Source organism: Lolium perenne, chromosome 1 (genome assembly GCF_019359855.2).
Source record: "Lolium perenne isolate Kyuss_39 chromosome 1, Kyuss_2.0, whole genome shotgun sequence".
In the NCBI taxonomy this organism is placed as follows: Eukaryota; Viridiplantae; Streptophyta; class Magnoliopsida; order Poales; family Poaceae; genus Lolium; species Lolium perenne.
The window spans coordinates 135,778,240-135,850,328 of NC_067244.2; the positions used below are offsets into that span (position 1 = coordinate 135,778,240).

A 72,089-nucleotide genomic window follows, 5' to 3' on the forward strand; every position below is an offset into this window, starting at 1 on the left:
GGCGCGGCCAGGCCCTGGGCCACGCCAGCCTATGGGGTGGGCCCTGATACGTCTCCGACGTATCGATAATTTCTTATGTTCCATGCCACATTATTGATGTTATCTACATGTTTTATGCACACTTTATGTCATATTCGTGCATTTTCTGGAACTAACCTATTAACAAGATGCCGAAGTGCCAGTTCCTGTTTTCTGCTGTTTTTGGTTTCAGAAATCCTAGTAACGAAATATTCTCGGAATCGGACGAAATCAACGCCCAGGTTCCTATTTTCACCGGAAGCATCCAGAACACACGAGAGCCACCAGAGGGGGGGGCACTGGGCCCCCAGACCATAGGCCGGCGCGGCCCAGGCCCTGGCCGCGCCGCCCTATGGTGTCGTCGCCCCTTCGACCCTCCTGCGCCGCCTCTTCGCCTATATAAAGCCCCTGGATCGAAAACCCTGATACGTTCGACGAAAACCACAGAAACCTTCCAGAGCCGCCGCCATCGCGAGGCCAAGATCTGGGGGACAGGAGTCTCTGTTCCGGCACGCCACCGGAGCGGGGAAGTGCCCCCGGAAGGCTTCACCATCGACACCGCTGCCATCTCCACCGCCATCTTCATCACCGCTGCTGCTCCCATGAGGAGGGAGTAGTTCTCCATCGAGGCTCGGGGCTGTACCGGTAGCTATGTGGTTAATCTCTCTCCTATGTACCTCAATACAATGATCTCATGAGCTGCTTTACATGATTGAGATTCATATGAGTTTTGTATCACTACTATCTATGTGCTACTCTAGCAAAGTTATTAAAGTAGTTCTATTCCTCCTGCACGTGTGTAAAGGTGACAGTGTGTGCACCGTGTTAGTACTTGGTTTATGCTATGATCATGATCTCTTGTAGATTGCGAAGTTAACTATTGCTATGATAATATTGATGTGATCTATTCCTCCTACATATGCATGAAGGTGACAGTGTGCATGCTATGTTAGTACTTGGTTTAGTTGTATTGATCTATCTTACACTATAAGGTTACTAAAACATGAACATTATTGTGGAGCTTGTTAACTCCGGCATTGAGGGTTCGTGTAATCCTACGCAATGTGTTCATCATCCAACAAAAGTGTAGAGTATGCATTTATCTATTCTGTTATGTGATCAATGTTGAGAGTGTCCACTAGTGAAAGTGTAATCCCTAGGCCTTGTTCCTAAATATCGCTATCGCTGCTTGTTTCTTGTTTTTCTTGTGTTACTACTGCTGCAATACTACCACCATCAACTACACGCCACAAGCTATTTTACGCACCGTTGCTACTGCTCATATATATTTATACCACCTGTATTTCACTATCTCTTCGCCGAACTAGTGCACCTATTAGGTGTGTTGGGGACACAAGAGACTTCTTGCTTTGTGGTTGCAGGGTTGCATGAGAGGGATATCTTTGACCTCTTCCTCCCTGAGTTCGATAAACCTTGGGTGATCCACTTAAGGGAAAACTTGCTGATGTTCTACAAACCTCTGCTCTTGGAGGCCCAACACTGTCTACAGGAAAGGAGGGGGAACGTAGACATCAGGCCCACCTCAGGCCCCCTCAGCTTCCCCTTCTGGCTTCCTTCGTCATCTGGAAAAATAGGATTTTTGGTATAATTTCCTTCGACTGTTGATCTTCCGAAATATTGCATTCTGACGGTGCTTTTTCCAGCAGAATCCTGGCTCCGGTGCTCGATCCTCCAATAATGATGAAACATGCAAAATAGATGAAATAACATAAGTATTGTGTCCAAATATGAAATATATCAATGAATAACAGCAAATTATGATATAAAATAGTGATGCAAATTGGACGTATCAGTCGACATCGCTCCTAATCTTATGGAGATGTTTCCGACTCGGCGATCTAACACCCGCTCGGTGAAGGATGGTCTCTCAGGGATCTGTCTTATGGATTGTGGGCTAGACCTTGGAGAGGTGGCATTACCCGAGTTCTTCCTTCTTTGGCACTTTTTTGCCAACATCCAACTCGAGCCTGAGCGGAGGATGTTCTCATGTGGAGATGCACAAGTGACGATATATACTCACCCAAGTCAGGGTATGATGCTTTCTTCCCCAGGACAATGAGAGCATTGGTCAATGATCAAATCTAGCCCCTACAGTTGCAAATTATTTTTGCCTCGCCAGGCGGCTTGCCCTCTATGCGACCAGGAACCTGAATCTTTGCAACATCTCCTGTTGGAGAGCGTGGTAGCATGGGAGGTGTGGGCTTGGGCATTGCGGTGTTGGGACAAGATGGTATGGCTACCGTCAGGTGACAGGACTTGATCGCTTTGTGGAATTTGCACTCGTGTCCTCCTGCCAATCACCGAGACATGTGGACGCCCATCACCCTAGTCTTCTAGTGCATTTGGTGGCAATGGAAGGTCGTGGTGTTCAACGCGATAACGGCAGCACCGACAACTAAGGAGAAGATTAAAGAAGAGCATGATAGATGGGGTCTAGATAAGCTTTTTTTGTGGCACTGTTTTAAGCTTCCCGGAGCCGTTGTCTCTACCGTGGTAGGTTGTAGAGTAGCCCTAGGCATGTTCGAGGAGCTGTCACCTCTTGTTGGTAGCATGAAGAGCCTTTTTAGCGTTGTACGTGTCTTTCAGCATCCCTTATATATGATTGATACACCTTGCAAGGTGTATTCTCACAAACTTTTTCTGCTGGTGTACTGAAAGTGCATGGAGCCCCATGTGTGGTTTTGGTAATTAATGACAATCCCTATGGACTAATGTTTGCATTGAGTTATATTTGTAGGTGTTGTCCATAGGCAATGCTTGAACCATATGTTGGCTTCAAGGTTGCAATAAGAAGAAATTGATGAAGGATATCAAGTGTCAAGTATGTCTTGAAGATGAAGATTAAGTGAGCCCTCAAGTTAGTTCAAGACATCAACATGAAGAAATGAAGTGCAAGTTCAAGATGAGCCAACTCGAAGAGATCATATGCTTGAAGCTTGCCATGAAGAAATCAAGTGCAAGTTCAAGATGAGCCAACTCGAAGAGATCATATGCTTGAAGCTTGCCATGAAGAAATGAAGTGCAAGTTCAAGGTGAGCCATCTCAAAGAGATCATTTGCTTGAAGCATGCTCTCCATATGGTGTTCATGGATATGTGAAGATGCGCCGAAGAAGAAGCTCTCCCATGATGGATTATGGGGGAGCAATCCACAAGACTTCGTCAAGAAAGCACAATCAAGAAAGGCGTTCCATCTTGTTGCGGTCAAGATCGTTATCATCGAGCTCAAGTGGAATGCGCAAGTATAAGGTTTGCTCTTGATAGAGTTTCATTCTTACCGGTCTCATAGTGTAGTTGGAGACCGGTTTATAGTTTAGTTGTCGTACTATCAAGAGGGCTCTCGGGTGAGTAACTCGATCGTATCCTTCGGAGAGCTCAAACCTTTGCATCCTTGCATCATCTTTCTTGGTTGTTATTTGGATCTTATCCATGTGATGTTTTAGAGCTTGTGCTTATTCTCATGACAAGCTCTAGTTCATCGAAAACGGATTTCGCATAGACAACTTGTTGCATTTTCAAGGTTGGAGGTTTTCACAGGTATGTCTTTTTTAGATAGGTCAAACCTTTCATCATTTGTTTCTATCCTACATTGTTGGATTATGATGGTTCCCTGCATGATCGTTCCTATCTTTAAAACAAGCCCAAGATCATAAAAATCGGAGTCCGGATGCTAAAGTTATGCCCGTTTCAGTTTGATGTTTCTGCCAGTTTTCAGGGGGCCGGATATTCCGGCCCAAGTTTGGGGCGGATAATCCCCCCCCCCCCCCCCGAAAAATCCTGTTTTTGGGAAAATCCGGCCAAATATCCGGGCCCCTTCCTGCGAGCAGTTTTCTCATGTCCTTAGCCGTTTTTTTGGGGCCCGGATATTTTGCAAATATCCGGCCCGGAAAATCCGGCCTGAGCACACCCAAACGGTCATATTTCGATGGGAGGGGTATTTAAGCCCCCCTTCTTCCTCCTTGGGCAGCTACCTCTTCCCCCAAGTGCTCTCCACTATTGTTGACCTTGAGAGCTTCCCTTTCCCTCTACTCCTCCCATGCTTCTTGAATCTCTTTGAGGGAAAAGGAAGAGGAGATCTAGATCTACATTCCTACCAATCAAATCCCTCTCTTTGTGAGGGGAATCCACTAGATCTAGATCTTGGAGAAATTTGGTGTTCCTCCTCTTATTTGTTCTTCCTCTCTTATTCCCCCAATAGCTTTTGTAGCTTTGTTGGAATTTGAGAGAGAAGGACTTGAGCAGCTTTGTGGTGTTCTTGCCATTGCATTTGGTGCATCGGTTTGAGTTCTATACGGTGATTCATGGTGGTGAAAGCAAGAAGGTTGTTACTCTTGGGTTCTTGGAACCCTAGACGGATTCTAGACCTTTGTGGTGATTTGTTGGGAGCCTCCAATTAAGTTGTGGATGTGTGCCCCAACCTTTGTGTAAGGCCCGGTTTCCGCCTCTAAGGAAATCCCTTAGTGGAACCGTGACCTAGGCCTTTGTGGCGAGGGTCACCGGAGATTTAGGTGAGGCGCCTTCGTGGCGCTCGGTGTGTGGTGTGAGTACCGCATCTTGGGGTGAGGCCTTTGTGGCGTTGGTGTGCATCGAGCAACCACACCTCAAGGTGAGCCTCTTGTGGCGTTCGGGAGCACTAAGCCACCGTACCTCTCCACCGGAGATTAGCACTCGCAAGAGTATGAACTTCGGGATAAATCATCGTCTCCCGCGTGCCTCGGTTATCTCTATACCCGAGCTCTTTATTTATGCACTTTACCTTGTGATAGCCATCGTGCTTGAAGTTATATATATATCTTGCTATCACATAAGTTGCTTGTCTTGCTTAGCATAAGTTGTTGGTGCACATAGGTGAACCATTGCTTAGAATAAGTTGTTGGTGCACATAGGTGAACCATAGTATATAGGCTTTGGGCTTGACAAAGTAAATGCTAGTTTTATTCCGCATTTGTTAAGCCCATCTCGTAAAAGTTTTAAATCTCCTATTCACCCCCCCTCCCCTCTAGGCGACATCCGTGTCCTTTCATGTACGCGCTAACTTGAAGTAGTACACATAGCAATTTTTTAGAGATCTTTCGTTGAAATCATTGAATTACATTTGCTACTACATCTAACCTTTAGTTGTTGTACAGTTTCATCTACTACCGCCATACCTGAGCATTTGTCGGGCCGGGCCGACTAAGGCCCACGCAGAAAATCTCGGCCCAGGCCCGGCCCGGCCCGACTGTTGGGCTGGAAATCTTGGCCCAAGCCCAACCCATCATAAGGAAAGCCCGTCGGGCCTTGGGCCTCGGGCCGGGCCGCTTCCTTAAATCACGCAAAATGATGACCCAGGCCCGGCCCATGCTAACCATCGAGCCAAAAAATCTGGCCCAGGCCCAACCCACAGGCATGGTCGGGTCGGGCTTGACCCGGGAATTTCGGGCCGGGCCGGGCTGGCCGGGCTGGGCTGCCCATGGCCAGATATAACTACCGCGGCTTCAATGAATAATTATTATTTTTTTAAAGTCAAACCATGTAAAGTTCGACTAAATCTTTATAAAAAAATACTAACATGCAAAATACAAAATTAATATCATTAGATAAATAAATAAATATGTTTTCATATGATATCTATCGAATATCATATTACTGATATATTTCTAAAACTTTGGTCAAATTTACTTGGCTTGATTTTTTTAAGCCTTATTTATTGGAACGGAGGGAGTAAATATCTAGCTTCGGAGCATTTCAATTGTGCGCATGTGTGCATGTGCAAAACACTTTGTTGATATATGTTTATGTTGCCTGCAGACTATTTGAGCAACGTAAAAAAGTGGCTTGCAGATAAGTCCGTCTTGAAGTTATGTTGATTTATAAGCAGTCGTTAATTTCTGCTTGTTAACATAATCTACAAATATGTTTTCCTTTTGTATTGTTAGTGATATTTTGGTTGCCAATCTCCATTGCACGTCTTCATCCAGATTCCAGACTGATGTGCTTGCACGATTTGCGTACAAGCATATATTCCGTTGCCAAGACTCGAGAGCATTATCACTTTCAGAGCAATGCTTCTCAATTCTCATAGCACACGATATGACAATAAGTGCAGGGAAATGCACTTTGGCTCATAGGAGTATTTGCTCTCGTTATGTGAATCCACATTTCGAAGTATCAAAAATTATAAACTAAATTTTTACATATACATCTAGATATTTTATGTTGGTACACAAATTTTCAAAAAAATATAAAAAATTATATGGCTCCTGTAAAAAAGATAAATTTTAATATTGTAACACGACTAAGTACATCACATTTTTTTTGTCTTTTTTGTACACACAACACAAAATGTTGTTTTCCCATGGAAACTTGTGTACGAACAAAGAATGTCAGAACACCAAAAAAATTATATCAATTTTTTTTGACATTTTTGAAATTATTTTTTAATTATTTTGTATAATAGGAGCATTTGCTCCTATAAGCCAAAACGCCACCTCCAATAAGTGCAGTACTATTTGTACTAACTGAAAGTAGCACATATGTTGCTACTTAAATTTAACAGACACAGATACTTATCAGGCGGCACACGGGAGTGATGTTTTGGCACATGGGAGCATATGCTCCCTTTATATTGAAATACATGTTAGACACATTTTAAAATGTCAAAAAAATTGAAACAAAAATTTCGCACGTACATCTTTATGTGCTACGCGATCACAAAGTTGTTTCATGAAAAATCGACATGTTATGTGGTGTGTGTAAAAAAGACAAAATTCGGTGCTGAAATAAAGACTTTGTCACAAGATAAATTTTCTCTTTTTCGCTTAGACTACAAAAAATATCATTTTTTCGTGAAACTTGACGAATACACATATATTATGGAGATGTACACGTAAATTTTTTTATCAAAATTTTTTAACACTTGGAAATATGTTTTTATGGTAAAGGGATCATACGCACCCGGGAGCCGAATTGAGTTTATGCACACTAGTAAGCCAAAACTAAATATTTTGAAATAGAAGTTAGGAAGAAACAAACATTTCCTTACACTATAGGTATGTACAGTATCCAACAACGTCAACAAGTCCATCGTCGTCCAGCCCGGTTAGGATACCTGGCTTTCACCCAGGCGACCCGGGTTCAAATCCCGGCGATGGAGATTTTTGTTCCTTTTCCACCTGCCCCGTGTAATAGCCTCACCGTATTTTAATTGCTTTTTTAGTATGCTGCGAGTTTCATTGTTTTTGCTCTGGAAAAGTATATCAATAAACGTAAACATCATTGTATTTTTGCTCTTTTTCCACCTGTCCTGCGTTATGCCCTCACCATACTTTAATTTTTTTTTTTAGTATGCTCCGAGTTTCATTGTTTTTGCTCTGGAAAAGTATATCAATAAACGTAAACATCATTGTATTTTTGCTCTTTTTCCACCTGTCCTGCGTTATGCCCTCACCATACTTTAATTTATTTTTTTAGTATGCTGTGAGTTTCATTGTTTTTGTTCTGGTTAAGTATATCAACAAACGTGAACAGCAGAACCTAAAAATACTACTCCGAATGATGACTGCCATATCTACATGGAGCGCATCAGTGGCACATGTAAATAGAAGCATGTGAAATGCTACATTCCAAGAATCAGAAGACCACATACATGCTACATGGAAAAATGGCCAAATTAGAACTATATATGGAAGTTTTTCCTTGCAAACAATTTTATGGTAATAAACAGTTTCAAGATCCCACGTCAGCCAAATGACTGATCGATTTCATGTTGCCACACCATGGCAGGAGCAGGGATACAAGCAGAACAGCAGTACTTCAGTCTACTGGAAGCTCCTCATTCCAGCAGAAGCTGATCTAACTCATCAAATCCATCGTTTTCATCGTAGAATTCTCCTGATTTGTCGTTGTCAATCACCGCCAGTTCAGCGTGGCTATCATTTTCATAGAGGAATTCTTCTGGCTCGTCATTGTCAACCACTGCCAGTTCATCACCAGGAGACACACCAGTGTTCTGGTAGAATTCTTCCTTCTGGGCATCCCACTCTTTCACGATTTCCTCTACCCTGTCGCCCAGCAGTTTGTCGTTCTGAAGGATGTGCTTGGCATTTTCCACATCAACCGTTTGGCTTACCTCTACCAACGTAAACGAGAATAACAAAAAGGATAGCAGTAGGGTCATTGACAGTACTAATAATACTAATGAAATTCCAGATAGTATAAGAAGATGATGGCAACAGATAAACACCTGTCAAAGCTAATTCTTTGGCTTTAGCATAGTCCATTGACAATTTCTTGATGGTATCAAGTTCAAGCTCCTCACCCTAGATGCAGATTGATGTGTCAGAACACAGCAATACTTTATTCAAACTTAACTGGAATGTTTACAGCATGCGCCAACCAGTACCATTGGCAGAAGAGAGGGGGGATAGGCAGGGAGGTAAAACAAAATAAATGATAACAGTCAGCCTATGTGGCAATGTCACCTAAATGTGTTAAATGAATCTTAAAAGAGACCATGAATGGAAATAGAAGCAATGATATATGTAAAGAGACTAAACTTACCAAGTCAGTGTGTGTGTATCTCCCTATTTGAGTATTTGCAAACAACCTGCAGCATAAATATAAAATTCAGAATATTAGGACTCCAGTAATTAGTAGTGTGTTCTTGTTTGCACACAGAGAATATAACGATGGAACAGCTTACTACCCTGCAAGAAGAAACACACAATGCTAATGATGAAGACCAGACAGATGCTAGAGCAGAAAATTCACGTACTTGTCACAGGCAAATTTCACCCGTTTAGTCTGGAATGCATTCAATTCGTCAACCTGCTTGGCCCCATGGTCACCAAGCAAATTGATGAATCCAAACAAAAACATGCCTTTGTCTAGCATCCTTTTGACAAGTGCTGGTACAAGACCAATTCCTCTCTGCTTAGCGTCCGCGATGAACTCTTTGAGTTGCTTGGACTCCTCTGTTGCATGACATATTCAGCGGATTAATCTTCAAACTTCAATAAGCCTTAATTTAGTGAAGAAAATATGCCTTACCAAGAGACAGATAAATTTTGAAGTGTGGCTTGTATGGTTGGCACTCATAAAGACAGTAAAGGCAGTAAAGACCTGCCAACCTTTGAGATAGAGAACTTTGGGAAGCCATATGGCCTACATACACAACAAAGGGAAAATACATCAGTAGTGCTGCAAAGAAGATTACCTGTGGGTAAAGTACCAATTTCTAGGAAACCATAGCTTACCTATACAATGCAAAAAGAGGGACTGCATGAAAACACCCGAGTTGGTCTTGGGTCGGCCTTCATAGATATAAGAGAACTTCTTGGCCATCCACGCTCTTTTGAAATCAGTGAATGACGTACAATGTTCCTGCCATACAGAAATGCAAAGGATGCTACTTATTTAACATATGGTATGCACATGACACAACTAGATGAACTGCGTGAGACAAAAAAGACCTTGGCATAATCATCTAGCAGCTCGTCAATATCCAGCTTGAAAGGAGCAAGATCCATCCTAAGGTTGAGTTCAAATGTGAATCTGAAACCAGAAAGAGCTATTAACTTCAACAGCAAAGAAAAAGAAAATGTAATACAGAAACAGTCATCTTCTATCAGAGAACACCACGACGAGAAAAAAAAGGGCCTGAATCATGGAGCGATACTTTCTGCACTAATGTTCTTCCTATCACTGGACTTTTCAGCTGATTTTCCATCCTACCTTGTGTTCTCTACCTACATCACCTTCTTATTGATTAAGCGGCATGAGCAACTCTTTTTTTTTTCAGGATTCCAGTGGCTTTCAAAAAGCACTTAGTTACTTTTAGCTTTCAATGTAACAGTTGAGTTAAATACATCTTTACAAGCAGTAACAATGGAAAATTTAATAAAAACTACAAGCAGTGGCCAAGACAGTATTAGAGCAAGCCACAGGCCAACAACTAAGTGCCTACATAATACCCAAAAAAGAATTCTCATGTTGAAGCATCAAAAAAGGCTCGATTGCACAATGAATGAGGAATTTGAACTCAATTCTTAGTGAATGTAATGGCTCGATTGCACAATGAATGAGGAATTTGAACTCAATTCTTAGTGAATGTACATGCAACTTCTTACAGATTAATTCTATTGTCTACATGCAACTACAAGTTACTGTATGTCACTCCAGAAAAAATAGCTCCGTGGAATGTTGGAAATTACGCATCACAAGTCCAGCATTAACGTTAATCTAGTAGCAGAAAGAACTAGTACACACTTCTGATAGAGATAGTAGCACCGTTAAAACCCAGCTAAATGAAGAACTAGCACACACTTCTGATAAATACAAAGAAACCATAGCCATACAACAAAAAACTTAGAAGCCACAGAAAAATGGCAGCACATGAGCATCATTGAGCGTACAGCACATGAAAAAATGGCAGCAGGGGACAAGAGTACAACGAGCGTACCTGCCACTACAATATTGTCGAGCTGACTGCCAAAACAATTAATCTAGAAAATATCCTGTAGACAATATGTTTGTTAAGTTTGCACCAGCATGCATGACTATAGTAAATCTTAAGTTGATATTACAAAGTTTTTCGTATATGTATAAAGAATTATTCATGGTGATGTAATGACCTCTTCATTTCAAAGAAAGTGGTGGCATGCATATACATTCCCACTAGAAGGAGGACAGCAAAGCAGCAAAACAGGGTAGAAAACAGATTATGACCTTGGATGTCGCCTACTCGCCTCCTTCGTGTAATCAGCAACTCCGAGTGCCCAGGTCTATGTACAGAAGCAACAAGATTAGATGGATGTGCACTTAGAACAAAGCAACACAAGTTCAATAAAGAACCAACAAGTGAATGGGAAAGGGAATGAAGGTTCATACATACATGAGATAGGTGTTGCTCTCCCTTCTCAGCACAGCCTTCTCACAACACCAGCGAGCTGCAATCATTCAGAGGAACATTTAGAGTTTGAAATACCAGCAGAGGTCAGACAAACCTTACAAGATGGCACAAAGTGCTATAGAGAAAATACAAATAACTAAAAATACTGCACATAAGATCAAGAACCCTGGTCAACTTGATCTCCCGCAAGAACAGAGTTCAGAAACAAAGATCAGAGGAGACAGTGTTTTGGCGCTGCGCACAACTTGCAGCTTTTCTTGTTCTTTCTCTCCCTTTTATTGAAGGGACCGATCGTGTCTGTCACAAGATGCCCACAAGCAGACGTGCCATCCCACGTCCTGGCTAGCGCTTCGATCGTATTGAAAACTAAATCAAAAGGAAACAAGCCTACCTGATCCTAGGAAAATAGCTGAACTTCTAACCGACTAAACCGACGAAACTGTCTAACTGAACCTCTAAAACTCGACGCTTATTGAGTAACACACTAGATTAACTAACAGCCATTACTAGCAAAGTCTAGTTTCTTTCAAGTAAGAAAAGGTAATTTTAGTTATCTTTGGATGCAGCGAATTGGGCCTGAAATTGAATTGGACTGGGAATTCCAGATCCAAGATGGAAAGGAAACGACTTCCAATTCGAATTGTGTTGTTTAAGGTGACCCCCTGTCCCCCTTCTTGTTTAACATCATTGTTGACGTCCTCCAGCAGATGCTTCTGGAAGCTTCCCGCGAGGGGCTCCTCCTCCACCCGTTGGTTGACGATCTCCCTTGCCCGGTTCTCCAGTACGCGGATGATACCCTCATCATCATCAGGGCTATCCCCGACCATGTCGCCAATCTTAAAAACTTCCTTGACGACTTCTCGGCCGCCACTGGCCTCACCATCAACTTCCACAAGAGCACCTTTGTCCCCATTGGCACTCGTCCAGATGAAGCACTCGCCATGGCTGAAAATTTTGGTTGCTCTGTATCCTCCTTCCCCCAAACCTACCTTGGTCTCCCCCTCTCCACCTATAAGCTCCGCCCTGCAGATTTCGCCCCCATCATCCACAAAAGCGATATGCGCCTCTCTGGATGGCGCGGCCGCTGTCTCCCTATCGGTGGACGGCTGATCCTTGTTAATTGCGTCCTCACTGCCACGCTCGCCCATGCCATGGGCGCCGGCCTTCTCCCGGCTGGGGTCGTTGAGGCTATCGACAAGAGGCGCAGAGCTTTCCTCTGGACCGGGGAGGAGACCTGCAATGGGGGGAGCTGCAAAGTTGCTTGGGATGATGTCTGTGTCCCCAAAAAGCTTGGTGGCCTCGGCGTCCTCTCTATCCGCTACCAAAACTCTGCTCTCCTTAGCAAATTCCTCACCAAACTCCACTCGGACACCGATGCTCCCTGGGCTCGCTGGCTTCGCCGCTCCTACGGCTGGAACGGATCCAGGGATCTTGGGGAAAGCCACCGCCTGGACACCCCCGTCTGGAAAGGGATCGTGGCTGGCCTTGCTTCTTTCCGCCTCATCTCCAGAGTTTGCATTGGCAGTGGCGCCTCCACTTCCTTCTGGTTTGACCTTTGGATTGGAGACTCCACGCTACAAGATCGCTTCCCCAACCTCTTCTCCCACTCTACCCGCGCTCATATCAGCGTGGCCACGGCCGTTGTCTCTTGACTTCCGTGGTACTCTTGGACCGCGCCTTTCGCTAGCTGCTGAGGCTGACCTCCGTGCCCTATCCGACGAGCTTAGCTCGGTGGTCCTGCGCCATGACGCCCCGGATGTTCGCTCGTGCCGCCTCACTAACACTAAGATGTCGAACAAAAGTTTCTATTCCAATTCTTTCAGGCATCTGCAGGCTGACGATCTGGCAGACAAGGTCTGGAGAACCGCTGCCCCCCTCAAGTGCAAGATCTTCTGTTGGCTGGCTCGGAAAAAATGCCTCCCCACCAACGAACGGCGCTTCAGACACCAACTCAGTACCACTGCTGCGTGCCTCTCTTGCGGCCAAGTTGAGGACGTCGACCACCTACTCTTCTGTGCCCCCGGGCCCAGGAGGTGTGGGACTCCTTCTACCCCGACTTCACTAGTAGGGGGCTCTCCCGGGCTCCGAACATCTGGACTTCGCTGTGCCGGAACTTTGAAGATGCCTCCACTACCACTGCCATTCTCTGGAACATCTGAAAAAGGCGGAACGCTCGTACCTTCAACGGCGTGAACGAAGACCTCACCCTCGTTTTCAGGAGGTGCCTGGAAGATATTAGACTTTGGGCTCATCGATGTACTACCCCCTCCTCCTCCTCCGCTCTAAATAATTGGTGTAATGGATATGACCCCCCTTGAGGTCCCTCCCTCCTTTCTCCCCCTCTCTCCCCTCCCTACCCCCTCTAATATGTTGTAACAACTCCTTTGTGGTCGTTTTATAAATGTGTTCAGGCTGGCGTAAGCCCGCCGTAGCCAGGGTCAAAAAAAAAAAAAATTGTGTTGTTTGGGAGTTCTTGGAATTTGTTGTTGGGATAGATGGAATTGGATGATTTGCTGACCATCGTTCACCTTTATACGTTCGTAAACCATCGTTCACTGCCTCCACGATCAGCTCGACTTGGAGACGGCCAAAGAGAGGCCACCGGCCGCCGCCGTTACCCCTACCGTCGCCTTTTCCCCTACCGCCCGGTCGCATCTAGGGTTAGGGGAACCGGTGAGGACGACGACCGGTCGCATCGAGGCTCGGAGGAGGGCGGGAACCGGTGAGGAAGACAAGGGCGGGGGTGGCTTACCGGAGCAGGCGCCGCCGCTGCCGGGAACTTCCACGTCGCGTCGGGCGGAGCAGGCCGAGCTCCCGAGATTCCCTCGCTCTGTGGTGAAGGGAGTGAGGGAACTGTACGGGCGGGACTCGTTTCCGTGCGATTCCGAGCGGGAGTGGATGCGCGGGAAGTGAGCTCGTAATTGGATCCAGTTAAGCCACCTAGACATGCGAATTGGGTTTATCCAATTCCAAATTTTCTACTCCTGTATTCTGATGTCTAATTCTCTGTATCCGAACACATCGATAAAAAGGTTCTGTATTTTCTCAAACACCGCAATACTTAGGGCCTGTTGATTAAAGGATTTTAAAAGCACATGAGGAAGAAACGTAGTAACAGTATGTTGTGGCATGTGAAATCTTACAGAAATTAGTTGCATAAGTTGTTTGGTTATATTATAAGAAAAACACATGAAATTTCTATAGAGATTGAGTGCATGTTATAGCTGTTATGGATACAAAGGAAATTTTCCAACTGGTCTAACCTCTCGCTAAAAATCCTATAAAATTATAGTATAGGTAAACAATCCATAAAAAAAAACTGTAGAATTTGATCTTTTAAATCAAATGGATTTTATAAAAAAATCTACAGATAAAAATATCTTATAAAATTTCTTTAAAAATCCTTCGAATCAACATGCTCTATGTAATTCCGACGAGGCAAAACCACGTTGTAGCCAGACAACAATCAAAAGAGCCCTAGCCGATTGATCGCTAGGGAGATGTTGAGCCTAAATTGTCCTGCCACTCATGATGGGAATGGGCTAACCCGACCCTGCTCCTCTATCCATAGCCTTTTCCAAGCCTAAAATGCTTTTCTATTCATGACAGAACCACTATTTGGACATCGAACAGTACTGCAGTAGGTGGTCCATACCCTACATTTGTCAACTCTTCCCAAAACTATGAATTATTTCTTTCCTTTACCTGTTTGTTGTCAAAATTTTCACATTATTTTAGCTAAGATTGCATCGCCAGAATCGCATCCTTCCCACTGCTCCCTGCTTAACATATGCCAGTTTGCAAGTCAGCCAGGCACAATCATGTGTCGGAAACAGAGGGAGTTTTACTCTATGATCAAAGCACAACAAACTAAAACTAAAAACACATCGAGCTAACACGAGCTTGCCAAGACACCTACCGGCTGCACACACACGGATTTTAGTAGTACTATAAAATCTGAAACTCCAGACCGATACTACATGCTACATATTCTGTCCCAACACAAATAAAGACAACTTCCTTGTAAGATTCCTACAGGCCATAATAATCATGGATATAAGTATACGCGGTAATGTCATCGATGTCAATGTTGCTCAAGTCAGGTTCAGAGCCATCTGAGAGAAGAGAGATATCATCATAGTAGTTATCCCACTCATCACCCATCTCATCATCCCCGTGAGGTAGATCCTCGTAAGCGACTAACTCTCGTCCTTCATGTTCATCAATGAGATGAAGCTCCTGGAAGGGGGTCTGACCTTCAGTAATCTTGACATGTTTGAGATGAGCCCATCTTGCTCGGAGGCCATCATCAACCTTCACATTCCAGCAGTCACTGAGATCGAGCAACTCGAGGTGGGGGCAGTTTTTGAGGATGTCATGAACACCCTTCTTCGTCAAGCTGTTACCTGAAATCTGAAGGATCCGTAGCTCATGCATGTTTTCAGCTATTGCAAATGCATCTGCGTTTTTACTCTCATGCCACATCACATCTTCTTCTTCACAGAATGGATCATTGAAAAGCTCATCCACACCATCCTCCTCCTCCTCCTCCTCCTCCTCTTCATCCTCACTGTCATCATGAATAACCTGGTGCACTCCGTCAAACTCGGCGTTGACTCTCAGGCATCTCAGCTGTGGGCACTTACTGCCAACATATTTGTAAAATTCTTCAAGAATACCGAAAGCATATGAATGCTCTAGCTCCTCTAGCAAAGGGAATTTCGCAGCAAACACAGATAATTCTTCACAAAAAACAGACGTGCATCCAATGAGTCGGATGCTCTTCAATGAGCTTGTCCTGCAAAGGCAAATATCAAATTTGATGACAAGTAAGAAAAAAACAATTTGTCTGAGCAGTAGGTTTGGTAAAGTATCAGGCAATTAAGTTGAATGATATACACAAGCACAATCAATATTTCGAAATAGATTAGACCTAATAGATATTTCTGTTCAACTACACAGTCGTATAAGTTATGGCTTTTCATAAACCACATGCTAAAGTTAGAAGAATTGATTTCTAGAGTTGGCATATCATGAAAACGTCACTTGGATGGTACCTTTCTCAAATAATAAAATTGCAAAAAAAGATATCTATGAAAGTAAGGCAGGAGAAACACAATGTGTTTTGCTACAGACTTAGCTTCCTCTCTCATTTGATAAATTGCAAAACAATATTGGAACACTTTCTGAGGAAAAACCCCTACCCAACATTGCCTGTTATCTAGAACATGCAAACATCCCAAGTGGTACGAAATATATCTAAAATTCACCCTTAGTTACTAACATTTTGCAAGAGAAACTTGGGGGGGGGGGGGGGGGTCCTTTCTGTGGTATTGCGCATTTAACATAGAATGCCAATCACAATTTGAGGAAATGTGTACCACAAAGAATGCAAAATACATATCCAGAACGCAGACTGTTAAGTATACCGTACAAAAAGAAATGGTAATAGACATACTAAGGATTACCACTATGATATTGAAGTATAGAAAGATAACTTTCGCAGGAAAGAAGATTACCTCTCCCCTATGTAACTCAAGAGATTACAGGTAACAAATTTCTGACCCCAGAACGACTCCAGCTTCCCAGCAGACCGATCTACAGCTACCTTAGCCATTGCACACATAACCCTGTTGTCCTTCTTGAAAATCAGCTTATGACGGGTCATGTCCACGAATCGCCACAACTCAGGGACCTTGGCAGCCTCCAACCATGAGTAGCACACAAGGCCCGCACCCATCAGAATTTCAATGGCCCCAAGCTTGGCGAAGATTACAGAAAGCGCGTCAAGTGGTAGCTCTGACCAGTCCCTAGCATCACCAGGCAAGGGGATTGGCTCCACCTCCACTTTTGGGCAAGAGGGCGACATCTGAAAACATGAGTGCATAAATTCAGGAATCAACACTCCAACAATCCTAGGATGATTGTTGGCACCTAAATTTCTCAAAATATCAGGGTTCTGTGTATGCGACATATGGAGAACAAAATTATAGAGTTATGATGATTTATGAATTTGAGTAAAAAAACCTTGGGAAGTTAACTAGTGCAGGACAGAAAGCAGGTTCAGCAAACTAAAACTTACTCGAAGACGTCAGATTTCCTGAGTTGAAGAAAATCAGATGATGTAATGTTAACTTAAATACAGGCACCTGCAACCGATATCCTATCTATACGACCACACGCCAACACCCTATCTAGAATACCACCACAACAGATCTTTATGATACAGAGATCAATCAAAACCAATTTATATCTTTATTTTTTTTGCGGGTGGAACCCAACAATCTTCTCGGTAGGGTTTCTTTAAATCATACACCAACTACTACTTAGAAGAAGAAGAAAATAAGAAGGGTTCTTCACAAGGATAATATCCTAATTAAGATCCTTCAAATCGAATAGGAAAAAAGGGAGCGTTCCTTGTTCCGTTGTTCGGGATTACGGATCGGATAGGAGTAGGACACAAACAAAATCTGCGCAAGATGTAATTTTGGGAGGGCACAGTACGGTTCTAGGATTTGGATCATCTGGTGAAAGGAGAAAATATTACGTTGGTTCGGCCCGCTGCGTGTTTGACAACCGTCTGGATGCACGGAGACCTTCGTGTGGGATTGCTCGCCGAGAGTTTGGAGGGGGTCGCCGTTTGTCAACCTGGGCCTTCTGATTTAGCATGTACGGTTCAGATGAGACATGCGAAAAAGAAAGTGCCACGATCCAAGCGCTAAATACGGACTGAGTGGATTCGCTGCAAAAAGATTAAAAAAACCGGACTGAGTGGCCGGTGTTACGGTGGTGTGTTTGGTTGGGCACACTCTCCCTCGATAGGAGGTGGCCATCCAGTTTTAATACCGTCCTACTCTCTCTTTTTTTTTTCAGAAATATACCGTCCTACTCGTACGGCAAAAGACTGAGAGACATACAACCTAGCGCCGTCTTCCCCTACGGCTCCTCATATACCGGTTCATCTTTCTTCTCCTGGTCTCATATCAGCGTTAGGAAGGGTGGGAAATTCAATCTATATATGTGCATTCGATCACGATATCTCCTTTTAGACTTCAATGATGGTGCTAGAAAATTACTCCCTCCGTTCCTTTTTATAATGTCTGTAGATTTTTGGCAATTGTTTCAGAATATAAGGTTGTAGCTTGGTTTTTTTTAATTACCCCTCTACCGATCAGCTCCCACACGACATGCATGAAAAAAATCCATACAAAAAAAAAAAACAATTAATTGAGATTCCTAATGCATGACCCCCAACGATTTCTTAGATTTAGGAAGCATTGCTTTTCTTTTCCTAATAGTAGAACCTGGCTGCACATATATGGAAAGTCGACCAGAGAGATTTGTGGGATTTGTTATGTCAATTTAGAAAGTTATCGATTTTCCTCATTCTACTCTGATCTCAAATCGTTAAGTCAGGAGGTCTTATGTAAAGAATACTCTTGCGCTAATTTCCATGCCAAAAAACTATAGGCACTATAGAATGGAACGGAGGGAGTATAATTTTCTAGATATGGATCTTTAGATTTTGCTTTGCTAAATCGATTTTGGGTCTTTTCTCATGGTTGCATGATGAGGATTCTCATCGCAATATTTGTCCCGGCTGCTACATCCTTGACAATGGTGATTCCTATTACCGGCTCCTAGGAACGCTGACTAAGTTGTTCGGTTGCTTTTTCATATCATATTAGTGTTGGTACTCTTGCTGATATCTATTGACTACTTTAGTGGTTACGCACATGCACATAGCCCTTTGCGGCTTAAAGTAAATTATGGATCGCTGGTATCAACAGGTTTATTGTTTGGTATCTCGCGTTTGGCTGCTTTTATAAAAATATTGTGTCATGAAAGAATAGAGAGTTTTAGTACCTCGAAGTTTAACTCTTTTCTTTCAGACTTTATTTTGTGAGGAGACCCCAATCTACCGATGAGAGCTACAATTAACCTTGTCTTGGGGAATTAAGTAGGTATATGCTCGTCTAATTGGTTGGACGTCTAGGTATATGTAAGACTGTTCATAGTGGGGGTAACATAGGTGGTAACATCACACATCTCAAAGCATTTGGGTGACATGACATGACAATAAAAGTGTCGTGGTATGGTCACGGTATATGCTACGGGGTAGCTAAAGTTAGGTGGTTCCTGTATGGGCGTCGACGGTATCCGGATGCGGGATTGGTACACAGCACACGGTGATGTACCCAGGTTCAGGGCCCTCGCGGTGGAGGTAAAACCCCTACTCCTGCATGTCTGATGTATATGACAGTATATGGTGTTACATAGTTGCTCCTAGAGCTGTTTGTCCTGAGAAGGAAGAAGCTACTGGGAGCTAAGAGGAACCTGGCCGGCTTGAGAGGAGCCTGGCCGGCTTGAGAGGAGCTCGTACGTGAGCTGAGAGAGAGAGAGCAGCGTTGGCCTCGTTGGCCATGAGCCTGAAAGGCTCTCCCTGGTGTGCCTTATAAAGGCTGGCACCCAGGGGACAAGTGGTGGCCCGCATGCACTGTACACGATATGACTACTGGGGTCCCATCAACTGTAGGCTACAGTGTACAGTCAGGAGCACTATTGCTGTACAGGAGCCTACCGGTAGCCTGTACGTAGACTAGCACGATGCCTTGTCTTCTAGTACGATCGCTGTCTAGGCAGAAGGATCCAATGCCTTGTACTTGTCGTCGATCCTATCCCTGGCCTTGGTCTTCACGTGGATGTAGGAGATGGAGCTGGCTTGTACGTGGCTTTGGTACTTAATCTTGGCCAGCTCGTGTCGTGGAGAGAGCAAGTGGCAGCCGGCCACACATGTACGTAGAGCGGCCGGACCTACGCGTATGCATGCATGGCTGGGAGCAGCTAGCCTCGATCGAGGGAGCGAGCCGCCCAGAGGCCGACCCGGCCGATCGAGGGAGCGAGCCGCCCGGAAGCCGGCCTGGGAGCGGTCCAGCCGGACACGGCCTAGGGAAGCTGGGAGTCGGACGCGGCTCAGCGCGCGGGGAGGCCCAGGCGGTCCAGGGGCGAGCCGGCTTCGGCCCAGCAGCCGGCCTGGCGCCAGGCGGCCGGGTGCGGCCCAGGTGGAGGCGGGAGCAGGCCGGCCAAGCCGGAAGTCGGCCCAGCTGCGGAGGAGGCGCTGTCTTTTCTTCTTTTCTTCATATCTTTTGCGTCGTAGCATCTTTTCTTGTTCCGCGAAGTGTGGTGCGCTCGTGATCTCGAGGACTTTGCCATACCGGGGGTCATTCCCCCGACAAAAAGAAGAAAAAGAGTGAGATGGTAACTAGCTATGTTACCATAACATCACACATCCCAAAACAATATGAGTCTACAACATAATTAATGATACATTGCATGAAACCACATCTAATTTACTACCCACTATGGAGATAGTAACTTAAACTAGTAACATGACATATGTTACTAGACTAAGTTACTCTCCACTATGAGCAACCTAAATGTGTTGCTTCGAGCATTGATGGTGGTGTTGTTCAATCATAATTCATTCGACGGTGGTGTATACACCATTGGGTCGAAAGATCCGGTGGACATGGAGGTCTTCGCTATCCATCGCTTTGGCCCTTCCGCCGGTGGTGACGACGATGCTAAATAAGGTCTCCCCGGTTTCTTCTTCGGCTTTAGCGATGCGTGTCGTTGTGACCCATCAAATATATTGAGGAGATATAGCGGATATATTTGCCTTTCCCTCTACGGAAGAAGGGTTTGATCATATCTTCGTTGGGCCAGCGGTACTAGTTATTCCATCTAATTGGGTGGACGGCTACGTGTGATTACCCTAGCGGCGTCTTCTTCTCCGGGCCATGGATCCTTTGTGATCCATGTTTGATGTCACCTCCAGATAAAGATCGATGACTTCATAGTGCATGTATGAATACTAATTTCTACTTCCCGCGACAAAGCGGGAACTCCACCGGCCGGTACATCGATGCGCAATCGGCGCGTGCGGGACAGGGAGGATAGAGGGCTCCATTGGGACCGAACCGTATTTTTTTTTGTTAATAAAGGCTTTCTTGTGGTGTCGGTGTTTCATCGGTATAGAGCCGGACTCCTTGGGAAAAATGTCTTCTGCACGAGGCTAGGCAATCATGTATGTTATGCGCGTTACAAAGCGATTTCACCCCTACGTGCCAAATAAACGGGAAACTATAAGAACATCTCCAAGAGATGATGTATTTTACATCGCTTATTTTTGCTCCATTTCCTGTTTTTACTACACTTATTTATGCTCACAAAAGTTAAGATGGTGTAAATACATCATCTCTCCTCTGAAACGGCTCCAGGAGATGATATATTTCACATCACCATCTAGGTGATGTATATTTCAGATTTACAAACATATGGATAAACTACGATGAATATTATGAAATAGATGTCACATATATGATGAATAACATACGAATTAAAATCAAGCGGTTCTTTCCACACCCGCCGACCATCTTCCTGGCTCCTCCACGATAGGGGGTGGCGGTGGGGGCGGTGGAGGAACAACGAACTGCACGGTGACATCGAAGGGGTTCTTTCCACACCCGCCGACCATCTTCCACTTGGTTCTTGCAGAGCGGGCGCGATCGGCACCGATGCGGACACTGTCGGCGCTGCCCTCTTCGGACCGGCCACCTTGCCCTTCGTCGCGGGCTTCGTCCCTTTCGATCTCGATGGTGCAGCCCCGGCTACGATCGACACAGTGGTTGCGCATGGCGTGGCGAACATCGGCCGGAAAATGGAGGCACTATGGTTGGCTGTTGCGGGCGCAGCGGCAATTTCACCGGGAACTGGCTGGCGGAGGCGATGGGAGGGCCATAATGGGTGGGTGGAGGCAGGGTTGGCCGGAGGAGGGATCCATGGCTAGGATTTGGCCGGCTGTGGGGGCGGTCGGGCGCGCGCGGGTGGAAGCACGAAAACGATTGGACCTTTTTTATCTGTTGGAGCTATATTTTTGCTCCAATGTGATGTAAACGGTAGTTATTTTACATCTATATTTTTGTATCTCTTAGTTATCTTACATCTGCATCATCCCTTTTTTATGTGGTTCTTGCATAAGAAGGTTTTGCTTACTAAAGATAATTTAGCAAAGAGAAACTGGCAAGGGAGTCGTAGATGTTATTTTTGTGATTAAGATGAAACAATACAACCATTTATTTATCGATTATCCCTTCGCAAAAATGGTATGTAGTCTATATGACCCTCCCCCCCCCCCCCCCCCCCCCCCCCACCTCACCACCGCAAATATTATGAACTTCTTTGGGATTTGGTTAGCGGGTGTACCAAAGAAAAATAAAGTGCACATCAGAGTTGGTGTTGGTGCTTTATTATGGGCCATGTGGAATACTCAGAATGATTATATTTGATAATGCAGAATCAACTTCTTTTATGCAGGTAATACCAATGGTTATGCATTAGATTCGTATGTGGTCCTTGATGACCCACAAGTATAGGGGGTGTATCGTAGTACTTTCGATAAATAAGAGTGTCGAACCCAACGAGGAGCAGAAGGTGTTGACAAGTAGTTTCGATGAAAGATTCACTGTAAATGATCACAGACAAGTATTCAGGGGGTTTTGATGTAGCAGATAAATAAAGTACAAGTAAATAAAATGCGAGAGTAATAGTTGCAGCGAGTGGCCCAGTCCTTTTTAGCATAAAGGACAAGCCGGTTTGTTTACTTATGATGACCAAACATTCTTGAGGACACACGAGAATCTAGTCTAGTGCTTTCGCTTCATATAGTTGATTAATCTTCATTGCTTTGATAAGTGTCGTGTGGGTGAACCTATGCTAATGCATCACCCTTCCTAGGACTAATACATACTTGTGATTATACCCCTTCCAAGAATCCGCAAATACAAGAAAGTAATTAAGATAAATCTAACCACAGCCTTAAACTCTGAGATCCTGCTATCCCTCCTGCATCGATATACCAACGGGGGTTCAGGTTGCTGTCACTCCGGCAGCCCCACAATTAGCAAACGAATACAAGATGCATTCCCCTAGGCCCATAAAGGTGAAGTATCATGTAGTCGACGTTCACATGACACCACTAGAAGAATAACACCACAACTTAAATATCAAACCATTAAATATTACTCAACATAGTTCACTACTAACATTTAGACTTCACCCATGTCCTCAAGAACTAAACGAACTACTCACGAGACATCATATGGAACATGATCAGAGGTGATATGATGATGAATAACAATCTGAACATAAACCTTGGTTCAATGGTTTCACTCAATAGCATCAATAACAAGGAGTAATCAATACCGGGAGAGTTTCCCCTATGAAATAATCAAGATTCAATCCTAGATGTTACAGCGGTGATGAGGTTCAGCGGTGGAGATGACGGTGACGGTGATTGAGATGATGATGATGATGATCCCAATGAAGTCCAGCTCGATGACGGTGACGATGGCGTCGATTCCCCCTCTGGGAGAGAATTTCCCCGGCGGATTTCAGCCTGCCGGAGAGCTCTTTTCTCTCTGGTGTTTTCCGCCACGCAGAGGCGGCTGTGTCTCCTCGCGATTATCCCCAATACCTTAGGTTTTCGTGTAGATGAAGTACGCGAAAGAGAGGCGGCCGAGAGGGGCTATGGGCCCCCTCCCCACAAGGCGGCGCGGCTAGGGTGGAGCCCGCGCCGGCCTATGGGGGGGCCATGGCGGCCCTCCTCGGCCCCTCCTTTTGGTTGGCTCCTTCTTCTGGAGAAATAAGACCTTCGGTGTAATTTCCGTCAGTTGTTGATCTTCAGAAATATTGCATTCTGACGGTGCTTTTTCCAGCAGAATCCTGACTCCGGTGAGTGATTCTCCAATAATCATGAAACATGCAAAATAGGTGAAATAACATAAGTATCATCTATAAATATGAAATATATCAATGAATAACAGTAAGTTATGATATAAAATTGTAGGGATTCGTTGCATAGAAAACAAAAAAATTCCTACCAAGAGAACGCAATCCAAGCCAAGATGCTATCTAGAAGACGGGAGCAATGAGGGGATGAGCGAGACTCACCCTTGAAGATTTCCAAAGCCTACAAGATGAGGCTCTTGTTGTTGCGGTAGACGATCACTTGCTGCTTTCAAAAGCGCGTAGAAGGTCTTGACGGTGCCACAATCGGGCAGCACCTCCGTACTCGGTCACACGTTCGGTGTTGATGAAGACGATGTCCTTCTCCCCATTCCAGAGGGCAGCGGAAGTAGTAGCTCCTCCTTGAATCCGGCAGCACGACGGCGTGGTGGCGGTGGCGATGGAGATCTCCGGCGGAGCTCCGCTAAGCGTTGCGGGAGAGGTGGAGGAGGTGGGGCGGCTAGGGTTTGGGAGAGGGGGTGGCCGGCCACTTAGGGGGTGCGGCCAAGCTATGGCTTGAGGTGGCCGGCCCCCTCCCCTTGGCCCTCATTATATAGGTGGAACACCCAAGAGTTGGTCTACAAGTCTTCGAATAAGACCCCAAACCAAAACCTTCCATATGACATGAAACCTACCCAAGGTGGGATTCCCACTTGAGGTGGGATTCCCACCTTTCCTTGGGAGGGGGTGGCCGGCCACCTTGGTGGAGTCCACCTGGGACTCCACCCCTCTAGGGTTGGCCGGCCATGGGTGGTGGAGTCTGATACGTCTCAAACGTATCTATAATTTCTTATGCTCCATGCTACTTTTATGATGATACTCACATGTTTTATACACATTATATGTCATTATTATGCACTTTCCGGCACTAACCTATTGACGAGATGCCGAAGAGCCGATTCTTGTCAAGTCTGCTGTTTTTGGTTTCAGAAATCCTAGTAAGGAAATATTCTCGGAATTGGACGAAATCAACGCCCAGAGGCTTATTTTTCCACGAAGCTTCCAGAAGACCGAGGGAGAAACGAAGTGGGGCCACGGGGCGCCGCCACACTAGGGCGGCACGGCCTAAGGGGGCCCGCGCGGCCCTAGCGTGTGGGGCCCCCGTGACTCCTCCGACTCCGCCCTTCCGCCTACTTAAAGCCTTCGTCGTGAAACCCTCTGTACCGAGAGCCACGATACGGAAAACCTTCCAGAGACGCCGCCGCCGCCAATCCCATCTCGGGGGATTCAGGAGATCGCCTCCGGCACCCTGCCAGAGAGGGGAATCATCTCCCGGAGGGCTCTTCATCGCCATGATCGCCTCCGGATCGATGTGTGAGTAGTTCACCCCTGGACTATGGGTCCATAGCAGTAGCTAGATGGTTGTCTTCTCCTCATTGTGCTATCATGTTAGATCTTGTGAGCTGCCTATCATGATCAAGATCATCTATTTGTAATGCTACATGTTGTGTTTGTTGGGATCCGATGAATATTGAATACTATGTCAAGTTGATTATCAATCTATCATATATGTTGTTTATGTTCTTGCATGCTCTCCGTTGCTAGTAGAGGCTCTGGCCAAGTTGATACTTGTAACTCCAAGAGGGAGTATTTATGCTCGATAGTGGATTCATGCCTCCATTGAATCTGGGATAGTGACAGAAAGTTCTAAGGTTGTGGATGTGCTGTTGCTACTAGGGATAAAACATCGATGCTTTGTCTAAGGATATTTGTGTTGATTACATTACGCACCATACTTAATGCAATTGTCTGTTGTTTGCAACTTAATACCGGAAGAGGTTCGGATGATAACCTGAAAGTGGACTTTTTAGGCATAGATGCATGCTGGATAGCGGTCTATGTACTTTGTCGTAATGCCCTGATTAAATCTCATAGTACTCATCATGATATATGTATGTGCATTGTTATGCCTTCTTTATTTGTCAATTGCCCAACTGTAATTTGTTCACCCAACATGCTATTTATCTTATGGGAGAGACACCACTAGTGAACTGTGGACCCCGGTCCATTCTTTACATCTGAAATACAATCTACTGCAATTGTTCTTTACTGTTCTTCGCAAACAAACATCATCTTCCACACTATACATCTAATCCTTTGTTACAGCAAGCCGGTGAGATTGACAACCTCACTGTTACGTTGGGGCAAAGTACTTTAATTGTGTTGTGCAGGTTCCACGTTGGCGCCGGAATCCCTGGTGTTGCGCCGCACTACACTCCGCCGCCATCAACCTTCAACGTGCTTCTTGGCTCCTACTGGTTCGATAAATCTTGGTTTCTTACTGAGGGAAACTTGCTTCTATACGCATCATACCTTCCACTTGGGGTTCCCAACGGACGTTTGCTTTACGCGTATCAAGCTAAATTTCTGGCGCCGTTGCCGGGGAGATCAAGACACGCTGCAAGGGGAGTCTCCCACTTCCAATCTCTTTACTTTGTTTTTGTCTTGCTTTACTTTACTTTATTTACTGCTTTGTTTGCTCTCTATATCAAAAACACACAAAAAAATTAGTTGCTAGCTTTACTTTATTTACTGTCTTGTTTGCGTTCTCTATATCAAAAACACAAAAAAAATTAGTTACTTGCATTTACTTTATTTAGTTTGCTTTATTTACTACTGCTAAAATGTATACTCCTGAAAACACTAAGTTGTGTGACTTCACTAGAACAAATAATAATGATTTCCTATGCACACCTATTGCTCCACCTGCTACTACAGCAAAATTCTTTGAAATTAAACCTGCTTTACTAAATCTTGTTATGAGAGAGCAATTTTCTGGTGTTAGTTCTGATGATGTTGCTGCCCATCTTAATAATTTTGTTGAACTTTGTGAAATGCAAAAGTATAAGGATGTAGATGGTGATATTATAAAATTGAAATTGTTTCCTTTCTCCTTAAGAGGAAGAGCTAAAGATTGGTTGCTATCTTTGCCTAAGAATAGTATTGATTCATGGACTAAATGTAAGGATGCTTTTATTGGTAGATATTATCCTCCCGCTAAAATTATATCTTTGAGAAGTAGCATAATGAATTTTAAGCAATTAGATAATGAACATGTTGCTCAAGCATGGGAGAGAATGAAATCTTTGGTAAAGAATTGCCCAACCCATGGACTAACTACTTGGATGATCATCCAAACCTTCTATGCAGGATTGAATTTTTCTTCGCGGAACCTATTGGATTTAGCTGCTGGAGGTACCTTTATGTCCATCACTTTGGGGGCGGCGACAAAGCTTCTTGATGATATGATGACAAATTACTCTGAATGGCATACTGAAAGGGCTCCACAAGGTAAGAAGGTAAATTCTGTTGAAGAAACCTCCTCCTTGAGTGATAAGATTGATGTGATTATGTCTATGCTTGTGAATGGTAGATCTAATGTTGATCCTAATAATATTCCTTTAGCTTCATTGGTTGCTCAAGAAGAGAATGTTGATGTAAATTTCATTAAAAATAATAATTTCAACAACAATGCTTATAGGAATAATTCTGGTAACAACTATAGGCCATATCCTTCTGCTAATAGTAATGGTTATGATAATTCTTATGAGAATTCTTACAACAATAATAGAAGTGTACCCCCTGGTCTTGAAGCCATGCTTAAAGAATTTATTAGTACACAAACTGCTTTTAACAAATCTGTTGAGGAAAAGCTTGATAAAATTGATATTCTTGCTTCTAAGGTTGATAGACTTGCCTCTGATGTTGATCTTTTAAAGTTAAATTTATTCCTAATAAGGATATTCATAATAAAATTGTTACTACAGCAAATTCCATCCAAGTTAGAATTAATGAGAATATAAGATTGATGGCTGAATTGCATGCTAGGTGGGAAAGAGAAGAAAACGAAAAACTTGCTAAAGAGAATAATGTAGCTAAAGTTTGGACTATTACCACCACTAGTAATGATAATGATTCACATGTTGCTAAACCTCCTACTATTAATGGTAAAATAATTGGTGTTGGCAATGTTTCTACTCCTAGTGCAAAGCGTGCAAAATTGCCTGAAACTGCTAAAACTGCTTGTGATAAAACTGCTGAAATTTTTCAAAATACTGGGGACAATGATCCCATTGCTGTAGATCATAATGGTTTAGATTTTGATGATTGTCACATCTCTGAAGTTATAAAGTTCTTACAAAAACTTGCTAAAAGTCCCAATGCTAGTGCTATAAATTTGGCCTTTACAAAACATATTACAAATGCTCTCATAAAAGCTAGAGAAGATAAACTAAAACTTGAAACTTCTATTCCTAGGAAGTTAGAAGATGGTTGGGAGCCCATCATTAAGATGAGGGTCAATGATTTTGATTGTAATGCTTTATGTGATCTTGGTGCAAGTATTTCTGTTATGCCTAAGAAATTAAATCTATGATATGTTTGACTTGCCACCATTGAAAAATTGTTATTTGGATGTTAATCTTGCTGATAATGCTACAAAGAAACCTTTGGGGAGGATTGATAATGTTCGTATTATGGTTAACAATAACCTTGTCCCCGTTGATTTTGGTGTCTTGGATATTGAATGCAATTCATCTTGTCTCATTATATTGGGAAGACCTTTTCTTCGAACTGTTGGTGCTACCATTGATATGAAGGAAGGTAATACTAAATATAAATTTCCTCTCAAGAAAGGTATGGAACACTTCCCTAGAAAGAAAATGAAGTTACCTTATGATTCTATTATTAGAACAAATTATGATGTCGATGCTTCATCTCTTGATAATACTTGATTCACACTTTCTGCGCCTAGCTGAAAGGCGTTAAAGAAAAGCGCTTATGGGAGACAACCCATTATTTTACTTCTGCACTTTGTTTTATATTTGAGTCTTGGAAGTTGTTACTACTGTAGCAACCTCTCCTTATCTTTATTTTATTGCATTGTTGTGCCATGTAAAGTCTTTGATAGTAAAGTCAATACTAGATTTGGGTTACTGCGCAGAAACAGATTTCTTGCTGTCACGAATTTGGGCAGGGTTCTCTGTAGGTAACTCAGAAAAATCTGCCAATTTACGTGCGTGATCCTCAGATATGTACGCAACTTTCATTAAATTTGAGCATTTTCATCTGAGCAAGTTAAGTGCCCCTGGAAAATTCGTCTTTATGGACTGTTCTGTTTTGGCAGATTCTGCCTTTTATTTCGCATTGCCTGTTTTGCTATGTTTGATGGATTTCTTTGTTCCATTAACTTTCAGTAGCTTTGTGCAATGTCCAGAAGTGTTAAAAATGATTATGTCACCTCTGAATATATGAATTATGCACTAACCCTCTAATGAGTTTGTTTTAAGTTTGGTGTGGAGGAAGTTTTCAAGGGTCAAGAGAGGAGGATGATACAATATGATCAAGAAGAGTGAAAAGTCTAAGCTTGGGGATGCCCCCGTGGTTCATCCCTACATATTTTAAGAAGACTCAAGCATCTAAGCTTGGGGATGCCCAAGGCATCCCCTTCTTCATCGACAACTTATCAGGTCACCTCTAGTGAAACTATATTTTTATTCAGTCACATCTTATGTGCTTTGCTTGGAGCGTCTGTTTGTTTTTATTTTTGTTTTGTCTGAATAAAATCGGATCCTAGCATTCTTTGTGTGGGAGAGAGACACGCTCCACTGTTGCATATGAACACATGTGTTCTTAGCTTTATTCTTAATGTTCATTGCGAAGGTTGAACTACTTCGTTCATTGATATATGGTTGGAAACGGAAAATGCTTCATGTGGTAAATGGTATAATGTCTTGAATAATTTGATACTTGGCAATTGTTGTGCTCATATAGATCATGTTTAAGCTCTTGCATCATGTACTTTACACCTATTAATGAAGAACTACATAGAGCTTGTTAAAATTTGGTTTGCATGATTGGTCTCTCTAAATCTAGATATTTTTTGGTTGAGGTGTTTGAACAACAAGGAGACGATATAAAGTCTTATAATGCTTACAATATGTTCATATGTGAGTCTTGCTGTACCATTTTATACTTGAGTTTACTTCAAACAACCTTGCTAGCCTAGCCTTGTATTGAGAGAAATTCTTCTCGTGCATCCAAATCCTTGAGCCAAAAACTATGCCATTTGTGTCCACCATACCTACCTACCACATGGTATTTCTCTGCCATTCCAAAGTACATTACTTGAGTGCTACCTTTAAACTTCTATTCTTTGCCTTTACAATACATAGCTCATGGGAAAATAGCCTTAAAAACTATTGTGGTGAAGAATATGTACTTATGTGTCTTATTTCTTAATAAGTTGCTTGTTGAGCGGTAACCATGTTTCTGGGGATGCCATCAACTTTTACCTTTGTTGAGTATCATGTGAGTTGCTATGCATGTTCGTCTTGTCTGAAGTAAGGGCGATTTTCATGATCAAATGGTTTGAGTATGCATATTGTTAGAGAAGAACATTGGGCCGCTAACTAAAGCCATGAATCATGGTGGAAGTTTCAGTTTGGACACAAATCCTCAATCTCTTATGAGAATATTATCTGTTGTTAAATTCTTCTGCATTAAAGAGGAGTCCATTATCTGTTGTCTATGTTGTTCCGGTATGGATGTCTAAGTTGAGAATAATCAAAAGCGAGAAATCCAATGCGAACTTTCTCCTTAGACCTCTGTACAGGCGGCATAGAGGTACCCCTTTGTGACACTTGGTTGAAACATATGCTATGCAATGATAATCCATGTTAATCCAAGCTAATTAGGACAAGGTGCGAGCACTATTAGTATTCTATGCATGAGGCTTGCAACTTATAGGATATCTTATACATAACACATATGATTTATTACTACCGTTGACAAAATTGTTTCTTGTTTTCAAAATGAAAAGCTCTAGCACAAATATAGTAATCCATGCTTCCCTCTGCGAAGGGCCATTCTTTTACTTTATTGTTGAGTCAGTTTACCTACTTCTTTCTATCTTAGAAGCAAACACTTGTGTAAACTGTGTGCATTGATTCCTACATGTTTACCTATTGCACTTGTTATATTACTTTATGTTGACAATTATCCATGAGATATTCATGTTGAAGTTGAAAGCAACCGCTGAAACTTATATCTTCCTTTGTGTTGTTTCAAAGCTTTTTACTAAGAATTTATTGCTTTATGAGTAACTCTTATGCAAGTCTTATTGATGCTTGTCTTGAAAGTACTATTCATGAAAAGTCTTTGCTATATGATTCATTTGTTTACTCATTATCTTCATCATTGCTTCGAATCGCTGCATTCATCTCATATGCTTTACAATAGTATTGATCAAGATTATGATAGCATGTCACTTCAGAAATTATCTTTGTTATCGTTTACCTACTCGAGGGCGAGTAGGAACTAAGCTCGGGGATGCTTGATACGTCTCAAACGTATCTATAATTTCTTATGTTCCATGCTACTTTTATGATGATACTCACATGTTTTATACACATTATATGTCATTATTATGCATTTTCCGGCACTAACCTATTGACGAGATGCCGAAGAGCCAGTTGTTGTTTTCTGCTGTTTTTGGTTTCAGAAATCGTAGTAAGGAAATATTCTCGGAATTGGATGAAATCAACGCCCAGAGGCTTATTTTTCCACGAAGCTTCCAGAAGACCGAGGGAGAAACAAAGTGGGGCCACGGGGCGCCACCACACTAGGGCGGCGCGGCCTAAGGGGGGCCCGCGCGGCCCTAGCGTGTGGGGCCCCCGTGACTCCTCCGACTCCGCCCTTCCGCCTACTTAAAGCCTTCGTCGCGAAACCCTCTGTACCGAGAGCCACGATACGGAAAATCTTCCAGAGACGCCGCCGCCGCCAATCCCTTCTCGGGGGATTCAGGAGATCGCCTCTGGCACCCTGCCGGAGAGGGGAATCATCTCCCGGAGGGCTCTTCATCGCCATGATCGCCTCCGGATCGATGTGTGAGTAGTTCACCCCTGGACTATGGGTCCATAGCAGTAGCTAGATGGTTGTCTTCTCCTCATTGTGCTATCATGTTAGATCTTGTGATCTGCCTATCATGATCAAGATCATCTATTTGTAATGCTACATGTTGTGTTTGTTGGGATCCGATGAATATTGAATACTATGTCAAGTTGATTATCAATCTATCATATATGTTGTTTATGTTCTTGCATGCTCTCCGTTGCTAGTATAGACTCTGGCCAAGTTGATACTTGTAACTCCAAGAGGGAGTATTTATGCTCGATAGTGGGTTCATGCCTCCATTGAATCTGGGACAGTGACAGAAAGTTCTAAGGTTGTGGATGTGTTGTTGCTACTAGGGATAAAACATCGATGCTTTGTCTAAGGATATTTGTGTTGATTACATTACGCACCATACTTAATCTAATTGTCTGTTGTTTACAACTTAATACCGGAAGGGGTTCAGATGATAAGCTGAAAGTGGACTATTTAGGCATAGATGCATGCTGGATAGCGGTCTATGTACTTTGTCGTAATGCCCTGATTAAATCGCATAGTACTCATCATGATATATGTATGTGCATTGTTATGCCTTCTTTATTTGTCAATTGCCCAACTGTAATTTGTTCACCCAACATGCTATTTATCTTATGGGAGAGACACCACTAGTGAACTGTGGACCCCGGTCCATTCTTTACATCTGAAATACAATCTATTGCAATTGTTCTTTACTGTTCTTCGCAAACAAACATCATCTTCCACACTATACATCTAATCCTTTGTTACAGCAAGCCGGTGAGATTGACAACCTCACTGTTACGTTGGGGTAAAGTACTTTGATTGTGTTGTGCAGTGTAACATCCCAAGTTTCAACAATAATAAACAAGAAAGACAATTTCCCCAAACCCAAAATTTGCAATTAACAAAAACTTTTTCTATGCATATAGTGCCACATATAGTTTCTTGCATTTGAGTGATTTCCTTTGTGCAATTGCCATGATGAGTGTTAGTGTGTTTAAACATTGCTATGTGAACCCTAAGCAAGATCACTAAACCCTAATTTGAGGGGAAATGGAGAAAATGAGAAAAACTCATTTTCCACTTACATACACTTTATGCAAATTAGCAAATCCTCAACCAAGGCCATAATTGCTTGCTCCCTTGCTTCTAAAATACTTCAATGTGATAAACTAACACAATTGCATCCTTGAATCAAGAATCAAATACCAAGAAATCAAAAATCCTACATACATATGATAATGGTCCCTTCTCCCCAAAATATTTTCTTCACCTCTTTACCCCCCTGGTTTTCTCAATTCTTGAACTAAACTTGGTCAACCACAGCCATGTCATCCAAGACCATGTCAAGGTGAGCAACTTTGATGTTGACCATCATGGCTAGAGTTGACTAGGTTGACCAGAATAAAAGTGACAAGAGGGGATGCTGAAATAAAGTGAAGATCATGTCACTTTTGACTTTTTGCAAAACAACTCCAAATTGAGTGCCACCACCACCAATACTTCACTTTAATTATATAATTGAGATTCACCAAAAAGAATTTCAAAATTCAAAAGAAAAGTTCTTGCGGCCATTTGACCGAACACCTTGCATGCAATAATCTAGAATTGTGTGTCACCCTATTACACACTGGTTTCTTCCCTAAACCCCTTTAATCCTTGATCATTGCACCCTCTTACAACCCCTGCTTCACCCTAGTACAAGCTCTGGTCGATTAAAGTGAGAGGAGAGGGAAAAGAAACCCTAGTCTAATGCATACCGTGGCCATGCCGGCCACCCTTGGCATCTCCACCTCCAGCCCTCGTTTCAACTCTTGCCCTTGTCCTGGAGCTTCCCTGACACTCAAGGAATCGAATGGTACACAGCCCCTGCTCGCCAAGGCTCGGCATTGGCCAGATCACGCGTGTCCAAACCGTGCCAGGGCGTGCCAGTCGACGCGGTGAGCGCGCCCTGGACACGCCGGTCCGTCGCGCGCTCGAGCAGCCTACTCCTCGCCCTGCATCCCTACCGCGACGTTGAGCAGCTACTCCCCGCCCTCTACACGCTAGACGAGCGCCCGTGCCTGCCCTGCACCGTCGCCGTCATCCTCGACCGAATAATGCCGCACGTCCTGCCGCAAACCCTGCACGCTCCCGAGCCATCCCGTCGCCTTTTCTCTGCGCCAGCTAGCCGTTGAGCATCGCCAGGACGACGCCTACAAGATGCCGTCCTCGCCTTGCCCTTTCGACCGACGGAGAAGCCACGCCGACAACGCTCCTCCGCAGCACCTCACGGCCTCCATCGCCTGCTATAAATAGAGCTCCTCCGCCCACCATTTCTTCACACACTTTGCTCCCCTCCCTCCTCTGAACAAGCTCCCCACCTCAATTTAGCACCACCTCGCCGGAGCTGCGCGAATCGCAAGCTCGAGTCCGCCGGAGCCCGCGGAAGCTCTGCTTCGATTGGCGCTTCCCCGAGCGCCGCCGCTGCTCCCAGGGCTTCCTCATCTACTACATCTTCTCCGTGCCTACTGCCAGACTCCTGCACCGGCCTGGTACGCCCTCCGACCCCCTAGGCTCGCCGCCAGGGAGCCCGCCGCTCGTCGGAGAAGACGACGTTCACACGCCGTCGGATCCCAGTCTAATCCGACGGTTTAGATCCCGCGTACCGCTTCGCTGAGTTACGAGCCGCTGACAGGTGGCCCCCACCTCGTTAGGGCAGCCCACCCGCACCGGTTGCTTGTTGGGCTGCGAAGTGCTTTTAAATTTCATTCCGGCCCAGTAACGTTTCCCGCCTAGCCCATGAATTCAAATCTGGATTTAATCTTTATTCAATTTGCCCTGCTGAAGGTTTAGCAAATTTTGAATAGTTTGAATTCTGCCAAACCAAATTTAGCAAACTTTATACCGTTGGAAAGCCCATGAATTTATCTATCCAATGCCACTGGCCCCATCTCCAATTTCAGTGTAGATTTAATTTGACAAAAAAGACAAGATAGGGACTTTTGAATATTCAAACTTTATTTAAAATTCAACCAGAATAGATTTTGAAGTAATTCCAAGTCTAATAAATCACAAATGATGTCCTCTAATTGAGTATGCAATAACATAGCCCTGTTGTTTGTATGATCATGGACTAGATCAAATAAAATGGCTATGTAGTCATTTCTAGAGCATTTTAAAGTGGAATTCAAACTCAACCCTAATATGAGAGTTACCTCTCATTTAAAATTTGATCCTAAGTACTAATAACCAGGGGGAATGACTTAGGCTAATGAACCCATGAGAATTATTACTTAGAGATTTTAATTCATTTAAATTATTAAGTTTTAAAACTATGTGAAGTGTAGCACTTCAATTAAATTGAACTCACATATAATAGATATGAAATGTTGACTTTGGGTCAACCTATATTTCATACCTTATTATTATATGAAGAGATTAAATCTTAATAAGAGGTAATGAAAAGAAATGAATTCTTTTAAAGACCTAAATACCAAATTTAAGAAATAGGAATAATGAGAGGAAATTAATTTTCTTTCAAATAAAGACTAATCAAATAATCCACCATGCCATGTTTGATTGATACTAGGACTAGTGTGTGAACTCTTTGAGTGTTTCTAGTTTAGTATGTGAGCTTGGTTTAGTATTTATACCTCGTATTCGTATATAGACGCTAGTAACGAGGAATACCAAGAGGAGGAAGGCTACTCTCAGGAAGAAGAAGAGAACTTCGATAACTACCCAGCTCAAGGCAAGCTAACCCTTGCTAAACACAAGTGCTTAGCTCTACAAGAGCAAAGGCACCATCACCCTTTACCTTTATGTATTACCTATCCCATGTTTTTACTTACATTTACTTTTGCTTATTTATTTCAAAGTACCCTTTTTGATTTATGATTTACTTGGTCTAGAGTAGAAAAATACTTGGAATAGATTAGCATCACTCAAAGCTAGATAGCACCCCTCATATAGTTGCTAGTGCTAATCAATTAAAATTGACTACTCTAGATGGGAACATGGTGAAGTGAAATGACTTTGAAAGAAAGTAAAGTGGATGTGGATTTTGAACAAGAGAAGATGGTGATTTTTGATAAAATTGATGATTGAGTTTGAATGCGATACCCTTCCAAGTATACAAGTACCCCCACAATACCTGATTATGGGTAGGGCTTAACTAGAAACTTGTGTATTTTAGTATGGGTTCCCTCTGAACAAATATCATAGGGGTTACGCTGCGGCTGCCTCCGTTAAGTGTGGATTGATGTTGAAATGAGGTGAATGTACGGCCCAAGCCCTGTGCAGTTCCCGGGTTAACTGCGGTTTCCACCGGGAGGCCAAGCTCATGGGGAGAGGTGCTCATACTAGCATATATAAGCGAAAGGTTTCGATTGATGATCCGCGTACTGTGTTACGATGATTCGGGGTTATCCTCGACGGATGAAATCAAAAGTTGTGGCACAAGAGTACAACCTCTGCAGAGTGTTAAACCTATTCGAATAGCCGTGTCCACGGTTACGGACGATTGGAAAGGCCATACTATCTCCGTTATCATTAAAATGTTTTGATTCTAGAAATGAATGGTGGATTGAAAGGTGACATTATGGTGAACCATAATGAGTTGTGGGAATGACACTAATGTTCCCACTTGAGTTAGTCTAGCACATGATATAGGCTTTTACCAAAGATTTATGAAACTAAAACTTGGCTTTATGCAAATAAACCTAGAGCTTAGCACCCCCTTACACTTAATGAGTTTTTTTATCTTAGAGTTAGTTTGCGAGTACTTTAAAAGTACTCATGGCTTTGCCCTGGCTATTCAAATGCCAGACTATGAAGGAGAGCACCAGTATCAGGATGACGGACAACAGGACGTCTACGATAACTAGGATCGTCTTCTAAACGTCAAGCGTTGCCTGTGGAATAGATAGTCCACTACTACTTCGCTTCCGCTACTATTTGTGATGTTGAACAATGTATTCGTGTAATATTGGATCATGTGATCTATGGTTGTAAGACAATATGTGTTGTAATAAATGATGACTCTATGCTACTTACTATTATGTCTCGCAAAAACATTATTCCTGGGATTGCGATGTACGGCATAATAGGCATCTGGACTTAAAAATCCGGGTGTTGACAAGTTGGTATCAGAGCCATTGTTTGACCTTAGGAGACCCTAGTTAGAATGGACGCTCAAAAACTTAGTTTCAAATTCCATGATTTGACTAGTTATGAAAACCTTATTCACCTTCTTACCTTGAAGAGTCTATTACAAACTTTAAATTCATGCCCTTCTTCTAAGTGAATTAAAATTTGGAACACTTGCACTTATCTAACTTAATCATCTCATCTCTCTACAGATGGATCACGTCGTGGACGCGCAGCCCTTTCTCCAGACTGAGTTCTATCAGTTGGGGAACGGCGGAGAGATCATCTTTGAGAGGGACCTCTTCTCCCTCTCAGAGTTCCTCGGGCGCCCACCACCGGAAGTCTTTGGCGGAATGCTGAATGACCAACCCGGTGGTCAACTTCAGTGGGTGATCATGATGGACCTTCGTGGAAGGTTCACGCTCCCAATGAGCGCAAGGATCCAGTTCTCCTTCAGGGAGAACAACTGGGCGGATGGTCTCGCAAGGGGACTTCAGGAAGGACTCGCACGTCTGTGCGGGCAAAACTTCATGGACTTCACGGACAGTCGCTTTGTGCACTATGCAAGGCACAACTCCCTCGGAGTGCCAATGAACCTGCCGTCACACCCGCAGCTTCGCCACCATGTTGATCATCTTGACTTCATGCTGAGCGAGACCCGCATCGACCTCGACAACTCCCGCGAATACGCCAACCACACTCACATCCAGTTGGCGCAGCAGACGGACACCATCAGGGTGATCGCCGGAGAACGCAGGGCACTCCGCCGTGCCAACCAGAAGAAGGATCACGCCATCAACCGCCTGAAGGCCAGGATCGCCACTCTGAAGGCGACCATCGCTGCCCAAGCTGAGCAGATCCAGGAGCTGGAAGGCGAAGGTGAAGGGGAGAACATCCAGGGGGACGGCTACTCCTACGCCAGCAACGACGACGACTACGAGGAGGAGGAAGACGACGACCTGGAGTTCCACCCTTACGAGGATGGCCACGAGCACCTCGATGCCGGGGTAGACAATGTCTACCCTATCAACGTCGATGGCGAGTAGTTCCGTCTGAGCACTTGCGCCCCGTGTTATGTATTGGTCCTTTGTACCCGCCCCATGTATCGTAGTTTGTTGAAAGGGTTCTTAAAACCCTCCTGAACATTTGGCTTGTAATATGTGCTACCTCCATGACTATGTTTGAGTGTGTGTAATATTATTATTATTATGAATCAAGTTAAGCTGAAATTTTATCCCAAAATGAGCCATAGACATTTCCCTCTTATCTCATGATCCCTATCACTGTTCAGATGGCACCCCCAACTCGCAACGAAACCGCAATGATGCAGATGTTGCAACAGATGATGACAGAAAGAGAAGCTGAGAGAGTTGACCGTCAAGCCAACCTAGCTGCACTTCAACAACTTGCTCAGGGCAATCAAGGCCACGGAAACCACGACCACCCAGGGTCGAAGCTGAAAAACTTCCAGAACACTAACCCACCGGTGTTCAGCAAGACAGAGGAACCCCTCGATGCTGATGATTGGCTCCAAACTATGGAGAACAATCTCGAGGTTGCCGGAGTGGAGGACAACGAGAAGGTGTTGTTCGCCACCCACTATCTGGCTGGACCTGCACGTGCCTGGTGGACAAGTACCCGCGCCTTACATGCGGGGAACCTGATGACTTGGGAAGACTTCAAACTCAAGTTTAGCAAGTATCACGTACCCCCGGGTTTGATTAAGAAGATGAGAGATGAGTTCAGGGAACTGAAGCAAGGCAGAATGACCGTGGTAGAATACCGCGACAAGTTCCTCACTTTGTCAAGGTACGCCCCGGATGAGACGGACACCGTCGAGAAAAGGAAGGAGAGGTTTCTGAATGGACTGCATGATGAGATGCAGACTGTGCTGATCAATATCCCTTTTGCTGACTTAGAAGCCCTCGTTGACTCCGCCATTCAGATGGAGGGGAAGATACACCAAGCCAATGAGAACCGCAAGCACCGTATGATGAACCAGAGTGGGCCCAGGAACAACCACAAGTATCGCCCCAACTCAGGTGGAGGGTTCTCCCCAAGAAACAACAAGCCCCCGATGCAGAATCCACGTCCGAGTTATCAGAACCGGAGTGGAGGAAACCCCAGGTCAGGAGGACACCACAACTACAACAACAACAACAACTTCAACCGTGCTCCACCTCGCGCCCCCAACAACAACTCCAACACTGCTCCAAGGACTGGGAGCAACGCTGTTCCCATCACCCCCAAGGACAAGTCCACCTACAACTGCTACGAGTGCGGAGTGGCTGGGCACTTCTCCTATGAGTGCCCCAAGAAGCTCGCCAAGACTGCCGCCAACACCTCAGGCCCTGCGCAGCAGCAGCGTCGTGTCACCACCAACAAGAAGTTCGTCCCCAACAACCCGAACAACCGCAACGGCCGCCTCTACCACATGAATGCAGAAGAAGCTCAGGAAGCCCCAGACGTGGTGCTGGGTATGTTCTCTGTTAACTCAATACCTGCAAGAGTGCTGTTTGATTCTGGAGCATCGCATTCATTCATTACCGAAGATTTTGCATGCACTAGTAAGATTCAACCCATCAGTTTGAAGCATGTCATGATAGTTCAAATACCTGGATCAACAACTAAAGCTAGAAAAATTTGCAAAGATGTGCCAATCAGAATACATGAAATAGAATTCTATGCAAATTTGATTGTTCTGGGAGCCAAAGGTTTGGAAGTAGTCCTGGGAATGGACTGGATGGCGAAACATCATGGACTGATTGATTGTGCCAAGAAGTCCATCACCATGACTAGTAGCACCGGAATAATAGTCGAACACGTATCTGAAAAGTTGCCCCGAAAATTCACTTGTAACCAAAGTCTAGCCAAACCCACCTTGGATCAGATCAGGGTCGTTTGTCGATATCCTGATGTGTTTCCGGATGATCTACCCGGTATGCCCCCAGATCAGGATATCGAGTTTATCATCGAGTTAATCCCCGGAACCGGACCTATGGCCCAGAGAGCCTACAGCATGAACCCGGCAGAGTTAGTGGAACTGAAGAAGCAACTGGATGATATGCTATTCAAAGGTCTGATTCAACCAAGTGCGTCACCTTGGAGATCGCCAGTTTTGTTTGTGGATAAAAAGGACGGTGCCACTCGTTTGGTTACGGACTATCGTAAGCTTAACGATGTCACCATTAAGAACAAGTATCCGTTGCCCAAGATCGAATATCTGTTTGACCAGCTGACCGGAGCCCGAGTATTCTCGAAGATTGATCTGCGGACAGGATACCATCAGTTGAAGATTCGTGCCACCGATATCCCCAAAACTGCCTTTACCACCAGATATGGATTGTATGAGTACAATGTCATGTCATTTGGATTGACCAATGCCCCCGCTTACTTCATGAATCTCATGAATAAGATCTTTATGAACTTCCTGGACAAGTTTGTGGTTGTCTTCATCGACGACATCCTCATATACTCCAAGTCCGAAGAAGAACATGAGCAACATTTGGAAGTGGTCCTAGATACCCTTCGGGAACATCAGTTGTATGCCAAGTTCAGCAAGTGTGAGTTCTGGTTGAAGGAAGTAGGATTCTTGGGTCATATCTTGTCAGCCAGAGGAATTGCCGTTGACCCCGCTAAGATCAAGACTGTTGAAGAATGGAAAGCCCCAACCACCCAGACTGAAGTTCGTGCATTTCTCGGATTGGCGGGATATTACCGCCGATTCGTTGAAGGATTCTCGAGCATAGCAAGACCGATGACCCAATTGTTGAAGAAGGACCGGAAGTTCGAATGGACCGACAAGTGTGAAGAGAGCTTTCAACAGCTCAAGTTAAGACTGACAACAGCCCCAATACTGGTGATGCCGGACATTACCAAGCCCTTCGATGTGTACTGCGGCGCCTCCAAGATTGGTCTTGGATGTGTGCTGATGCAAGAAGGCAAAGTGATATCTTACCTATCAAGACAGCTGAAGCAGCATGAACAGAACTATCCAACCCATCACTTAGAGCTAGCAGCGGTGGTGTTAGCACTGAAAGTATGGCGTCATTACCTCATGGGTAATCGATGCGAGGTTTACTCGGATCACAAGAGCCTGAAGTATATCTTCACGCAGAAGGAGCTGGATATGAGACAGCGCAGATGGATAGAGTTAATCAAGGATTACGACATGGAAATCCACTATCACCCCGGCAAGGCCAATGTGGTAGCGGATGCTCTGAGTAGACTGCCGTGTCAGTTGAACTCCATGTTAGCAATTGAGCAACCTAGCCTGTTTGAAGAGTTTGAACAGTTTAGGCTTGAACTGGTTAGCGAAGGATACCTCGCCAGCATTGAACTCCAACCCACCCTGATTAGTCAGATCAAAGAAGCTCAGAAAGGAAATGCTAGCTTTGACGGAATCAAGAACCAGATAGCCACCGGAAAGGCACCGGGATTCACCGTAGATGAAGAAGGAGTGCTATGGTATAACAAGCGCCTTTGCGTACCGTCAGACTCAGAATTGAAGCAAGTTATTCTGAAAGAAGCCCACGACACCCTGTACTCCATTCACCCCGGAGGAACCAAGATGTACCTGGATTTGAAGGAACAATTCTGGTGGCATGGAATGAAGAGAGAAATTGGAAGCTACATCGCCAAGTGTGACATCTGTCAAAGAGTCAAAGCAGAACACCAACGCCCCGCAGGACTGTTGCAACCCCTACAGATTCCCGAATGGAAGTGGGATTCCGTAGGAATGGACTTCATCACCGGACTACCCAAATCTAGTAAAGGAAATGATTCCATCTGGGTAGTGGTCGACAGACTAACCAAAGTCGCCCACTTCATCCCCGTCAAGACCACCTATCAAGGACCGAGACTCGCAGAGTTATATATCTCAAGGATAGTCAGCCTGCACAGAACCCCGAAGTCGATAGTATCCGACAGAGGATCCCAATTCACCTCCCGATTCTGGCAGAAAGTACATGAAGGACTCGGAACTCGTCTAAATTTCAGCACAGCCTATCACCCGCAGACAGATGGACAGACTGAAAGAGTCAACCAGATACTAGAAGATATGTTGAGAGCATGTGTGCTAGAGTATGGATCTAAGTGGGAAGACTGCTTGCCGTACGCAGAATTCTCGTACAACAATAGCTACCAAGCCAGCTTGCAGATGGCCCCCTTCGAAGCCCTGTACGGAAGAAAGTGCCGTACCCCTCTGAATTGGTCGGAAGTAGGAGAGAGTCAAATCTTTGGACCAGATATTCTCCGAGAAGCCGAAGAGAAGGTTCACAAGATCCGCGAGTACCTCAAGACAGCCCAATCAAGACAGAAGAGCTACGCCGACAAAAGACGCCGAGAGATGACCTTTGAGATCGGAGATTTCGTATATCTCAAAGTGTCCCCCCTCAAAGGAATGCAGAGATTCCAGCTTAGAGGAAAGCTCGCACCCCGATATGTCGGACCTTTCAAGGTCCTGAGTCGCAGAGGAGAAGTATCCTATCAGCTGGAATTACCGGAAGAAATGTCAGCGGTGCACAATGTATTTCACATCTCGCTACTACGGAAGTGTTTAGAGGTACCTGAGAAGACCGAGGTTTTCAAGAACATCGACCATCGAGCTGTGGATATCAACTCAGATCTGACATACCGCGAAGTACCTATTCGCATCCTGGAAGAAGCTTTCAGAACCACCCGTACCCGAAGTATCAAGTTTCTGAAGATCCAATGGAGTAACCACACCGAAGAAGAAGCCACTTGGGAGAGAGAAGACTTTATGAGGACTGAGTACCCAGATCTCTTTAGTACCTAGTTTTCTCGCAGATCTCGGGACGAGATCTTTTGTAAGGGGGAAGGGTTTGTAACATCCCAAGTTTCAACAATAATAAACAAGAAAGACAATTTCCCCAAACCCAAAATTTGCAATTAACAAAAACTTTTTCTATGCATATAGTGCCACATATAGTTTCTTGCATTTGAGTGATTTCCTTTGTGCAATTGCCATGATGAGTGTTAGTGTGTTTAAACATTGCTATGTGAACCCTAAGCAAGATCACTAAACCCTAATTTGAGGGGAAATGGAGAAAATGAGAAAAACTCATTTTCCACTTACATACACTTTATGCAAATTAGCAAATCCTCAACCAAGGCCATAATTGCTTGCTCCCTTGCTTCTAAAATACTTCAATGTGATAAACTAACACAATTGCATCCTTGAATCAAGAATCAAATACCAAGAAATCAAAAATCCTACATACATATGATAATGGTCCCTTCTCCCCAAAATATTTTCTTCACCTCTTTACCCCCCTGGTTTTCTCAATTCTTGAACTAAACTTGGTCAACCACAGCCATGTCATCCAAGACCATGTCAAGGTGAGCAACTTTGATGTTGACCATCATGGCTAGAGTTGACTAGGTTGACCAGAATAAAAGTGACAAGAGGGGATGCTGAAATAAAGTGAAGATCATGTCACTTTTGACTTTTTGCAAAACAACTCCAAATTGAGTGCCACCACCACCAATACTTCACTTTAATTATATAATTGAGATTCACCAAAAAGAATTTCAAAATTCAAAAGAAAAGTTCTTGCGGCCATTTGACCGAACACCTTGCATGCAATAATCCAGAATTGTGTGTCACCCTATTACACACTGGTTTCTTCCCTAAACCCCTTTAATCCTTGATCATTGCACCCTCTTACAACCCCTGCTTCACCCTAGTACAAGCTCTGGTCGATTAAAGTGAGAGGAGAGGGAAAAGAAACCCTAGTCTAATGCATACCGTGGCCATGCCGGCCACCCTTGGCATCTCCACCTCCAGCCCTCGTTTCAACTCTTGCCCTTGTCCTGGAGCTTCCCTGACACTCAAGGAATCGAATGGTACACAACCCCTGCTCGCCAAGGCTCGGCATTGGCCAGATCACGCGTGTCCAAACCGTGCCAGGGCGTGCCAGTCGACGCGGTGAGCGCGCCCTGGACACGCCGGTCCGTCGCGCGCTCGAGCAGCCTACTCCTCGCCCTGCATCCCTACCGCGACGTTGAGCAGCTACTCCCCGCCCTCTACACGCTAGACGAGCGCCCGTGCCTGCCCTACACCGTCGCCGTCGTCCTCGACCGAATAATGCCGCACGTCCTGCCACAAACCCTGCACGCTCCCGAGCCATCCCGTCGCCTTTTCTCTGCGCCAGCTAGCCGTTGAGCATCGCCAGGACGACGCCTACAAGATGCCGTCCTCGCCTTGCCCTTTCGACCGACGGAGAAGCCACGCCGACGACGCTCCTCCGCAGCACCTCACGGCCTCCATCGCCTGCTATAAATAGAGCTCCCCCGCCCACCATTTCTTCACACACTTTGCTCCCCTCCCTCCTCTGAACAAGCTCCCCACCTCAATTTAGCACCACCTCGCCGGAGCTGCGCGAATCGCAAGCTCGAGACCGCCGGAGCCCGCGGAAGCTCTGCTTCGATTGGCGCTTCCCCGAGCGCCGCCGCTGCTCCCAGGGCTTCCTCATCTACTACATCTTCTCCGCGCCTACTGCCAGACTCCTGCACTGGCCTGGTACGCCCTCCGACCCCCTAGGCTCGCCGCCAGGGAGCCCGCCGCTCGTCGGAGAAGACGACGTTCACACGCCGTCGGATCCCAGTCTAATCCTACGGTTTAGATCCCGCGTACCGCTTCGCTGAGTTACGAGCCGCTGACAGGTGGCCCCCACCTCGTCAGGGCAGCCCACCCGCACCGGTTGCTTGTTGGGCTGCGAAGTGCTTTTAAATTTCATTCCGGCCCAGTAACGTTTCCCGCCTAGCCCATGAATTCAAATCTGGATTTAATCTTTATTCAATTTGCCCTGCTGAAGGTTTAGCAAATTTTGAATAGTTTGAATTCTGCCAAACCAAATTTAGCAAACTTTATACCATTGGAAAGCCCATGAATTTATCTATCCAATGCCACTGGCCCCATCTCCAATTTCAGTGTAGATTTAATTTGACAAAAAAGACAAGACAGGGACTTTTGAACATTCAAACTTTATTTAAAATTCAACCAGAATAGATTTTGAAGTAATTCCAAGTCTAATAAATCACAAATGATGTCCTCTAATTGAGTATGCAATAACATAGCCCTGTTGTTTGTATGATCATGGACTAGATCAAATAAAATGGCTATGTAGTCATTTCTAGAGCATTTTAAAGTGGAATTCAAACTCAACCCTAATATGAGAGTTACCTCTCATTTAAAATTTGATCCTAAGTACTAATAACCAGGGGGAATGACTTAGGCTAATGAACCCTTGAGAATTATTACTTAGAGATTTTAATTCATTTAAATTATTAAGTTTTAAAACTATGTGAAGTGTAGCACTTCAATTAAATTGAACTCACATATAATAGATATGAAATGTTGACTTTGGGTCAACCTATATTTCATACCTTATTATTATATGAAGAGATTAAATCTTAATAAGAGGTAATGAAAAGAAATGAATTCTTTTAAAGACCTAAATACCAAATTTAAGAAATAGGAATAATGAGAGGAAATTAATTTTCTTTCAAATAAAGACTAATCAAATAATCCACCATGCCATGTTTGATTGATACTAGGACTAGTGTGTGAACTCTTTGAGTGTTTCTAGTTTAGTATGTGAGCTTGGTTTAGTATTTATACCTCGTATTCGTATATAGACGCTAGTAACGAGGAATACCAAGAGGAGGAAGGCTACTCTCAGGAAGAAGAAGAGAACTTCGATAACTACCCAGCTCAAGGCAAGCTAACCCTTGCTAAACACAAGTGCTTAGCTCTACAAGAGCAAAGGCACCATCACCCTTTACCTTTATGTATTACCTATCCCATGTTTTTACTTACATTTACTTTTGCTTATTTATTTCAAAGTACCCTTTTTGATTTATGATTTACTTGGTCTAGAGTAGAAAAATACTTGGAATAGATTAGCATCACTCAAAGCTAGATAGCACCCCTCATATAGTTGCTAGTGCTAATCAATTAAAATTGACTACTCTAGATGGGAACATGGTGAAGTGAAATGACTTTGAAAGAAAGTAAAGTGGATGTGGATTTTGAACAAGAGAAGATGGTGATTTTTGATAAAATTGATGATTGAGTTTGAATGCGATACCCTTCCAAGTATACAAGTACCCCCACAATACCTGATTATGGGTAGGGCTTAACTAGAAACTTGTGTATTTTAGTATGGGTTCCCTCTGAACAAACATCATAGGGGTTACGCTGCGGCTGCCTCCGTTAAGTGTGGATTGATGTTGAAATGAGGTGAATGTACGACCGAAGCCCTGTGCAGTTCCCGGGTTAACTGCGGTTTCCACCGGGAGGCCAAGCTCATGGGGAGAGGTGCTCATACTAGCATATATAAGTGAAAGGTTTCGATTGATGATCCGCGTACTGTGTTACGATGATTCGGGGTTATCCTCGACGGATGAAATCAAAAGTTGTGGCACAAGAGTACAACCTCTGCAGAGTGTTAAACCTATTCGAATAGCCGTGTCCACGGTTACGGACGATTGGAAAGGCCATACTATCTCCGTTATCATTAAAATGTTTTGATTCTAGAAATGAATGGTGGATTGAAAGGTGACATTATGGTGAACCATAATGAGTTGTGGGAATGACACTAATGTTCCCACTTGAGTTAGTCTAGCACATGATATAGGCTTTTACCAAAGATTTATGAAACTAAAACTTGGCTTTATGCAAATAAACCTAGAGCTTAGCACCCCCTTACACTTAATGAGTTTTTTTTATCTTAGAGTTAGTTTGCGAGTACTTTAAAAGTACTCATGGCTTTGCCCTGGCTATTCAAATGCCAGACTATGAAGGAGAGCACCAGTATCAGGATGACGGACAACAGGACGTCTACGATAACTAGGATCGTCTTCTAAACGTCAAGCGTTGCCTGTGGAATAGATAGTCCACTACTACTTCGCTTCCGCTACTATTTGTGATGTTGAACAATGTATTCGTGTAATATTGGATCATGTGATCTATGGTTGTAAGACAATATGTGTTGTAATAAATGATGACTCTATGCTACTTACTATTATGTCTCGCAAAAACATTATTCCTGGGATTGCGATGTACGGCATAATAGGCATCTGGACTTAAAAATCCGGGTGTTGACATGCAGGTTCCACGTTGCCACCGGAATCCCTGGTGTTGCGCCGCACTACACTCTGCCGCCATCAACCTTCAACGTGCTTCTTGGCTCTTACTGGTTCGATAAACCTTGGTTTCTTACTGAGGGAAACTTGCTTATATACGCATCATACCTTCCACTTGGGGTTCCCAACGGACGTGTGCTTTACGCGTATCAGAGTCCCTTCGGGACTCCGCCTTCCAAAGTGATTTCTTCCGGACTTTTCTAGAACCTTCTAGAACCTTCCATAAATGCACCAGATCATTTTCAAACTTATAAAATGACTTCCTATATATGAATCTTATTCTCCGGACCATTCCGGAACTCCTCGTGATGTCCGGGATCCCATCCGAGACTCCGAACAAAACTTCGAACTCCATTCCATATTCAAGTTCTACTAATACAACATCAAACCTTAAGTGTGTCACCCTACGGTTCACGAACTATGTAGATATGGTTGAGAACTCTCTCTGACCAATAACCAATAGCGGGATCTGGAGATCCATAATGGCTCCCACATATTCAACGATGACTTAGTGATCGAATGAACCATTCACATACGATACCAATTCCCTTTGTCACGCGATATTTTACTTGTCCGAGGTTTGATCATCGGTATCTCTCTATACCTTGTTCAACCTCGTCTCCTGACAAGTACTCTTTACTCGTACTGTGGTATGTAGTCTCTTATGAACTCATTCATATGCTTGCAAGCTAATTAGACGACATTCCACCGAGAGGGTCCAGAGTATATCTATCCGTCATCGGGGTGGACAAATCCCACTGTTGATCCATATGCCTCAACTCATACTTTCCGGATACCTAATCCCACCTTTATAACCACCCATTTACGCAGTGGTGTTTGATGTAATCAAAGTACCTTTCCGGTATAAGTGATTTACATGATCTCATGGTCGAAAGGACTAGGTAACTATGTATCGAAAGCTTATAGCAAATAACTTAATGACGTGATCTTATGCTACGCTTAATTGGGTGTGTCCATTACATCATTCATATAATGATATAATCTTGTTATTAATAACATCCAATGTTCATGATTATGAAACTAATCATCTATTAATCAACAAGCTAGTTAAGAGGCTTACTAGGGACTCATTGTTGTTTACATAACACACATGTATCAATGTTTCGGTTAATACAATTATAGCATGGTATATAAACTTTTATCATAAACATAAAGATATATAATAACCATTTTTATTATTGCCTCTTGGGCATATCTCCAACAGTCTCCCACTTGCACTGGAGTCAATAATCTAGATTACATTGTAAGGTACCTAACACCCATGGCATTCTGGTGTTGGTCATGCTTTGCCCTAGGGAGAGCTTTAGTCAACGGATCTGCTACATTCAGATCAGTGTGTACTTTGCAAATCTTTACTTCTCCATCTTCGATGTACTCGCGAATCGAATGATAACGCAGCTTGATATGCTTCAGCCTCTTGTGTGACCTTGGTTCTTGTGCATTGGCGATGGCACCCATGTTGTCACAGTAGATGACTAGTGGGTCCAATGCACTAGGAACCACACAGAGCTCTACAATGAACCTCTTCATCCATACCGCTTCTGATGAAGCCTCTGAAGCTGCTATGTATTCCGATTTTGTTAAAGACTTCGCCACCGTGCACTGCTTTGAGCTAGCCCAGCTTACTGCAGCACCATTCAATATAAACACGTACCCAGACTGTGACTTAGAGTCATCAGGATCAGTGTTCCAACTTGCATCGGTGCAACTTGTTACAACGAGCTCTTGGTCACCTCCATAACAAAGAAACATATCCTTAGTTCTTTTCAAGTACTTCAGGATATTCTTGACCGCTGTCCAGTGTTCCATTCCTGGATCACTTTGATATCTGCTAGTCAAACTAACAGCATGTGCTATATCCGGTCTAGTACATAGCATGGCATACATGATAGAGCCTACTGCCGAGGCATAGGGGATCTGACTCATCGTTTCTCTTTCTTCTGCCGTAGCCGGACTTTGAGTCTTACTCAAGACTTTGCCTGGTAACATAGGTAAGAATCCTTTCTTACTTTCGTCCATTCTAAACTTCTTTAGAATCTTGTCCAGATATGTACTCTGTGATAGCCCTATTAGACGTCTTGATCTATCTCTATAAATCTTGATGCCTAATATATACGATGCTTCACCAAGATCTTTCGTTGAAAAACTATTATTCAAATAACCTTTTACACTGGTTAATAGTTCTATATCATTCCCAATCAATAATATGTCATCTACATATAATATCAGGAATGCTACAGAGCTCCCACTCACTTTCTTGTAAATACAGGCCTCTCCATGACACTGTATAAACCCGAAGTCTTTGATCACCTTATCAAAGCGTCGGTTCCAACTTCTTGATGCTTGCTTCAGTCCATAAATTGAACGCTGAAGTTTGCATGCTTTGTCAGCATTTTTAGGATCGACAAAACCTTTGGGTTGTACCATATATAACTCTTGATCAATGTCTCCATTAAGGAACGCCGTTTTGACATCCATCTGCCAAATCTCATAATCAAAAAATGCAGCTATTGCTAACAAAATCCTCACAGATTTTAGCTTCGCTACAGGTGAGAAAGTCTCATCGTAGTCAACACCTTGAATTTGTCGGAAACCCTTTGCGACAAGTCGAGCTTTATAGACAGTAATATTACCATCAGCATCTGTTTTTCTCTTGAAGATCCATTTATTCTCGAAAGCCTTGCGGCTATCAGGTAAGTCTACCAAAGTCCATACTTTGTTATCATACATGGATCCCATTTCGGATTTCATGGCTTCTTGCCATTTGTTGGAATCTGGGCTCATCATCGCTTCTTCATACGTCGCAGGGTCTTCATCATTGTTGTCCACAATCATGACATTTAGACAAGGATCATACCAATCAGGAGTGGCACGTTCCCTTGTCGATCTGCGAGGTTCAGTAGCTATCTCGTTTGAAGTTTCATGATCATTATCATTAGCTTCCTCTGTTGCCGGTGTAGGTGGCACAGGAACATCTTCTGGTACTGCGCTACTCTGATTAATGAGTGAAGATTCATCAATCTCATCGAGGTGTGCTTTTCTTCCAGTCACTTCTTTAGTGAGAAATTCTTTCTCAAGAAAGGTTCCGTTCTTAGCAACAAAGATCTTGCCTTCGGATCTGTGATAGAAAGTGTACCCTATAGTTTCCTTAGGGTATCCTATGAAGACGCATTTCTCCGCTTTGGGTTATAGCTTGTCCGTTGTAACTTTTTTACATAGGCTTCGCAACCCCAAACTTTAAGGAACGACAACTTAGGTTTCTTATTAAACCATAATTCATACGGTGTCGTTTCAACGGATTTTGATGGTGCTCTATTTAAAGTGAATGCGGTTGTCTCTAATGCATAACTCCAAAATGATAACGGTAAATCAGTAAGAGACATCATAGAACGAACCATATCTAAGAGAGTTCGATTACGACGTTCGGACACACCGTTTCGTTGTGGTGTTCCCGGCGGTAATTGTGAAAGTATTCCGCGTTTCTTTAAATGCATGCCAAACTCATAACTCGGATATTCACCTCCACGATCAGATCGTAGAAATTTAATCTTCTTGTTACGTTGATTTTCTACTTCACTTTGGAATTCCTTAAACTTCTCGAAAGTTTCGGATTTATGTTTCATGAAATAGATATACCCATATCTACCCAAATCATCTGTGAAGGTTAGAACATAACGATAACCACCGCGTGAAGCTACACTCATTGGTCCGCACACATCGGTATGTATGATTTCCAATAAGTCTGTAGCTCGCTCCATAATACCAGAGAATGGAGTCTTAGTCATTTTTCCCATTAGACATGCTTCGCATCTATCAAGTGACTCAAAGTCAAGTGATTCAAGTAAAACATCGGTATGGAGTTTCTTCATGCGTTTCACTCCAATATGACCAAGACGACAGTGCCACATATAAGTAGAATTATCATTCAATCTAATTCGCTTAGCATCAATATTATGAATATGTGTATCACTACTATCGAGATCTAACAGAAATAAACCATTCTTTTCAGGTGCTCGACCATAAAAGATATTATTCATAAAAATAGAACAACCATTATTCTCAGACTTGAATGAATAACCGTCTTGCATTAAACAAGATCCAGATATAATGTTCATGCTCAATGCGGGTACAAAATAACAATTATTGAGGTTTAAAACTAATCCCGAAGGTAGATGTAGAGGAAGTGTGCCGACAGCGATCACATCGACTTTGGATCCATTTCCAACGCGCATCGTCACTTCATCCTTCAATAGTCTTCGTTTATTCTTTAGTTCCTGTTTCGAGTTACAAATATGAGCAACCGAACCAGTATCAAATACCCAGGTACTAGTACGAGAACCAGTAAGATAAACATCTATAACATGTATATCAGATATACCTTCTTTCTTCTTCTTGACAAGGCCGCTCTTCAGATCCGCCAAATACTTGGAGCAATTACGCTTCCAGTGTCCCTTCTCCTTGCAGTAATAGCACTCAGCATCAGGCTTAGGGCCAGTCTTAGGTTTCACAGGAGGCGTGGCAGCTTTCTTGCCACCCTTCTTGAATTTTCCCTTAGACTTGCCCTGTTTCTTGAAAGTGGTGGTCTTGTTGACCATCAACACTTGGTGCTCTTTCTTGATCTCAATCTCAGCAGATTTTAGCACGGCGAAGAGTTCAGGTAACTCTTTGTTCATGTTCTGCATATTATAGTTCATCACAAAGTTCTTGTAACTAGGTGGCAGTGATTGAAGTACACGATTAATCCCCAGTCGGTTAGGAATCACTATTCCCAAATCACTGAGTTTCTTCGCATGCCCGGTCATGGCGAGCATGTGCTCACTAACGGAGCTGCCTTCTTCCATCATGCAGCTGAAGAAGTGTTTCGATGCTTCATAGCATTCCACGGCCGCATGAGTTTCAGAGATAGTTTTCAACTCATTGACCAACTCATGAGGATCGTGGTGCTCAAAACGTTTTTGAAGATCGGCTTCCAGACTGCATAGGATGGCACACTGAACTTGAGAGTACCGAGTTTTCCGAGTTGCGTAAACATTCTTTATTTCATCGGTTTCAGTTTCTGCAGGAGGGTCACCTAGCGGTGCATCAAGCACATATTGCAGGTTTCCACCATTGAGGAAGATCCTCACATGACGGAACCAGTCAGTGAAGTTGCTACCGTTGCTCTTAAGCTTTTCTTTCTCTAGGAACTGGTTAAAATTGATAGGGGACGCCATATCTACAACATATATTTGCAATAGTTTAGACTAAGTTTATGACAAATTGAGTTCAAATTTTAATTCAACAAAATTAAAAACTAGGTGAACTCCCACTCAAAACAATATCCCTCGAATTGTCTTAGTGATCACACGAACCAAATCCACCACACCAAGTCCGATCATCACGAGACAAGATGCAACTTCAATGGCGAACACTCAAAGTGTTCATCATATCAATCATATGATTCATGCTCTACCTTTCGGTATCACCTGTTCCGAGACCATGTCTGTACATGCTAGGCTCGTCAAGGCCACCTTAGTATCCGCATGTGCAAAACTGGCTTGCACCCGTTGTATGCACTTGTTGAGTCTATCACACCCGATCATCACGAGATGCTTCGAAACGACAAGTCTTGGCAACGGTGCTAATAAGGATGAACACTTTATTATCTTGATATTTTAGTGAGAGGGATCATCTTATAATGCTACCATCGCGATCTAAGCAAAATAAGATGCATAAAAGGATTAACATCACATGCAGTTCATATGTGATATGATATGGCCCCTTTGTCTTTGCGCCTTTGATCTTCATCTCCAAAGCACGGACATGATCTCCATCATCAACGGGCATGATCTCCATCATCGTCGGCGTAGCGTCAAGGTCAATGGCGCCGTCTTCATGATTGTTCTCCATGTAGCAACTATTACAACTTCTTTGAAATACTACTCAACATGAAATTTAAAGACAACCATAAGGCTCCTGCCGGTTGCCACAATACAATAATGATCATCTCATACATATTCATCATCACATTATGGCCATATCACATCACCAAACCCTACAAAAATAAGTTAGACGTTCTCTAATTTGGTTTGCATATTTTACGTGGTTTAGGGTTTTCGAGTGAGATCTAATCTACCTACGAACATGAACCACAACGGTGATACTAGTGTTGTCAATAGAAGAGTAAATTGAATCTTCACTATAGTAGGAGAGACAGACACCCGCAAAGCCACTTATGCAATACAAGTTGCATGTCGAGCGTGGAGCAAATCTCATGAACGCGGTCATGTAAAGTTAGCCCGAGCCGCTTCATCCTACTATGCCACAAAGATGCAAAGTACTCAAACTAAAGACACCATAAGCATCAACGCCCACAAAACCATTGTGTTCTACTCGTGCAACCATCTATGCATAGACACGGCTCTGATACCACTGTAGGGATTCGTTGCATAGAAAACAAAAAATTTCCTACCGCGAGAACGCAATCCAAGCCAAGATGCTATCTAGAAGACGGGAGCAACGAGGGGATGATCGAGACTCACCCTTGAAGATTTCCAAAGCCTACAAGATGAGGCTCTTGTTTCTGCGGTAGACAATCACTTGCCGCTTTCAAAAGCGCGTAGAAGATCTTGACGCTCCCACAATCGGGCATCACCTTCGTACTCGGTCACACGTTCGGTGTTGATGAAGACGACGTCCTTCTCCCCGTTCCAGCGGGCAGCGGAAGTAGTAGCTCCTCCTTGAATCCGGCAGCACGACGGCGTGGTGGCGGTGGCGATGGAGATCTCCGGCGGAGCTTCGCTAAGCGTTGCGGGAGAGGTGGAGGAGGTGTGGCGGCTAGGGTTTGGGAGAGGGGGTGGCCGGCCACTTAGGGGGTGCGGCCAAGCTATGGCTTGAGGTGGCCGGCCCCCTCACCTTGGCCCTCATTATATAGGTGGAACACCCAAGAGTTGGTCTACAAGTCTTCGAATAAGACCCCAAACCAAAACCTTCCATATGACATGAAACCTACCCAAGGTGGGATTCCCACTTGAGGTGGGATTCCCACCTTTCCTTGGGAGGGGGTGGCCGGCCACCTTGGTGGAGTCCACCTGGGACTCCACCCCTCTAGGGTTGGCCGGCCATGGGTGGTGGATTCCCTTCGGGACTCCGCCTTCCAAAGTGATTTCTTTCGGACTTTTCTAGAACCTTCTAGAACCTTCCATAAATGCACCGGATCATTTTCAAACTTATAAAATGACTTCCTATATATGAATCTTATTCTCCGGACCATTCAGGAACTCCTCGTGATGTCCGGGATCCCATCCGAGACTCCGAACAAAACTTTGAACTCCATTCCATATTCAAGTTCTACTAATACAACATCAAACCTTAAGTGTGTCACCCTACGGTTCGCGAACTATGTAGACATGGTTGAGAACTCTCTCCGACCAATAACCAATAGCGGGATCTGGAGATCCATAATGGCTCCCACATATTCAACGATGACTTAGTGATCGAATGAACCATTCACATACGATACCAATTTCCTTTGTCACGCGATATTTTACTTGTCCGAGGTTTGATCATCGGTATCTCTCTATACCTTGTTCAACCTCGTCTCCTGATAAGTACTCTTTACTCGTACCGTGGTATGTAGTCTCTTATGAACTCATTCATATGCTTGCAAGCTAATTAGACGACATTCCACCGAGAGGACCCAAAGTATATCTATCCATCATCGGGATGGACAAATCCCACTGTTTATCCATATGCCTCAACTCATACTTTCCGGATACTTAATCCCACCTTTATAACCACCCATTTACGCAGTGGTGTTTGATGTAATCAAAGTACCTTTCCGATATAAGTGATTTACATGATCTCATGGTCGAAAGGACTAGGTAACTATGTATCGAAAGCTTATAGCAAATAACTTAATGACATGATCTTATGCTACGCTTAATTGGGTGTGTCCATTACATCATTCATATAATGATATAACCTTGTTATTAATAACATCCAATGTTCATGATTATGAAAATAATCATCTATTAATCAACGAGCTAGTTAAGAGGCTTACTAGGGACTCATTGTTGTTTACATAACACACATGTATCAATGTTTCGGTTAATACAATTATAGCATGGTATATAAACTTTTATCATAAACATAAAGATATATAATAACCACTTTTATTATTGCCTCTTGGGAATGTCTCCAACAAAAATAGTGATGCAAAATGGACGTATCAACTCCCCCCAAGCATAGACTTCGCTTGTCCCCAAGCGAAATTGAACTCAATAAACAAGACCACATGTTTATGGAGTTAAGAGTCGATAAATAAAATACGGACAAGAAGCACCACATTAATTCACACAAGACGTTCTAGTGAACAACTTCCTCATATAATTCAACTTGAAACAAGTAGAAGGAAATCACAAATAAAGGTGCATAGGAAATCATAGTTGGTGATGGCAAACTTCGTTCTTGGTCAAAGAACAATTAACAGATTGTACTTATCTGTCGAGCATCGCTCTTATATTAAAGCTTATACGGCAAAACTTGCATACTCAATCATAATAATCTCCTCATAATCATTGATAACTTTCAAAGCTATATTCATTCGGATAAAACTTGTACTAAACAAGGAAGAATAAAAGGTATGATTAAATAGATCACAATATAAATGGTTGGATCACAACAACTCAATTGCTTGCTTAAGATGGAGGGAAATAGGTTTACTGACTCAACATGAAAGTAAAAGATAGGCCCTTCACAGAGGGAAGCAGGGATTAAATCATGTGCTAGAGATTTTTATGTTTTGAAATCATATAGAGAGCATAAAAGTAAAGTTTGAGAGGTGTTTGTTGTTGTCAAGGAATGGTAGTGGGCACTCTAACCCCCTTTCCAAACAGACTCTCAAAGAGCGGCTCCCATGAAGGACGTTATCTCTACCAGCAAGGTAGATCATCCCTCTTCTCTTTTGATTACACATGTACTTTAGTTTTATTTATGGATGACACTCCTCCCAACCTTTGCTTTCACAAGCCATGGCTAACCGAATCCTCGGGTGCCTTCCAACATTTCACATACCATGAAGGAGTGTCTATTTGCAAAATTAAGTTGCTTACTAATGAATCAGGGCAAAACATGTGAAGAGAATTATTAATGTAAGTTAATTAATTGGGGCTGGGAACCCCGTTGCCAGCTCTTTTTGCAAAATTATTGGATAAGCGGATGTGCCGCTAGTCCATTGGTGAAAGTTGCCCAACAAGATTGAAAGAGAAACACCACATACTTCCTCATGAGCTATAAAACATTGACACAAATAAGAGATAATAACTTTTGAATTATTTAAAGGTAGCACATGAAGTATTTACTTGGAGTGGCGCAAAATACCACATAATAGGTAGTTATGGTGGACACAAATGACATAGGTTTGGTTTAAGGGTTTGGATGCACGAGAAGCATTCCCTATCAGTACAGGTCTTTGTCTAGCAAGGTTGGTTAGCAAGCATAAGAGTTGAGGGAAACAAACAAATATACATGTGATAGAAACAATCATGCATCTTTCTTGTAAGCACAAATAATTTTAACTTCAGAATACTAAGCTCATAGCTAACAAGAAAGAAAGATAATGAAATAACATATCTACATGTATTTCCTCTTTTCTACTTAAACTCAAAGTGTTGTTGCTATTGACCAATGCTAAGTTTGCCAAAACCAAATAGATTTACTCAATGCTCCCAAAGTGATACCAATACTAACAACAAGATCAATCATATAATAGAGATTGCAAACTAAAATAAGGTGTGCAATATGTAAATGATAAAACTTCTCATTAATATTCCATAACGATAACTCACACCAAGGGATACATAGATAACCAACTAAAGAGAGATACTTCCACACTGCAACCATCTTATATGATAACTTCCCTACTCATGATATGACACTACTTGATAATAAAAAGATAAAAGATAGTGATGATGTGATACCGCGGCACTCCCCCAAGCTTGGAACAAACCAAGGGGATGCCAATACCAATGATATATTACTCCTTCGGTGGTGATGGTGAATCCTTGATAAGCTTCTTAACCAGCTCCTTTAGCTCATCAATCTCGTAAGTGAGGTTGCGGATCAGCTCTGAGTTTTGCTCGACGCGGTTAAGAAGTATGTCAGACGGTGAGTTCCAACTCTTAGAGTTGTTTCCCCACTCCTCGGCTTCAGGTTTCATCCTTCCTGCAGTGTTAGAACGATCCATATCCCAACCACTAGGCAATACCGCCTTGGGAATCCTTTCAATTTGTCTATTATGAATTAGAGTGTGGAAGGGGTTGTCAATGCCTGGAGGAGATGTCCTTGGAGCTAGGTAGCGACGTGGGACTCCTCCTCCGGTGCTAATCCGTGCACTTTTCTTGGTGTTGAACGGATTTGCTACCACTCTGATGCTTGCGGCGGTGGCGCGCGGGTATACTCGCGGAACTTCCTCAACTTCTCCTTCATCCTCGCTCTCGACTTCTTCCTTCAAATCGGGGTCTTGAATATCCTCCTCCAAAGGCCCCTTGTCCTTGTTGTTGGAGACCATGGTGCTTCTAGATCAAAAACAGATCCTGGCAGAAAACAGCTCGAAACAAAACACGACGAGAAAACGATATACGGACCTCCAGGGGTCCGGGAGATTATATAGCAAAAAATTTCACGACAAAAGGAAAGTACCAAGTCGAAAACGAGTGGAAGAGGGACTCCGAGGGGCCGTCACCATAGGGCAGCGCGGCCAGGCTGGGGCCCGCGCCGGCCTATGGGGGCACGCCCTCGTGCGTCTCCTCCTCTCCGTTTCGATCTTGTAATTTTTCATATTTTCCGAAAATAGCAAAAACATTGTTCGGAAAGTTAAACGCGGACTTTTTATTACCAGCACTGTTACCTATTCAAAGTCGAACTCTGCAGAACTGTCAATTTGACCTTTGATGAAAGCTTCCGGAGTCACCACTCGAATAACATCAACATCTTCATTATAAGAATCTCCAGAAATATAGTGCTTGAGCCTTTGTCCATTCACTACTTGTGTAGCATCACCTTTCAGAGAACCAATCTTAATTGCCCCTAAACGATACACCTCCACAATGACATATGGTCCTTCCCATTTTGAGAGCAATTTCCCTGCAAAAAATCTGAGACGAGACCAATACAATAGGACTTTATCCCCAACATTAAATTGTCTTTTGATAATTCTTCTATCGTGCCATTTCTTAACTTTCTCCTTAAAAAGTTTAGCATTTTCATAAGCTTCACTTCTCCATTCATCTAGAGAACTCAATTGTAGCAATCTTTTCTTACCGGCAAGTTTAGGATCTTTATTTAGTTCTCTCACAGCCCAATAAGCTTTGTGCTCTAGTTCTAAAGGTAAATGACAAGCTTTCCCATAAACCATTTTATAAGGTGACATCCCCATAGGATTCTTATAAGCAGTTCTATAAGCCCATAGTGCTTCCTTCAATTTACTAGCCCAGTTCTTTCTAGATTTATTAACAGTCTTTTGCAAGATAGATTTAATCTCTCTATTTGATAATTCTACTTGCCCACTAGTTTGAGGATGATAAGCGGAAACAATCCTATGATTAATACCATATTTAGCAAGAGTTTTTCTAAAACCACCATGAATAAAATGAGAACCTCCATCAGTCATAAGATATCTAGGAACTCCAAATCTAGGAAAGATAATATCTAAAAGCATTCTTAAAGAGGTCTCACCATCAGCACTTTTTGTGGGTATGGCTTCCACCCATTTAGTAACATAATCAACAGCGACAAGTATATGAGTGTTACCTTCTGAAGAAGGGAAAGGTCCCATAAAGTCAAACCCCCAACAATCGAATGGTTCAATAACAAGAGTATAATTCATAGGCATTTCATTGCGTCTGGAGATATTACCAACTCTTTGACATTCATCACAAGATAAAATAAACTTTCTTGCATCTTTAAAGAGAGTTGGCCAATAGAAACCCGATTGTAGAACCTTACTCAATATCTCCGGCGTGATGTCCTCCATAAACACTACCATGACACTTACTCAATATCTCTTGTTGTTTATATTCGGGAACACATCTTCGCATAATACCATCCACTCCTTCTTTATATAAGTGTGGGTCATCCCAAAAATAATGCCTCAAGTCATAAAAGAATTTCCTCCTTTGCTGAGCTGAAAAGGTCGGAGGCAAGTACTTGGAAACAATAAAGTTAGCATAATCAGCATACCAAGGACTATCTCGCGAGCTCACCTTTATTACAGCCAATTGTTCATTCGGAAAACTATCATTAGCAGGAACAGGATCATAAGCAATATTCTCCAATCTAGATAAGTTATCAGCAACAGGATTATCAGCACCTTTCCTATCTATAATATGTAAATCAAATTCTTGCAAAAGAAGCACCCATCTAATAAGCCTTGGCTTAGCATCTTTCTTTTCCATAAGGTATCTAATTGCAGCATGATCAGTATGAATTGTAACTTTTGAATCAACAATATAAGATCTAAACTTGTCACAAGCAAAAACTACAGCTAATAATTCTTTTTCAGTTGTAGCATAATTTCTTTGAGCAGCATCAAGAGTTTTACTAGCATAATGAATAACATTCAATTTTTTATCTACTCGCTATCCAAGGATAGCACCTACAGCAAAATCACTAGCATCACACATAACTTCAAAAGGTAAGTTCCAATCAGGAGGTTCAACTACTGGAGCAGTTGTTAAGGCTTTCTTTAGAGTTTCAAAAGCTTCCTTACAATCATCATCAAAAACAAAAGGTACATCTTTTTGAAGAAGATTAGTAAGAGGCTTTGAAATCTTAGAGAAATCTTTAATAAATCTCCTATAAAACCCAGCATGACCAAGAACACTACGAATACCTTTAACATCCCTCGGATAGGGCATCTTCTCAATTGCTTCAACTTTAGCTCTATCAACTTCAATACCTCTCTCAGAAATTTTATGTCCCAATACAATTCCTTCATTAACCATAAAGTTGCATTTCTCCCAATTAAGAACAAGGTTAGTTTCTTCACATCTCTGCAAAACTTTATCAAGGTTTCGCACGCAATTATCAAAAGAATTCCCATAGATAGAAAAATCATCCATGAATACCTCTACAATCTTTTCACAAAAGCCATGAAAAATAGCAGACATGCATCTTTGAAAAGTAGCAGGAGCATTACATAAACCAAAAGGCATACGCCTATAAGCATAAGTTCCATAGGGACAAGTGAAAGTGGTTTTCTCTTGATCTTTAGTTTTAACAGCAATTTGTGAAAACCCAGAATAACCATGAAGAAAGCAAAAATGAGTATTTTTAGACAACCTTTCTAACATTTGATCAATAAAAGGTAAAGGGTAATGATCCTTCTTAGTAACTTTATTAACTTTTCGATAATCAATGCACATTCTATACCCTACAACTACTCTTTGAGGGATGAGCTCATCATTATCATTAGGCACAACAGTCATTCCTCCTTTCTTAGGAACACAATGCACAGGACTAACCCATCTACTATCAGCAATAGGATATATAATACCTGCTTCAAGAAGTTTTAATACCTCATTCCTTACCACATCCTTCATCTTAGGAATTAGACGACGCTGATGTTCAACAACAGGCTTTGCATCATCTTCCATGTTGATGGCATGTTGGCAAATAGAGGGAGAAATCCCCTTCAAATCATCAAGAGTGTAGCCAATAGCTCCTCGGTGTTTCTTAAATATTTCCAATAACCTTTCTTCCTCAAAATCTGAAAGCTTAGAACTAATAATAACAGGATATATTTTCTTATCATCAATATGAGCATACTTAAGATTATCAGGCAATGGTTTTAAATCAAAAACAGGATCTTCCTTTGGTGGTGGTGTTGTACCTAGATCTTCAACCGGTAAGTCATGTTTAAGAATAGGTTGACGAAGGAAAATTTCATCAAGCTCATTCCTTTCTTCCCTAAAGACTTCACTCTCACTATCCTCCAAATGTTGCTGCAAAGGATTATTAGGAGCAAGAGCAATAGATGCACACTGTTCAACTCTAAAATCATTATTAGGAAAATAAGCTTTATAAGGAGTTTTGGAAAATTTAGAGAAATTAAACTCATAAGATTCACCAGCAAATTTAGTTACAATTTTCTCTTTCTTGCAATCTATAATAGCTCCACAAGTATTTAGAAAAGGTCTACCAAAAATAACAGGACAAGTCTTACTAGCAGCAGAACCAAGTACCAAAAAGTCAGCAGGATATTTAATCTTACCACATAGAACTTCCACATCTCGAACAATACCAATAGGAGAGATAGTTTCTCTATTAGCTAGCCGAATAACCACATCAATATCTTCAAGTTCACAAGAACCAATTTCATGCATGCTTTCCGTGTAAAGCTCATAAGGAATGGCACTAATACTTGCACCAATGTCGCATAAACCATAATAACAATGATCACCAATTCTAACAGAGAGCATAGGAACACTGGCTTTCCTAGACTTATTAGGATGCGAAACAATATTAGAAGCATCTTCACAGAAAATGATATGACCATCTTCTACATTTTCAGTCACAAGATCTTTAACTATTGCAATAGTGATAACGCGTGAAGCACACGTCCGTTGGGAACCCCAAGCGGAAGGTATGATGCGTTGATGCGTGCAGTTAACACACGTCGGTTGGGAACCCCAAGAGGAAGTTGTGATGCGTACAGTAGCAAGTTTTCCCTAAGAAAGAAACCAAGGTTTATCGAACCAGTAGGAGCCAAGAAGCACGTTGAAGGTTGATGGCGGCGGAGTGTAGTGCGGCGCAACACCAGGGATTCCGGCGCCAATGTGGAACCTGCACAACACAATCAAAGTACTTTGCCCCAACGTAACAGTGAGGTTGTCAATCTCACCGGCTTGCTGTAAACAAAGGATTAGATGTATAGTGTGGATGATGATGATTGTTTGCAAAGAACAGTAAGAACAATTGCAGTAGATTGTATTTCAGATGTAAAGAATAGGACCGGGGTCCACAGTTCACTAGTGGTGTCTCTCCCATAAGATAAACAGATGTTGGGTGAACAAATTACAGTTGGGCAATTGACAAATAAAGAAGGCATAACAATGCACATACATATATCATGATGAGTACTGATACGTCTCCGACGTATCGATAATTTCTTATGTTCCATGCCACATTATTGATGTTATCTACATGTTTTATGCACACTTTATGTCATATTCGTGCATTTTCTGGAACTAACCTATTAACAAGATGCCGAAGTGCCAGTTGCTGTTTTCTGCTGTTTTTGGTTTCAGAAATCCTAGTAAGGAAATATTCTCGGAATTGGACGAAATCAACGCCCAGGGGCCTATTTTTCCACGAAGCTTCCAGAAGTCCGAAGACGAAACGAAGAGGGGCCACGAGGCAGCCAGAGCATAGGGCGGCGCGGCCCCTGCCCTGGCCGCGCGGCCCTATGGTCTGGGCCCCTCGCGCCGCCTCTTGGCCTACCCTTCCGCCTACTTAAAGCCTCCGTGACGAAACCCCCAGTACCGAGAGCCACGATACGGAAAACCTTCCAGAGACGCCGCCAACGCCGATCCCATCTCGGGGGATCCAGGAGATCGCCTCCGGCACCCTGCCGGAGAGGGGAATCATCTCCCGGAGGACTCTACGCCGCCATGGTCGCCTCCGGAGTGATGTGTGAGTAGTCTACCCCTGGACTATGGGTCCATAGCAGTAGCTAGATGGTTGTCTTCTCCCCATTGTGCTATCATTGTCGGATCTTGTGAGCTGCCTAACATGATCAAGATCATCTATCTGTAATTCTATATGTTGCGTTTGTTGGGATCCGATGAATAGAGAATACTTGTTATGTTGATTATCAAAGCTATGTCTATGTGTTGTTTATGATCTTGCATGCTCTCCGTTATTAGTGGATGCTCTGGCCAAGTTGATGCTAGTAACTCCAAGAGGGAGTATTTATGCTCGATAGTGGGTTCATGTCTCCGTGAATCTGGAGGGGTGACAAGAACCTCTAAGGTTATGGATGTGCTGTTGCCACTAGGGATAAAACATTGGTGCTATGTTCAAGGATGTAGTCACTAGTTACATTACGCGCAATACTTAATGCAATTGTCTGTTGTTAGCAACTTAATACTGGAGGGGGTTCGGATGATAACCTGAAGGTGGACTTTTTAGGCATAGATGCAGTTGGATGGCGGTCTATGTACTTTGTCGTAATGCCCAATTAAATCTCACTATACTCATCATGATATGTATGTGCATGGTCATGCTCTCTTTATTTGTCAATTGCCCAACTGTAATTTGTTCACCCAACATGTTGTTTATCTTATGGGAGAGACACCTCTAGTGAACTGTGGACCCCGGTCCAATTCTCTTTACTGAAATACAATCTACTGCAATACTTGTTCTACTGTTTTCTGCAATCAATCATCTTCCACACCAATACGGTAATCCTTTGTTACAGCAAGCCGGTGAGATTGACAACCTCACTGTTTCGTTGGGACAAAGTACTTTGGTTGTGTTGTGCAGGTTCCACGTTGGCGCCGGAATCCCTGGTGTTGCGCCGCACTACATCCCGCCGCCATCAACCTTCAACGTGCTTCTTGGCTCCTCCTGGTTCGATAAACCTTGGTTTCTTTCTGAGGGAAAACTTGCTGCTGTGCGCATCATACCTTCCTCTTGGGGTTCCCAACGAACGTGTGAGTTACATGCCATCAAGCTCTTTTTCTGGCGCCGTTGCCGGGGAGATCAAGACACGCTGCAAGGGGAGTCTCCACTTCTCAATCTCTTTACTTTGTTTTTGTCTTGCTTAGTTTTATTTACTACTTTGTTTGCTGCACTAAATCAAAATACAAAAAAAATTAGTTGCTAGTTTTACTTTATTTGCTATCTTGTTTGCTATATCAAAAACACAAAAAAATTAGTTTACGTGCATTTACTTTATCTAGTTTGCTTTATTTACTCTTGCTAAAATGGCCAACCCTGAAAATACTAAGTTGTGTGACTTCACAACCACAAATAATAATGATTTCTTATGCACACCTATTGCTCCACCTGCTACTACAGCAGAATTCTTTGAAATTAAACCTGCTTTACTGAATCTTGTTATGCGAGAGCAATTTTCTCGGTGTTAGTTCCGATGATGCTGCTGCCCATCTTAATAATTTTGTTGAACTATGTGAAATGCAAAAATATAAAGATGTAGATGGTGATATTATTAAATTAAAATTGTTCCCTTTCTCATTAAGAGGAAGAGCTAAAGATTGGTTGCTATCTCTGCCTAAGAATAGTATTGATTCATGGACTAAATGCAAGGATGCTTTTATTGGTAGATATTATCCCCCTGCTAAAATTATATCTTTGAGGAGTAGCATAATGAATTTTAAACAATTAGATACTGAACATGTTGCTCAAGCATGGGAAAGAATGAAATCTCTGGTTAAAAATTGCCCAACCCATGGACTGACTACTTGGATGATCATCCAAACCTTCTATGCAGGACTAAATTTTTCTTCACGGAATTTATTGGATTCAGCTGCTAGAGGTACCTTTATGTCCATCACTCTTGGTGAAGCAACAAAGCTTCTTGATAATATGATGATCAACTACTCTGAATGGCACACGGAAAGAGCTCCACAAGGTAAGAAGGTAAATTCTGTCGAAGAAACCTCTTCCTTGAGTGATAAGATTGATGCTATTATGTCTATGCTTGTGAATGATAGGACTAATATTGATCCTAATAATGTTCCATTAGCTTCATTGGTTGCACAAGAAGAACATGTTGATGTAAACTTCATTAAAAATAATAATTTCAACAATAATGCTTACCGGAACAATTCTAGTAACAACTATTGGCCATATCCTTATAATAATGGCAACGGCTATGGTAATTCTTATGGGAATTCTTACAACAATAATAGGAGTTCACCCCCTGGACTTGAAGCCATGCTTAAAGAATTTATTAGTACACAAACTGCTTTTAACAAATCTGTTGAAGAAAAGCTTGGGAAAATTGATATACTTGCTTCTAAAGTCGATAGTCTTGCTGCTGATGTTGATCTTTTGAAATCGAAAGTTATGACTAATGAAAATCATCATAACAAAATTGTTACTACAGCAAATTCCATCCAAGTTAGAATTAATGAGAATATAAGATTAATGGCTGAACTGCGTGCTAGGTGGGATAGAGAAGAAAATGAAAAACTAGTTAAAGAGAAGAATGTAGCTAAAGTTTGGACTATTACCACCACTAGTAATGCTAATGCTACACATGTTGCTGCACCTCCTATTAATACTAATAAAAGAATTGGTGTTAGCAATGTTTCCACTTCTAATGCAAAGCGCGAGAAACTGCTCTAAATGCTAAAATCATTAAATCGCTGTGATAAAGCTGCTGAAATTTTTTCTAACATTGGGAATGATGATCCCATTGCTTTAGATTATAATGGTTTGAATTTTGATGATTGCCACATCTCTGAAGTTATAAAGTTCTTGCAAAAACTTGCTAAAAGTCCTAATGCTAGTGCTATAAATTTGGCTTTCACACATCATATTACAAATGCTCTCATAAAAGCTAGAGAAGAGAAACTAGAGCGTGAAGCCTCTATTCCTAAAAAGCTAGAGGATGGTTGGGAGCCCATCATTAAGATGAAGGTTAAAGATTTTGATTGTAATGCTTTATGTGATCTTGGTGCAAGTATTTCTGTTATGCCTAAGAAAATTTATAATATGCTTGACTTGCCACCGCTGAAAAATTGTTATTTGGATGTTAATCTTGCTGATCATTCTACAAAGAAACCTTTTGGGAAAGTTGATAATGTTCGCATTACCGTTAACAATAACCTTATTCCCGTTGATTTTGTTGTCTTGGATATTGAATGCAATGCATCTTGTCCCATTATATTGGGAAGACCTTTTCTTCGAACTGTTGGTGCTATCATTGATATGAAGGAAGGTAATATTAGATATCAATTTCCTCTCAAGAAAGGTATGGAACACTTCCCTAGAAAGAGAATGAAGGTACCTTTTGATTCTATTATGAGAACAAATTATGATGTTGACACTTCGACTCTTGATAATACTTGATACACACTTTCTGCGCCTAGCTGAAAGGCGTTAAAGAAAAGCGCTTATGGGAGACAACCCATATTTTTACCTACAGTACTTTGTTTTTATTTTGTGTCTTGGAAGTTGTTTACTACTGTAGCAACCTCTCCTTATCTTAGTTTAGTGTTTTGTTGTGCCAAGTAAAGCCGTTGATACAAAAGTAAGTACTAGATTTGGATTACTGCGCAGTTCCAGATTTCTTTGCTGTCACGAATCTGGGTCCACCTCCCTGTAGGTAGCTCAGAAAATTAAGCCAATTTACGTGCATGATCCTCAGATATGTACGCAACTTTCATTCAATTTGAGAATTTTCATTTGAGCAAGTCTGGTGCCATTTTAAAATTCGTCAATACAAACTGTTCTGTTTTGACAGATTCTGCCTTTTATTTCGCATTGCCTCTTTTGCTATGTTGGATGAATTTCTTTGATCCACTAATGTCCAGTAGCATTATGCAATGTCCAGAAGTGTTAAGAATGATTGTGTCACCTCTGAATATGTTAATTTTTATTGTGCACTAACCCTCTAATGAGTTGTTTCGAGTTTGGTGTGGAGGAAGTTTTCAAGGATCAAGAGAGGAGTATGATGCAACATGATCAAGGAGAGTGAAAGCTCTAAGCTTGCGGATGCCCCGGTGGTTCACCCCTGCATATATTAAGAAGACTCAAGCGTCTAAGCTTGGGGATGCCCAAGGCATCCCCTTCTTCATCGACAACATTATCAGGTTCCTCCCCTGAAACTATATTTTTATTCCATCACATCTTATGTGCTTTTCTTGGAGCGACGGTTTGTTTTTGTTTTTTGTTTTGTTTGAATAAAATGGATCCTAGCATTCACTTTATGGGAGAGAGACACGCTCCGCTGTAGCATATGGACAAGTATGTCCTTGGTTTCTACTCATAGTATTCATGGCGAAGTTTCTTCTTCGTTAAATTGTTATATGGTTGGAATTGGAAAATGATACATGTAGTAATTGCTATTAATGTCTTGGGTAATGTGATACTTGGCAATTGTTGTGCTCATGATTAAGCTCTTGCATCATATGCTTTGCACCCATTAATGAAGAAATACATAGAGCATGCTAAAATTTGGTTTGCATATTTGGTTTCTCTAAGGTCTAGATAATTTCTAGTATTGAGTTTGAACAACAAGGAAGACGGTGTAGAGTCTTATAATGTTTTCAATATGTCTTTTATGTGAGTTTTGCTGCACCGGTTCATCCTTGTGTTTGTTTCAAATAAGCCTTGCTAGCCTAAACCTTGTATCGAGAGGGAATACTTCTCATGCATCCAAAATACTTGAGCCAACCACTATGCCATTTGTGTCCACCATACCTACCTACTACATGGTATTTTCCGCCATTCCAAAGTAAATTGCTTGAGTGCTACCTTTAAAATTCCATCATTCACCTTTGCAATATATAGCTCATGGGACAAATAGCTTAAAAACTATTGTGGTATTGAATATGTAATTATGCACTTTATCTCTTAATAAGTTGCTTGTTGTGCGATAACCATGTTCACTGGGGACGCCATCAACTATTCATTGTTGAATTTCATGTGAGTTGCTATGCATGTTCGTCTTGTCTGAAGTAAGAGCGATCTACCACCTTATGGTTAAGCATGCATATTGTTAGAGAAGAACATTGGGCCGCTAACTAAAGCCATGATCCATGGTGGAAGTTTCAGTCTTGGACATATATCCTCAATCTCAAATGAGAAAATTATTAATTGTTGTTACATGCTTATGCATAAAAGAGGAGTCCATTATCTGTTGTCTATGTTGTCCCGGTATGGATGTCTAAGTTGAAGAATAATCAATAGCGAGAAATCCAATGCGAGCTTTCTCCTTAGACCTTTGTACAGGCGGCATAGAGGTACCCCTTTGTGACACTTGGTTAAAACATGTGCATTGTGATGATCCGGTAGTCCAAGCTAATTAGGACAAGGTGCGGGCACTATTAGTACACTATGCATGAGGCTTGCAACTTGTAAGATATAATTTACATGATACATATGCTTTATTACTACCGTTGACAAAATTGTTTCATGTTTTCAAAATCAAAGCTCTAGCACAAATATAGCAATCGATGCTTTTCCTCTATGGAGGACCATTCTTTTACTTTCAATGTTGAGTCAGTTCACCTATTTCTCTCCACCTCAAGAAGCAAGCACTTGTGTGAACTGTGCATTGATTCCTACATACTTGCTTATTGCACTTATTATATTACTCTATGTTGACAATATCCATGAGATATACATGTTACAAGTTGAAAGCAACCGCTGAAACTTAATCTTCTTTTGTGTTGCTTCAATGCTTTTACTTTGAATTATTGCTTTATGAGTTAACTCTTATGCAAGACTTATTGATGCTTGTCTTGAAGTGCTATTCATGAAAAGTCTTTGCTATATGATTCACTTGTTTACTCATGTCATATACATTGTTTTGATCACTGCATTCACTACATATGCTTTACAAATAGTATGATCAAGATTATGATGGCATGTCACTCAGAAATTATACGTGTTATCGTTTTACTGCTCGGGACGAGCAGAACTAAGCTTGGGGATGCTGATACGTCTCCGACGTATCGATAATTTCTTATGTTCCATGCCACATTATTGATGTTATCTACATGTTTTATGCACACTTTATGTCATATTCGTGCATTTTCTGGAACTAACCTATTAACAAGATGCCGAAGTGCCAGTTGTTGTTTTCTGCTGTTTTGGTTTCAGAAATCCTAGTCAGGAAATATTCTCGGAATTGGACGAAAACACCGCCCAGGGGCCTATTTTTCCACGAAGCTTCCAGAAGTCCGAAGACGAAACGAAGAGGGGCCACGAGGCAGCCAGAGCATAGGGCGGCGCGGCCCTATGGTCTGGGCCCCTCGCGCCGCCTCTTGACCTACCCTTCCGCCTACTTAAAGCCTCCGTGACGAAACCCCCTCACCGAGAGCCACGATACGGAAAACCTTCCAGAGACGCCGCCAACGCCGATCCCATCTCGGGGATCCAGGAGATCGCCTCCGGCACCACGCCGGAGAGGGGAATCATCTCCCGGAGGACTCTACGCCGCCATGGTCGCCTCCGGAGTGATGTGTGAGTAGTCTACCCCTGGACTATGGGTCCATAGCGGTAGCTAGATGGTTGTCTTCTCCCCATTGTGCTATCATTGTCGGATCTTGTGAGCTGCCTAACATGATCAAGATCATCTATACGTAATTCTATATGTTGCGTTTGTTGGGATCCGATGAATAGAGAATACTTGTTATGTTGATTATCAAAGCTATGTCTATGTGTTGTTTATGATCTTGCATGCTCTCCGTTATTAGTGGATGCTCTGGCCAAGTTGATGCTAGTAACTCCAAGAGGGAGTATTTATGCTCGATAGTGGGTTCATGTCTCCGTGAATCTGGAGGGGTGACAAGAACCTCTAAGGTTATGGATGTGCTGTTGCCACTAGGGATAAAACATTGGTGATATGTTCAAGGATGTAGTCACTAGTTACATTACGCGCAATACTTAATGCAATTGTGCATTGTTAGCAACTTAATATCGGAGGGGTTCGGATGATAACTCGAAGGTGGACTTTTTAGGCATAGATGCAGTTGGATGGCGGTCTATGTACTTTGTCGTAATGCCCAATTAAATCTCACTATACTCATCATGATATGTATGTGCATGGTCATGCTCTCTTTATTTGTCAATTGCCCAACTGTAATTTGTTCACCCAACATGCTGTTTATCTTATGGGAGAGACACCTCTAGTGAACTGTGGACCCCGGTCCAATTCTCTTTACTGAAATACAATCTACTGCAATACTTGTTCTACTGTTTTCTGCAAACAATCATCTTCCACACAATACGGTTAATCCTTTGTTACAGCAAGCCGGTGAGATTGACAACCTCAGCTTTCGTTGGGACAAAGTACTTTGGTTGTGTTGTGCGGGTTCCACGTTGGCGCCGGAATCCCTGGTGTTGCGCCGCACTACATCCCGCCGCCATCAACCTTCAACGTGCTTCTTGGCTCCTCCTGGTTCGATAAACCTTGGTTTCTTTCTGAGGGAAAACTTGCTGATGTGCGCATCATACCTTCCTCTTGGGGTTCCCAACGAACGTGTGAGTTACACGCCATCAAGTACTATGAGATTTAATCAGGGCATTACGACAAAGTACATAGACCGCTATCCAGCATGCATCTATGCCTAAAAAGTCCACTTTCAGGTTATCATCCGAACCCCTTCCGGTATTAAGTTGCAAGCAACATACAATTGCATTAAGTATGGTGCGTAATGTAATCAACACAAATATCCTTAGACAAAGCATCGATGTTTTATCCCTAGTGGCAACAGCACATCCACAACCTTAGAACTTTCTGTCACTGTCCTGCATTTAATGGAGGCATGAACCCACTATCGAGCATAAATACTCCCTCTTGGAGTCACAAGTATCAACTTGGCCAGAGCCTCTACTAGCAACGGAGAGCATGCAAGAACATAAATAACATATATGATAGATTGATAATCAACTTGACATAGTATTCAATATTCATCGGATCCCAACAAACACAACATGTAGCATTACAAATAGATGATCTTGATCATGATAGGCAGCTCACAAGATCTAACATGATAGCACAATGAGGAGAAGACAACCATCTAGCTACTGCTATGGACCCATAGTCCAGGGGTGGACTACTGATGGCGTGTATTTCACACGTTCGTTGGGCAACCCCAAGAGGAAGGTATGATGCGCACAGCAGCAAGTTTTCCCTCAGAAAGAAACCAAGGTTTATCGAACCAGGAGGAGCCAAGAAGCACGTTGAAGGTTGATGGCGGCGGGATGTAGTGCGGCGCAACACCAGAGATTCCGGCGCCAACGTGGAACCTGCACAACACAACCAAAGTACTTTGCCCCAACGAAACAGTGAGGTTGTCAATCTCACCGGCTTGCTGTAACAAAGGATTAACCGTATTGTGTGGAAGATGATTGTTTGCAGAAAACAGAGAACAAAAGATTGCAAAGAGATTGTATTTCAGTAAAGAGAATTGGACCGGGGTCCACAGTTCACTAGAGGTGTCTCTCCCATAAGACGAACAGCATGTTGGGTGAACAAATTACAGTTGGGCAATTGACAAATAAAGAGAGCATGACCATGCACATACATATCATGATGAGTATAGTGAGATTTAATTGGGCATTACGACAAAGTACATAGACCGTCATCCAACTGCATCTATGCCTAAAAAGTCCACCTTCAAAGTTATCATCCGAACCCCTCCGTATTAAGTTGCTAACAATGCAGACAATTGCATTAAGTATTGCGCGTAATGTAACTAGTGACTACATCCTTGAACATAGCACTAATGTTTTATCCCTAGTGGCAACAAAGACATCCATAACCTTAGTGGTTCTTGTCACTCCTCCAGATTCACAGAGGCATGAACCCACTATCGAGCATAAATACTCCCTCTTGGAGTTACTAGCATCAACTTGGCCAGAGCATCTACTAATAACGGAGAGCATGCAAGATCATAAACAACACATAAGCATAGCTTTGATAATCAACATAACAAGTATTCTCTATTCATCGGATCCCAACAAACGCAACATATAGAATTACAGATAGATGATCTTGATCATGTTAGGCAGCTCACAAGATCCGACAATGATAGCACAATGGGGAGAAGACAACCATCTAGCTACTGCTATGGACCCATAGTCCAGGGGTAGACTACTCACACATCACACCGGAGGCGACCATGGCGGCGTAGAGTCCTCCGGGGAGATGATTCCCCTCTCGGCAGGGTGCCGGAGGCGATCTCTGGATCCCCCGAGATGGGATCGGCGGCGGCGGCGTCTCCGGAAGGTTTTCCGTATCGTGGTTCTCGGTACTGGGGTTTTCGTCACGGAGACTTTTATAGGCGAAAGGGCAGGTCAAGAGGCGGCACGGGGCCCCACACCACAGGGCCGCGCGGCCAAGGG

At 42.9% G+C, this 72,089-nt stretch overlaps 2 protein-coding genes and 1 non-coding gene across 3 annotated transcripts; 1 reads left to right on the forward strand and 2 right to left on the reverse strand.

The window, feature by feature from the left end:
• The first annotated feature begins 7,098 nt into the window (after positions 1 to 7,098).
• On the forward strand, positions 7,099 to 7,172 carry TRNAE-UUC (transfer RNA glutamic acid (anticodon UUC)). The gene has a single exon. It is a non-coding gene; the product is annotated as a tRNA-Glu (tRNA).
• Positions 7,173 to 7,682: 510 nt separating this feature from the next.
• Positions 7,683 to 13,838, reverse strand: LOC127305626 (uncharacterized). The gene is made up of 11 exons (XM_051336131.2): positions 13,681 to 13,838; positions 10,911 to 10,965; positions 10,745 to 10,800; positions 10,479 to 10,533; positions 9,490 to 9,571; positions 9,274 to 9,400; positions 9,068 to 9,181; positions 8,793 to 8,991; positions 8,579 to 8,624; positions 8,262 to 8,337; positions 7,683 to 8,149 (listed from the first exon to the last, which is right to left on the reverse strand). Exons 5-11 carry the CDS (start codon positions 9,544 to 9,546, stop codon positions 7,851 to 7,853), a joined length of 918 nt encoding a protein of 305 aa, XP_051192091.1. The 5' UTR covers positions 9,547 to 9,571; positions 10,479 to 10,533; positions 10,745 to 10,800; positions 10,911 to 10,965; positions 13,681 to 13,838; the 3' UTR covers positions 7,683 to 7,850.
• Positions 13,839 to 14,752: 914 nt separating this feature from the next.
• Positions 14,753 to 17,525, reverse strand: LOC127305633 (putative F-box/LRR-repeat protein 9). The gene is made up of 3 exons (XM_051336141.1): positions 17,476 to 17,525; positions 16,448 to 16,797; positions 14,753 to 15,726 (listed from the first exon to the last, which is right to left on the reverse strand). The coding sequence occupies exons 2-3, from the start codon at positions 16,795 to 16,797 to the stop codon at positions 14,961 to 14,963; spliced, it is 1,116 nt and encodes a 371-aa protein (XP_051192101.1). The 5' UTR covers positions 17,476 to 17,525; the 3' UTR covers positions 14,753 to 14,960.
• Between the last annotated feature and the right edge of the window lie 54,564 nt (positions 17,526 to 72,089).

Bases quoted from the DNA above. Each gene is read 5' to 3' on its own strand.
- LOC127305626 (XM_051336131.2), bottom strand. From the start codon at position 9,546: ATGGATCTTGCTCCTTTCAAGCTGGATATTGACGAGCTGCTAGATGAT. The intron at 9,401-9,489 runs GTCTTTTTTGTC...TCTGTATGGCAG, and splicing joins TGCTAGATGATTATGCCAAG to GAACATTGTACGTCATTCAC. The intron at 8,150-8,261 runs GTGTTTATCTGT...TTACGTTGGTAG, and splicing joins CAAAGAATTAGCTTTGACAG to AGGTAAGCCAAACGGTTGAT.
- LOC127305633 (XM_051336141.1), bottom strand. From the start codon at position 16,797: ATGTCGCCCTCTTGCCCAAAAGTGGAGGTGGAGCCAATCCCCTTGCCT. The intron at 15,727-16,447 runs GTAATCTTCTTT...TTGCCTTTGCAG, and splicing joins TTGAGTTACATAGGGGAGAG to GACAAGCTCATTGAAGAGCA.